The sequence below is a fragment of the Ammospiza nelsoni genome, chromosome Z (genome assembly GCF_027579445.1).
Source record: "Ammospiza nelsoni isolate bAmmNel1 chromosome Z, bAmmNel1.pri, whole genome shotgun sequence".
Classification (NCBI taxonomy): domain Eukaryota; kingdom Metazoa; phylum Chordata; class Aves; order Passeriformes; family Passerellidae; genus Ammospiza; species Ammospiza nelsoni.
Window position 1 is genome coordinate 45,149,350 of NC_080669.1, and position 60,948 is coordinate 45,210,297.

General features: G+C 40.5%; 1 protein-coding gene across 1 annotated transcript; it reads right to left on the bottom strand.

Annotated features, from left to right (window-relative positions):
* Window positions 1-29,228: 29,228 nt before the first annotated feature.
* Window positions 29,229-41,387, bottom strand: ENC1 (ectodermal-neural cortex 1). The gene is made up of 3 exons (XM_059492874.1): window positions 41,348-41,387; window positions 34,672-36,485; window positions 29,229-31,216 (listed from the first exon to the last, which is right to left on the bottom strand). The coding sequence occupies exon 2, from the start codon at window positions 36,471-36,473 to the stop codon at window positions 34,704-34,706; it is 1,770 nt and encodes a 589-aa protein (XP_059348857.1). The 5' UTR covers window positions 36,474-36,485; window positions 41,348-41,387; the 3' UTR covers window positions 29,229-31,216; window positions 34,672-34,703.
* Window positions 41,388-60,948: the final 19,561 nt, after the last annotated feature.

Consider the following 60,948-nt stretch of genomic DNA (forward strand, 5'->3'; position numbering starts at 1 on the left):
AGAAGAGGCTTTACTGTCATAAGTTCAACTGAAAATTTGCTCTTCCTTTGGGAGAATTGCTTACAATGAAGAAAGGCCATTTGATGACATTGGGGAGTGAGCCCTTTTTCCAGCTATTGACAAATAGTCTTGGTTCAAAGCTTCCAATTGGCATGTGGAGAAACCCTTTTGTCTTCACAAAGGTGAATTCAGTTCTTGACAAAATGAGATGGCTTCTTTTATTTCCTGTTATCGTTTTATACACTTCTAAATCCCCAGGAACAGTCTGCAGGTACATTCCAGAGGGATATTTAATATTTTCTTGCCAAGCAAGAACTAAAGAACTGGTTCCCATAGTCACCATCTGAAAAAGTTTTCCCCACAGGGCTCATGTAAGAAGAGGGCATGTCCCTTTCTACACCCACTGCTCCTGAATGCAATGCCAGGAAAACCCACTGCTTCCATCAAGGCTCATAAATCTCCTTGCTGATCCCTGACAGCTTTGCTTGCCTTGAAGAAGGAATGAATGCACATGCTTGAGATCAGCATCCTAAGCCATTATCAGACCCTTAGAAAGGTGCCAGCTGCATTACCTAAAAGTAGTTCAGGTACCCATGAGAAAAGATTACCTGCCAAACAGTAAGCTGGAGAACCTATTGCCCAATTTAGCTCTAACAGGGAGGGACAAGCAGCACACACCTCAGAGGCTTGCATGTGAACTCTGAAGAGGAGGTATTTAAAGTGAATTCATTAGGGTAAATACTTTGTTATTGGGTTAGCCATCAGTGCACAGTTCTCTTTATATTTGTCACCCTTGAGACTGTCTGTAACCCACCACATCTGCATTGGATCTTGCATCTTATCATGCAAATATTTTAGGATCTTGATGGTTTTCAGTACAGCACCTGTTTCATAGCAAGTCACATGTCTACTGATTAATGCTGCCTGATTGACCAGAACAGCTCTCTTATCCCTCCTATCATGCCAATACAGTGAGTCCTTTCAATCCTGGTGCCTAAGTATAGGCAAGACACCAAAAATGGATTTCTCCGGGCGACAACGGATAGAACAAGAGGACACAGTCTCAAGTTGCGTCAAGCTAGATGTAAGTTAGAAGTAAGAAGGAAATACTTCACAGAAAGAGTGGTCAGAAACTGGAATCATTTACCCAGTGAGGTGGTAGAGGCATCATCCCTTGAAGAATTTAAAAAAAGACTGGATGTGGCACTTGCTGCCATGATCTAGCTGAACAGTTAGAACATCGGCTGGACTAGATGATCTTATAGGTCTCTTCCAGTCTTGAAAATTCTGTGATTCTGTGATTCTGTGATTCTGTGAAGTGATTCACAAGTCCTCCTTTTTTCCCGCACATAAATCCCAAGCTGTAGCCATACCAAACAAACAGAACTAACCAATGCTCTGCCTTGCCACATTCTCCAAGGCCACTTGCATATTGCTTTGTTCTGTTGTACATTCAATATATCTCTCTTGTATACTGTGCACTTTTCAGGCTACAGTTTTCATGGCTCATGCGGTCAAGTACATGTGAGAAAGGCTATATTAGCAGTGTTGAAGGATGCAGTTCACAACACATTTTCTTTTCTTGGCAAAGATGGTTTAGAAGCTCCAGTTCCTCCAAGAGCTGCATTTTTCTTTGCCATGCCCCAGCCTTGCATGCCCTTGGTAATGCTATGCAGTCCTGTCTGCAACCTGGTTTGCAGTGTGTTCCACAAGCACCTCTATCACCACCACTGGAAGGGTGGTGGCTGCGAAGGAGGGTGGGAAAGAATGACTGAATGAAGAGCTGAGGACGAAGAGAGATTTCCCAAGCTGACTTTGTTGTTGAAGAAACCATGGAATGACATCCTCAGATGGAAAAGATTTTTCTAATGTGTCCTCCTGCCAATTATCATCCCTCCCATATCCATAACATGAGCCAGCACAGCTACACAAACATGTAAGATATCACAGAATAATCAGTTTAGCTGCTGTGAGAAGCCTTAGATCAGATAGGTTCTTAGGAAATCTGTTTGGTAAGAATGGAGATTATACAGCTTCTCCAGAGTAACATTGCTGAGCATGTAATTTGAACACTGACTTTTTGAGACAGAGAGCTTTTGCACCTACTTTCAAACTGTATTCTAAAGTCACACCCTGATGATACATCAGTGGTGTTCTGCACAAAGAAATTGTACCAACACAACAGAACCCACTTCGGTGCTATCACCAGATTAATTCAGAATCAGCTAGTGGCCACCTAAACCAGGTTGAAGAACAGGTACAGTGCCTCTGACCAGAATCACTACACATTCCTCAGCCCATGCCCCAAAGTCCCACATCAAAGTCTATTTGAATATGCAGTTTATATACATAAGACTCTCCAGCACATCCAGAACCCACTGGGACTCTAGCAGATGTGTTGTGCAGTACATTTGGGTATGTGCATAGTTCCCACTGCCTAAACAAATTAAATTCACTGTGCTTGCATTAACCAATTGTGCAGAGTGTGTGCAATACCAATGGCACATTCAGGTGTCCCAGTGTCCCTACCTGGAGCTATTACACAGAAATATGGATCACGTGAAAATGCCTCTGCCCCAGCTTTCTCCCAGCCCCATCCACTGCTAAAGAAAAACCAGTCGAAAGGCACAAACTGTTCAGCTTCAGTGCAACCACACAATGTGCTGCCTCTGTTTGACCACAACTACTCATTCTTCTAGTCATGGGCATTGATTCATTCTTCTAGTCTGGTTGTTTGCAGGTAGTTTCATGTTTTCTAGAAGAAGGAACGATGCCAAGTTACAAACATGGGCCAGCAAGAGAATGTGGGGGTGGCAGAGTTGACATGATCTAGTATTGTTTTCTAAGTACTGTGATCTCTTGATCTGATTACTGGAGAAAGCAAAACATGTAGGAAGAGAATAAAATTTATTTTGTCATCCTTCAGGAAGAAATGATACAGGAAAACAGTTATATTTTGATCAGCTACATTACCATTGAGTAGACAGCTCTGTTAATTCTAGTGGCCAAGCTCCTGTTTATTCTAATGGAGCCCAGATGCAATCCAATAATCCAGACCAGTTTGGTCTTCTTTAGACTCTGTTTTGACCAAATATTATGTGATAAAAATATGGTGGGACAAACAATCTAAGGATAGAACAGAATAAAACAGAATAGCATTGTAAATTTAATAATTCTCAAAGATTTAGTGTTTTTTCTGTGCACACAAACCATGGATTACAGAACTTATATACATAACTTATATATCAGAAAAACAGAAGAAAATTATTATTTTATTAGGATAAACTTACTCTTCTTTTACTTGCATAACCTATAATCCTGCCAAATCACATGCTTACTGATGGAGAATATGTAAGTACAAAAAGGCTGCATTGAAAATCAAAACCAAAAAAAACCCCAGAACAACAAAAACACCATTCATGATGTGAAAAATGCCCAGTAAGGCTCTTCTATTGTAGCAGGAATTTATGGGGACATTTCAACAGATCTGTTAGACATCAAAAGGAGCTGAAGTAGCACAGTGAGAGCACAATTGTTATAAACCTTTGACTCTCAATTAGCTTTTTGTAGAACCAAGATTATTATGAATTAATGAATGAATGTGCCTGCTTGTACACAAACTGCACAAGTGAGAAAAGGCATATCTCAAGATACAAGACATTTACAAGATCAATACAAGAAAGAAAGGTACTCTCATTTAAATTATAAAACTGCAGGATAAAAAAAAAGAAGGATAGACTGAACAAGTTCTTTCAACAAAGTTTCAGGGAAAGCAACTATGTGGACGAAACAAATATTCAGGAAAAAAACATGACAATGAAGAGACATGGCCAGAAGAGGAACAAAAGAACTGTGGAACATAAGTTTTATATTAACTCATTCTAAATACAATATAGCCAGCAGTCCCTTCCAAAGTAAGTAACCATTATACCAACAATGGACAGGCAAAGTACAGTAAAATAAAAATATATGACGATGGAAAGACTAAAGAAACAAACCATGGCTGAAGGTAATGACTGCTGAGGAGAAACACCACTTGAGGGGAACATTTTTAAAGGTCCCAGTAGTAGCTTTACAGTGTCTCGTAGACAAATAGTTTCAAAGTCCATCATAGGAAAAGGTTGAGGAAAAATGGGGGGCAAAATCCCTTAAAAAACCCAAAACAAACCCACAACCAAAGCACTAATGGTCTTTTGTTCTGCCTTATCTTTTTAAGAGACTTTGAAATCGTAAAGTGTTCTACCATAAGAAAAAAAACAGATCATCAGTGTGATTGCCACCAAATAACAAGATATATTTAATAATTTGCTTCAGTAAGCTTGTGAACTTACTTTGGGGCAAATTTTGGAAGTCTAAATACTGTCCAATGAAATGTCAAATGACTAGCACAACTGCAACAATATTGACCCAGGATATGAGAAAACCCTACCTCTAGAGCCCTCTGCATTTGTATACCCATTTAAAGAGATATTTCCTTCTCTCAGGGAAGATATCTACTAATATGAGCATGAGAACATTCATAAGCACTTCTTACATAGCCCAGGAGAGAAGAAAGCCCAGTCTGGCCACCAGAAATCAGAGGACCAGCAGAGAGGCATCATGTTAGTTGTGGGATGTTTCTTCCCAGGGTTATCTTGGTGAACTGCAGCAATAAAGAGCTCATCTGAGCTCAGAAAAATATCATATTCCTTACCCTGAAATTTTGATTGACATTTTTTCACTGTGTCATCTGGTGACTACATATTTATGTGTTTCCTTCTAGTTTTGTTCTCATCCTGCACCCTGAGGAAGTCTGCAAGGGTGGCTCCACCACACTCACCTCCCAGATCTCTCCCATCCATTCCTATCCATTTATCCTATCCTATCCATTTATCAGTGAAACAAAGCAGGCATCAGCCAAGACGATCCTCATGTGATCACTCACTTCTGCCCCTCTGGGTCTGAGAGAAAATGAGCCCTACTAGTAGCTTGGGTTCTCAGAAATGGAGATAGTTTCCTGCTGCTTCCTACAAGTAAAAAGTTATCTGAACTTCCTCCCTACTGATGCACGTTGGATTCCCTTCCTCCCTACTGATGCAAGTTGGAAGAGAATGAGCAAAAAGTCCAGCAATCTACAAGTTCCTCCAGATATAGGTTTCTCCTTTAAATGTAGGATGACCTCAGGACATCAGTTACAATGAGATAATTGCCATCAGAGGATTCACTAAGTTTTCTCTGGGATCAAGCAGGGTACCTCTACCATACACAAAAAAAGTTGGATCCCTATGCTGGAATTGTTATAATGCTTAGTTTCCATTTCCTCTTGTTGCTTATGGAGGGCAGAAGGGCACTTGCTTGGGTTTGACCTGTGTAAATATTGGCCCTGTATTCATTTTATTTTTAAACATTTATCTAAAAAAGGAGAAAAAGGCTCAAGATGCTTGATGTGAGGACAGTGCTGGAAAAGTCATGTTCCAAGTTAACCGTAACAGATTTCACTTGTTGCTATTCTGTGGGAAATTAAATCGAATACAGTAGCAGAGCAATCTGTCAAAGAAAACTGGTTTCACTGAGAAGCAGTACCCACTTAAAAGTATGTAACTCATGAGTATAGGGAACAAATGACTTTTTCATTTCTTTAATTTCTCATGTCTTAAGGAAATGGGATCTAATATATAAATTTCAATATACGAATCAGAAAAACTGTGAGTAAGTGGCAGCGTGTATGGGTTCGTCTGTTCATTCAAAATTGTTCAGCCACTTTACCTGCTTCCCAAAGCTTATCTCTCAGCCACATTTGTCCTGGTAAGAATTACATTATGTGAAATTGTTACAGATTTACAGAATGTGCAGGGGAATAACTGACTAAAGGACTAGTCATTGCACTCCTGCAATCCACCAATAATAACAAGATACTACCTTTGCTACAAAAAGTAAGTTTTCAGAGTGACATTAAACAATACTAGGCAATCTGGAAGAATGGCAAGCTGTGTAAAATACTGGCTTTTCACAAGAACAACAGAAATAATTGGTCATTCAAAGTCACTTCTGATGACTCTACAGTGTAAGTCTTGCAGGAGAGTCTGTCAGTAAGTAATTTGGCTTGAATTTCTCAAGTTTACCCATGCATAATAAAACAGTTCAGAAATGTGTTGACCTCCTGGGTGCCAATGTTGATTACTCAGTGCTATGAGGAAAATTATGCTGTCCTGGTCTTTTTTTTTTTTTTTTTTTTTTTTTTTTTAAATTAGAAAAGTGGAAGCTTTAAGTTTTTGATAGTTTCAAAAACTAAGGTTCTTGGCTTTTATTTTTATTTCCTGTTGGTTTCAATGGCTGTGGTTAGGATGGAATGAAACTTCAATTCTCCATGAGCCTCACTCAAATTTTATCACTTTTAAAGAGGCAGAAAATCACAAAAAAGATTGCCCAACTAGTTGAGCCCAACAAATGATTCAACAGTAGTTCAAATGAGTGGGCAGGGCTGCGCAATGTGGTACCCTTTGGCAAGAGGTTGGCTGGAAAGGCAAGAACAGTAATCTGCTTAACCACTGCAGCCCGAGCAGGCAGGAACCATTGCTCAGAAACCTGAGCAAGTAGTTTTCTTTTCTGCTACTTCACATCACCTCCTTCCATGCATATTCTTTTCCCAGTCTCATTTGGACCTAAAGTGGCAAACTTAGTTTGTAGGACTTAAGTTGGTATTAAATTCCTGACCTTGTCATGATAAACCACCAAAGCACCACACGCAGGCAGCAGCTCTCTCCAACTTGTTTTAACCTCTCCTCTGCCCCTCTGCCTTCTCTAGGCCTGCATTGCTTTGACAAGTCACCCATGTAATGTGGACATGTACGTCACACGTGAGACTTCTAAGATAAGAACATGCATTCCTCATGGCTTTTCCTGTCCTGATGATGTGTTTCCATCAGGACACTCTGCCTGTCACTTTCTGTTAAACCTGAGTATTACTGTTGGGCAGCAAGGAAGAAGTCTCCTTAGAAGTGAAAGTATTTTACCAAGAAGATAAATGCACACAAACACATCAAGGATACCTTTGACTGCAACCTTTCCCATTACAGTACTCTATCATATTGTTTGAAATCAGGAAAATCATTGCATTTGGGGACTGTTTATAGTCAATCTATATTAACTATAAACTATATATATTAACTGTAGGCCCAACAATACTGTGGTTCACAATGTCATTAGAAAGTCAGCTAGAAATTAAGGACATTTAGATCCATGCTGTTGCATGATTAGCAACATATCACTTTTTAGTTTTGCACTCCAAACTGTTTTTCTACTGCTAAATACACATCAGAACTTAAGGCAAATTAGCACCAAAAAAAGTGCTACATGGGGGGAAAATGGAAAAAGGGATGCATATTTTCTTATTGTGCCTTTTACTTATATAAAATGTAGCAAAAAAGTATTATAGAGGAAAATACATACTTGAAGATATCATCAAAGTAGCCCACCATTGTAAAATGATATTGCTATAATTTCATATGAATTCTTTGTTCCAAAATCTTTGATTTCTTGCTGTTACACTCAGCATATATCTTCAGGCCAATGAAATGTCTTACCTGAATCACTGGGGAAGGGGTCATGCTCTGAGGTGAGAAACAGGGTGGTAGTCCAGCAGTGAAAATAGATAGCAACACAAGTGGACGTGCCTCACAGCTTGCAGGAGAAATCCAGATTTCCCAGTCCTTGTATGTTCCCACTTGTAAAAGAGCTGTGCAAATCATTTGCTCAGACTGTGACAGATGTTGCACTTAATATTTACTCATTATTAATAGGTACTGTTCTCTTAGCCATGTAGATCACACTTCTGCACTGCCTTTGTATCAAAGGTGCTAATGCACTTCTTTGATACAGTACCACCACACCCAAGAGCATGAGGAAGAAATTTATCTGATGATCTGATGGGAAGAGCAAAGGAGGTGATCCAGACAGCGCTCCTGTACCAAGCTCCCTGCCACCAGAGTGGGAAAGGTATTTCTGTCTCTAGCATGATTGCATGGGAGAGTTGTGGCGGAACAAGCCCAGAACTGGCCACATGATGCAAATGCTACATCCTGGGGAACTGAGCAGTTTTGGAAAACGTTTTCTTTTCAAATCTCAATGAATGTTTCATGAAAGGCTAAAGATGCACACGCACACTGTCAGTGACACTCTTCATGGAGCTCACTTTCTGGGAAGCCCAGACTGAAGCTTTGTTATACCTGACCTGAGGCCAAGCTTAGGACCTGATGGACAGACCCCCTACCCCAGGGCTGCTATCTGACTTGAATGTGCTCATCTTCCCTCTCTTCACACTGCCCTTCAACACAGAATATGCAAAGAAGGCTCACCATATGTATTCTACATTCTTAACCTCTTTCCATCGGCATCTAGATTCAACCTGACAAAAAAATAGGTTCTTTGATCTGATTCAGTAGAGTCAGATATATATGCTTCTCTATTTCTTCCTCTGCCTTTTCTCTGGCCCCACTCATGAAGTTCCAATCCTTTGTGAGAAGCTTTTGCTAGCTATGTCTTCAGTGTAGTTTCTATGTTTATAAAGAAAGATTCCTTTTCAATAAATCAGAATTTTGTGATAATGTTTCTCATTATAGAAAAATTTTCCGACTCAATCTTTTCAAGAATTTTCTCTTACAAAGGAGACAAGAAGTTTATCCTTACATTTTGCTCATACCATTGAGCTTGTCATGCAAATAGTCTCCCTGACTGTGCACAAGTCCTTGAAGTTTAAGCCTTGGCTTTTTGCTATGTAGTAGCTGTTTGTCTCAGGCAGCAATGTTCCTGGCATCCCACCAAAGTCCATGGAAAAGTTGTGATATGTCTCAGGAGGCTCTGGTTTAGACTCTATCTGCATAAAGAGAAGGCTGGGCCAGTACGAGGAATACCTATCTCCATTAAAAAAATCCCAGCATATTAGAACTCAAAACCAAGTCATACCTTGAGATTATCCTACTTCAACTATTGTGTGGCTCTCTTGAAGAGATCCAGATTATTTCAAGAGCATTCCAAAGAAGATCCTGTTCTTGATACAACATTGAAAACAAAACAGATTTGTTCCTCAGTGGAACTGTGATGCTCCGTGTACCCATAAGGAGGTGGTGTATAGGGATGGAAAGTGTTGGTCCAAGAACTGCAACCGTAAGTGTGGACAGCAGACAGACTGCTGCCCTCACCAGACTGTTCCAGCACGCCCACGGTTCAGAACAGGAAGGAAACATAGCGCTGATCTGTCATAGATGAGACTCCTCCAGGCATTTAGTGCATCAGAAAAGGGCTATGGATGTTTCACGATTCCTTAGCACTGAAACACTCCCTAGGAATGAACCGGTTCTCAGTGACCCAGATAGCCAAACTTGAGCAGATCCATTAATTACCCTTACAACATTCTCCAGTGACCCACAACCCAGAACTGCAACTATAGAAACTTGGTCTGCTTGAGCCTTGCGATGATCGTCCCCAAACAGCCACAGCAGGCAATTTTGGAGGATGTGTATAGTAATTCTGACCCCAGGCTCCTGACAGCTCTAGTGAAGCCGGCTGCCTTTTTCCTTACGAGCCATCAGGAATGACTGTGCTGAAGGCAGTAACTATGCTGAATGTACCTGCTGCCAGAGCAGCATTGAGCACAGAGTCCCACAGTGTCCCACAGAGCACCGTAGGGCTGGCCAGCACTCAAGGAATCCCACAGTCTCTTAAATGGCAAAAATAACTTTTCCTAATCTTCCACAACTCAGGTCAGTACATGTTCCAGTTATCTCAAAGTACGAAGATGAAGGGGAAATAAATTTTTAAATTGCAAATAGGGTTCAACTTCTCAGTTTTAAGGAAAGCTTCATAGATACAGGTATGACAGCACAGTCTTTTTCACATGTTTATATTGAAAAAGAAGGAAGCCTTAAAGAACAGCCAAGAAAGGAGTGTAGGTCAGTCGTTGATCTGTTCTGAAATTACAGCCATAACTCTGGAATGCTATTCCTGCTAATGCTGCTGCAGGCACTTACAAAGTACCTGTGATCCACCTGAGTGCACATAAGTGAATTGGCCCTCTGTGCTCTGCAGAACATCCTTCAGCTGCAGCATCAGCAAGGTTTCGGCCTCAGTGCCTGAGAGGATTGGGTTTTGAGAGAGGTCTCTAATAAGACTTTCATACTACATACTTTTGCTCGGGAGCAATCAATGTAGGCTGGTGTAGGCCATTTCTGTGGGATCTTCACTTCTTTCTGAGACAGGAGGGACACCATCACCCTGCAAATGACAATATTGACAGTTTCTGCAACTGACAGTGAAAGAAAAGCAGATTAAAAAAATATGACTCTGCATGACAGTATTTCCCCATTCAGCATGGATGTATGTGTACATCCTGCATGCACCTGTAGAGATAAGTCTCAAGGAGGTCAGCTCCTGGTTTCAACCTTTGCTACAACCACTGATTTTCATTCTCCTAGATGGAGTGGAAGTGATCCTAAAACATGGATCATATTTGATTTCAAGATGATTTTCAGGTGGGGAGGAAGAGAAAAAGCGGGAAAAAATGGTCTTTCTCTCCACCAGTAGAGTGGTTGCATGTTGGAGGTGTTGAACAAAGTTAGAGTTTCACCCCTCAATCTCTTAAAGTCAACATATCTTGAAATTGTCTTCAAAACAGTCCAGAGACAATTTATAACGTCTGAATGCCTGCAAAATAGACATTAATAGAATAGTTAGAGAATAGACAGCTGATTTTAGCATAGTTAGACAAGCAATTCTTACAAAGAAAGGAAAAGATGACTAAAATGGAAGTAGTGGAGTTTATAGTGGAGAGCACAGCAGAGCGGGAGAGAAGCTACTCTGAGAGCAGTGAATTGACTGGCCTCATCCAAATAAAACACATGAGGGATCTGCATCTCCCTCCTCTCCCTGGAAAGGCATGGTTAGGTGAGACCAAGCACTGAGTACTCTCAGTCTGAAGAGTGGTTCCCGAGCTGCACGACTGCCTTGAGCTCGCTGTGCAGCACCAGCTACCCAACCCTGCATGCCCCAGATTTTCCTCCTTGCACATGGCTGCAAGTTGCTTTTGCAATATCAGTGACCTGGATATATGAAAGCAAAACTCTCAGAGAGCATTAGATTCAAGAGGCTTGAAGCTTCCCAGGAAGCTGAAAGAACTGGCATTTCGGTGTTCATGGCCCACTAGAGCCAGTTAAAAGGTCAGAAATAAAAGGTTATTGACCTGTAGATTTTCTTGAGACTCAGAGGGCACCATGACTTCAGCCCTCGAGTTCTTCTCACAACACAGGGATCATAAAGGTTTTGCAGGTCACTGACTCCATAGCATACAAAATCAGGAAAATATCTGGTAAATTTACTCTGCATTTTATTATTGCAATTGAGTTTAAATAAATTACTAATCAGTATCACTAACTGGAAAAGCTTATGAAGGACACAACTAATCCCACTGCAAGAAATACTAAAAAACATTCTTTAGCCTAAATTATACAGCCAGTCAAATTAGAGATCATAAGGTCCTATCTGATCTTACAGTCCATTAATCATAGTTGTTTTCCTATAACAAAACTAAGTCCATCTATGTCTGATTTTACTTTTTCTTGTGTTTCTTAAATTACATTTCTCAAATTATTTTTCTCATGGTCCGTCTAAAATCTATGCAGCTACCAGTTCTTCAAACAAGTACATCCATGCAACAAACCATATTATTATATATTATGCACAAGAAGGGTTTGTTCCTGACATGTTGCCAAGAATGCTTGAGAACACAAGTCTCTCTATCACTTTGATCATGAAAGACAAGTGGTTCCAGTTATTTGAAACTTTATTTGACAGGATGGAAGTAAGATAGGAAGTGAAATGTTAAACTCCACTGTAAAGATCAATGCTTGAGAAACATATAAACAAAACAGTACAGAAGAAGTGGATTTTCAAAAGGCAAAACAAATGGAGGGAATTACTCTGGTGCACATTTTATCAAATACCCCTTTAAAAGCAGTGCCCTCATGCAAGTGAACTCTTGATTGCTGGTGTGCTCAGAGCACTCTCGCTAATTCTAGAAAGCTGCTGGCTGGCAACAGCAGATTGCTAGTGCTTAACAGTGCTAATCAGCATCAAAATGCTGCTGCAGCTTTATGAGCACCTTTTCACCCACATTCTTCCCTCACAGCAACTAAATCCTTGAAGTCAATAGAATTAGTCCTGATCCAGGCTGGTGGAAATGAGAGCAGAATAAGCACCTTGTCACTTCAACTGATAATCCTTGTAATAGTCTTCTTCTAAAGGAAAGCAAAAGCCACTGCCTGAAGAAGTTACCGCAGCTTTCATCTAGATTGAATATTTTACACACAAAGGAAAGACTTGGAGAAATTACATCAGAAGTGGATGTTTATTTTAGTTTGGTTCCTCTGACATTACTGAGCAACTCTAGTTTTGCCTCAGGCCAAAAGCATATTATATAGATGAAAGGCCAATAGCTTATCTAGCCAGCCTGATCACAATTAGGATAGGACTAAGCAAGAAAAAATTCATAAGATGGAAATAGTTGCAGTATTTTAAAAGATTCAAAGAGCTGAGGAATTCTTTGTGCTTTCCTTTCTTTGGAGTATATGCTTAAAGACCATTGGCAGCCAACATACTAAATGAGACAGAGCAAGCATTGTGGTGGCTGCTGTTCTTGTGATCTCCTCAAAGTCAGCTGCGTTAATAGCCCCAGAAGTACACATTTTTCCACTGGTCAAGAGAGAATGTATCTGAAGCACTATCCACTGCTAAGGACCACTGCACATGAGGCAGAAATGCAACACAGCACAGCTGCCATAGGCATTAATATTTTCTGAACTCTGCTTTGTGCTCCAGGTGATGATTCTGTGGAGAAGAATACATAACATGTAGCCATTGGATAGTAAGCTAGTAGTCAAATTTTTCCCACAGTAACTGCCCCTTTATGGATGTTTTCATCTCACAGTATCACAGGGCAAATGAAAACTGGTTCATCCATTTTTCATCAAAGGGCACACAATTTCAAACTAGCTCACCCTGACCATGGAGGAGGAGCAGGCGTGGGAACCTGCAGCTCAGAGGGTGTACAGGAGCCTGTTATCTTCAGTGACGTCTTCACACATCCACTGTTGCAGAACTGTCAAGCAGTTCTGCTGTAGTAACACCACACTGCTGGGAAATCCATTTTCGGTTCTCATATGAGAAACAAGAATTCAGTCAATTCTAACTAGAGATTTATGAGCCCAGAGACTAAGCCACTAACCTTCCTGCTATTTTTTTATCTAAAAAAATCAGTTTCAGCTGTTAGCCTTTTTCTTCCTCTAGTGAAAACTTGATTATAATTCCTTTGAGACTAAAGTGCACATCAATATTTGCAATATGAAGTCTGGAATAATATATAAGGACCTCAAGTGCTTGTTGAAGAGATCTGTGAGATAAAATCAGTGACAGACATCATTGCCAATACCCAGCTGGTAAGCCAAATAAGAGTCTGATGTGTCCAGTGATCTGATTTCAGTCTATTTGATTCTGAGCAGATTTTGGAGAAAGAAGGAAAATAGAACATTTCCTTCATATTCTCCTGTAAGGAGAAATAAAAGAGCCGGAAATATATCAGTAGACATCAATAAGCACTTAAAAATCCATAGTGATAGACAGATGTCTGTAATTCCTCCAGAGCACTATAAAAGCAGAGCCTCCAAAATGTATCTCCACTTATCTTTCCACTGTTTCCTTATGCTCTGACATCTGAAAACACTTGTTGTTTTTGTGTTTCTTAGGCTGGACATCTTGTTCTGGGTGTAGGTTGAAACATCTGCATGCTGTGAGGTGAGATATATTGACATATGGTATTACAACAATAACAGATTACACTTTGCTTTTGTTGTATTTAATAATAGAGATACTGCAGCTGTTAACCCCAGCAGACCTGGATCTTTTCTGTTCACGTTTTCTCCACCTAGTACTGAATGCTCCACTCTGTTCCCTTCCCTGTCTGTGAATTATTCCCAATCAATAGCCATTGATCCTCTGCGTCCTTACCTTCTATAATTTGGTCATTACTAAGAGCTGAAAGCTTTCTCCTCCACAGCTCAATATTTACTAGCTGTTTTGAAATTACATCCAAAAGCAGAGCTGACTGATGCACACACTGAAGCAATAGAGAGAGAAGGAGCAGGAGAGCGTCTCCTGCAGAAAGAGCCACAGGATCTCGTTGTATTTTTCCATAGCTGTTTCAGTTAAACATTTTCTTCCCACTCCCTTAGTTCTTCTCAATCCCATGCCTGTAGAGCTGGGAATTTGGACACTAGTGCTGCTGCTGCCACAGTGTTTGGGCTAAACCCAGGCACCAGCGGTGCTCAGTAATTCTTGGATCAGAGGTAAAGGTTCATCTTAGAATACTCCGGCTAGAGACTGAAGCAATAGGGGTATTTTCACACAAATTAATCCAGTAACACTAGTATATAACTATTTAAAGAGTTCTCTGAATTGCAGTAACTGGTCAAACCTGTTTTAGCAACACCTTCTGGCATTGAGAGCAAGCAGCTCCTGTGAAGCTGCTGCTGGAGGGGAGCTGATGTTTCAAATGGAAGTATTTTACATTAGTTTGGACTTTCTCCAGGAAACTGTAAATGATTTTTGGGACAGGGCAAAGTCCTTCAGCTATGTCCCTAGATCAATCACCATTCTTAGTTTAGTATTCAGTACATTTTTTCCCACCTTAGCAAAACATATCATTGTAGGCAGATTGTGTATTCCCACTGAGTAGTTTAACACAAGCTGTTAATGACTTGTGACTTCCTCATGCAGTCAGGCAGAGAACACTCATTTCATACTAAGCAGGTAAGCAAAATTTAAACCAGACGATTCAAAAAAGAACAGGCATTAAGAGAAGTTAAAATAACTTAATTTTTTATACCTAAGTAATGGGGACAAAGCACGGGAGGAAAACAGCAATACATTGAGAGCCTTCAGTGCTTACTTGGAAGACTCATGTTCAAGAAATGACTGGATGTGGCACTTACTGTTGTAGTTTAGTTGACAAGGTTGGACTTAATGATCTCAGAGGTCTTTACTAATATAAATGATTCTGTAATTCTGTTAGACAGGAAAATCAGCTCAAGGTAGGAGTTCTAGAAAAATGTCAGTAAGAAAGTTCTCCAAAATACTTATAAACTTTGACTTAGAGAATTCATTTAATATAACAGGGTTCTTGGTCAAGTTCTTGTTCACTTGGACTGTCAAGACACACTGTGAGACATTAGTCACATGACAAGAAATCATGTGAGAATATCACTTTAAATTTCATGACCTGTCATGTGAATTCAATTTCTCCTGCCTTTCCAGTTCAAACAACTGAACTACATGAGCATATGGATGTAAACAAGTCCTCCCTTTATGTAATAGCAATGTTGGTTGGAGCGGAGGGATGATGCAAATGAAGGCTTTTTGTAACACTTTACAAGAACCTCACTTCACTTGAACAAGGAGCAAACTGGTATTTGCAATCAATCTGGTTCCAGTAATTAGAGGGATCTTCTAAATCTACTCCTTAGTGCCAAGACACTCTATTTACTGGTTAATTAAAGACTCTTTCTTAAGCAATTTCAGAAGAGACGAAAGAAAGAAAGAAAGAAAGAGAGAAAGAGAGAAAGAGAGAAAGAGAGAAAGAGAGAAAGAGAGAAAGAGAGAAAGAGAGAAAGAGAGAAAGAGAGAAAGAGAGAAAGAGAGAAAGAGAGAAAGAAAGAAAGAAAGAAAGAAAGAAAGAAAGAAAGAAAGAAAGAAAGAAAGAAAGAAAGAAAGAAAGAAAGAAAGAAAGAAAGAAAGAAAGAAAGAAAGAAAGAAAGAAAGAAAGAAAGAAAGAAAGAAAGAAAGAAAGAAAGAAAGAAAGAAAGAAAGAAAGAAAGAAAGAAAGAAAGAAAGAAAGAAAGAAAGAAAGAAAGAAAGAAAGAAAGAAAGAAAGAAAGAAAGAAAGAAAGAAAGAAAGAAAGAAAGAAAGAAAGAAAGAGAGAGAATGCAGGGCTGAAAATACTGGTTAGGCTCTAACCAAAAGAAGAGATTTTACATTTATCCACTTGCTCATGTGTGCCTCTTTTTGAAACATCTTATTTCCCTTGATAGAGCTGAGGCTGAAAAGGAAGGTGCATGTGTCCTCACAGCTTCAGGGGCACAACAGAGCTTACCAGAGCCCCAGCAGTGGTGGCACACCTGGGTTCTCTTCTCTCTTGTGTGTGCGGGCAGGTCACACCGCAGGGCAGGTCACTCTGTCATCAATGCTGCAGGGCACTCCTAGGCTGGTACTGTACAAGAGAGGTAGAAGGGCAGTAAGGGACTGATTAGCAGTGGTACAATATTAGCACAACTTTATGACTGTCAAACTGATCAGGGAAAAAGTATGTTGTTGTATCTTTGCATGTTAAGATATCTCCCTTAGAACAAATTTTCTTGTGTTTTGTTCTAGCCATCTAGCTCATTATTTTTCAGAGTAAGGTGGTCCAGAAGTCTGCATGCTATTTAAGGCTCCAGAAAATCAGAACTTGTTTTTGTCCCACATCACAAACTTCTCTTTTAACCCCTTGTTATCAGAGTGTAAACCAGTAAAAATTGCAGTTTACACAGTTATATCCCTGTGACTCCTTCTACTCAAGTGATTGCTCAGTAAAATCACCCACACAAGATCCTGTCCTTCTTTGCCAATGTGTAGCATGAAGCTTTCCACTGCGGATTTGTTGTAAGAGCAAACACATCAGAAACCATCTGTGCCAGTGGGCACAAAATAGATATATATCAGTTAGGGGAGCATGTTTGGGCTGTTCTTTGATCCTAATGTTAAACTGCAAAATCAGACTTCCCAAAGGCATGATTTTAAATGCATTTTGGTAAGGCACCTAATCAGTTGTGGAGAGTTCTCTCAGATTCAGTGCTGAGCTGTGTGCTGGGTGTCATTCAGTCAGGCATAATTGAGTCGTCTCCCTGGCCCAAGCCAACAAGTAGCGCTGAGCTCAGATGAGTACAGTCAACAAGTTGCTAGTGCTTCAGCTAATATAGTCTGATCCTCTACAAGGCTTAATTCCTCAGATTTGAAATAGTGTTATCTATCCCCACACAACTTTCTGTCAGTCCAGGCCATGAACAGAAAAACTGATGGTCTAACCATAGAATATAGCACTAACTGTAAATTTTGTTCAGTTTGTTGTTTAAAAACCTGTGCTGCACTCCTCCTCTTAAATGTACTACTCTGAACATTTGCAGTACTTAACTGCATAATAAAATATTTAATTTGATAATACTTCTCTAGCTCACAGCCTGGATTTGAAAGATTTATTCAAGTCAAATACAGATGTCTCTTCTGCCCCATATGACTTCTTACTCCATCCTTATCAGCATAAAAATGAGTCAATTCAGGCAGTGTGCTGAACACACATGGGTGCTGAGCACACATGGGACAGCTGAGTATGAGGGCAAGGGTGCTTTCTATGTTTACACCTGTATTTATATGTGTGCATATACACATACATGCTGGTAAGCTTTGATTTAGATAAGTCAATTGAATGTGAGCAAAAGTGCAATTTATTAGGTCTTTGATTCAAAGGAGGTTAATTTCAGGGTATTCTAAAGAGCCTGTTCTTACCTATTTCCTCTTGCAGACCCACTCTCCCTTCCCAGAAAAGTCCCATTTCCTGCCTGTGTAGTCTTAACCTTCCTGTGGGAGGGCTTGGGAAGCAGACTCCAGCCAGGTACCTGCAATGCTCAGCGAGCTGACAGAACACTATGCAAGAGTCACACACCATGATGCAACTCAACAAAGAAAGCCTTCAACAACGGCAATAGCTGTAATACCTTAGCAGATAGATGTGAAAACAGGTGCCTTTTTTTTGCATATAGCAAAATCTGGCTGAGTATTTTGGAATAGAGGCTGCATAAAAAACCTCAGGAGACAAGTTGTGTGGTGGTGCTCCCTCTATTGTGTTCACAGTCCTTAATTCAGCTGAAAACTACACTCCTGGTCTTCTGAGATCTGTCTGCCTTGTTCCTAGTTCTTGCTATCTCACAGTGATTTGCATTTCCAGCAGGAGTAGTCTTCTGTCTCTGCGCCCTGGTCTCTGTGTAGTTGGGAAGTTTCTTTCTCCACCAGTTAGGTTAGCTTTTGCAAAGCTCTACCTCAGTTTCTTCTGTCCTTTCACGTATCTCCTCTAAGTAATTCTGCTTATTTAATCATCCCTTTGGACTCCTTCCTCATTAATAGGAGGGAAGTGTGACAGACAAATAAATCTTCAGCTGTCATCACTGCTGCCCTGGCAAGAAGAAGAACTGACAACCAAGGCTTTTCCCACAGCTGAGCAAACTAGAACCCATGGGCTACACGTTTGCCAGTAAATTAAACCACTAATCTGTTGTGCTTAACAGTTACAACAGGTCTAGGCATCCTTTCTGCCTGGGCAAATTTACATTCTCCTAAATTTACTGACTTAAAGATATTACTGATTGAGTAGTAGATTCTGTCCTTGTAACGGGATATTTTTAGCTCCTCATTGCATGCTTTTCAATGGGAGTGGTCTGTCTGAATTCACTGATCAAAAACTGATCACAACATGCAAAAGGAAAAACCTGCTGTGGTTAAAGTCAGCAAAGTGCTATGCCATGCAGCTTGTTATGTTTGTGTAACTCCAACGCCCAGCATCAATCAAGAGGTGAAAGTTGCTGACAAAGGCCACCTTTCATGAGCATTTCCACATCCCACCATTTTCTCAGCCCTTTGTTTCCTCCCTGGGAAAAAAAGAAGCTTTTTTGCTTTGCTCCCAAATTCTCCAAAAGAGTACATTTCCCAGCAGTGCCTAATGAAGTTCCCTTAGAGCACATCACAGTTCCCCATCACCTTCTGGTGATTAAAGAGTTATGAAACCTCACCCTTCCAGTATTCACAGGGAGGAGCACGGAGCGGTTACAGAGCATGCCCTCTGTGCAATGTCCTCAGCAGCAGCCACATGCAGCCCAATCTCTTCCTTGCTGACAGCAGGGACAGTCATGCAGTACACAGCTCTGAGCCAAACTCTTCAATTCTTTGTTATGAACTGGATCCAAAACTCAAGGCTATTCAAAGCATGTCACAGTCAGCATTTAGGAAGATTGCCTCCAGATGGGAGACACAATTTCCTATTCTTCATACATTATGTGGTAGAACAACCTGTTGCTTCCACTCATTCTACAAAACCAAAATTGAAGTTTTCACTTGATTATTCAAGCAGATGTTCCTGTAAGATTCTTAGCAATAACAGTTAGACTTGAATCGCATTGGCTTTGCAGAACATGGGTTTATATAATGGTACATTTTCACAGTGTACAGATATTCCTGTAGATTTAAAAACATATATATTTTTGGTAGACATAGCAGCATCAGAGATTTTTTTTAATTTCTCAAGCCAATAAATACCAATTTACATTAATGTAAATGCCAAAGTCAATGTTGCCAGGAAGTTTGAGATTTTTTCCATTGGAGGCAGAGAGATTTCAGTTCCTGAACACTTCTAGCAGCCTTATTAACAAAAGGCATGCTGTTAAGAAGGCTGCAGAGAGATTATGTATGATTAGATGAAACAGGATTAGATATGAATATCTGAATCACACTAAATAATACCTGAGGGAGGCTTGAAACTGAAATTCATGTATAGATATTCAGCACTGATTTGATAGTCTTACAGCTCATGAAACACGTTGTAGCTCAGGCCTGTAGGACTATGATCACATTTCTTTAATGCAAAGAGAAAGAAGTGAAAATTTTAACTATTTTAAGCATTTTTCTTAATAGAAAATATCTTGAAAAAATAACATTCAATTTTTTGGTTGAAAATATGTTTTTTTAAACTGTCATGGTCCAAAAACAATAGGTGAAACACTGTAGCTGAAATTCACAGAAAAGGCAAACAATATAAATCTAAGAGTTGAATGTGCAAGGGCTCTTCCTTACAAAACTCTCCTTGTTCTGGAGATATTTTTTATCCACATACATCTGTTTGAGAGAAGGCTTGTGGGCAATGGCAGCAGTCAAGGCACTTTTTTACCTCCTAAAAAAGCCTCTCATACTGCAATTTGAGCATTTTCAACAATACCTTCTCTGCCTACAATATATCAGTGCCAAAAGAATGCACTATTAGCAAGATTTGTACTTTGTTGACTACACGTCTGCATAAGTCATGCTCTGTTTCACACACCCCTTTCCTACTAATTTCTTTGTGAGCACTATGTTACCAAAAAGATTCAGAATCAAGACCCAGCTACAGGCACAAAGTGTCACTTACTGAATAACAGCAGGAAATACTTTCCTTCCAAACCTTACAGATTTTAAAATATTTGCTAATCAACCATCCCCCATCCCAGAGATTATCTACTTTGTCCTTTGGAAAGATACAGCCTGTCTATAAAATAACAGTGATTTTTAGGTGTCTTATCAGAAAAACATTGATCCTTTCTTTATTGTACCATGAAAATACAAACGTGCATGTGGTTGGGCAGCGGACTATATCTTGTATAAATGATCAATATATTCAGCCTCATAGAGTGAAAGTCCTTGTGAAAGAATCATAGAATGATTAAGGTCGGAAAAGACTTCTTAAATCACTAAGTCCAACCATTAAGAAGACACAATATATGGAGTTTGTGATTTGATAGATACTGCCCACTCCACAAGAGACTAAATTCAGCAGGTACGTGATAATACGTAGTTCTTAATTTAGTACCAAATCTTGGTTATATAGGTCAGAGGTAACCTCTACTAGGTTACTTAAACCATACACGTTCATTGCAAACTGCACTAAAACAGCCTTTCTACTATTGTGCCATTTCAGCAGATAATTTTAAAAAGAAAAACATCTGTATATATTTAAAACATAGCTAAACTGAAGAGGTATACAACCTGATGGGTGAGGGTGGATACATATGCAGACTCCAGAGCAGAGCCCAGTGCAAGAACAAGAAACAATGGTCACAAACTGAAACATAACCAATTCCACTTCCACATAAGCAAAAATATTTTACTGTGAGAGTAGTAAAATGCTGGTACATGTTGCCCAGAAAAGTTGTAGCATATCCATTCTTGGAAACGCACAAACCTGACTGGACATTGCCCTGAGCAACCTGCTATGAGTGACCCCGCTGAAAGCTGGGGTGGAGGTTTGATTGCCTCATTTCCAGAGGCCTTTTCCAATCTCAGCCCTCCTGGGATACAATGATTGTGTGATGCTTGAACATGCTGGATAGGCATTCATTTTCAGTCCTCATACCAATAAAACTACAGAATTTTTATGTGCACCACTTTCCAGTTCAAGATCTTCTGACCCTTACTGCAGGCTCAGGTGAAAAATGAGATGGTGAAAGAGCATTTCCCTGAGCCGTGGCTGCTGGCAGGCATACTAACTCTGACACTGGTCACAGAGGCCTCTGGGAGAGGCAGCACACAGTCTCAATGACTTCAAGGAAACTCTCTCATACCCAGGAAAGCAAAAAGAACCTCCTCAGGAAGGTTAGCTGCGTCACAGGTTCCTGCTGTAGAGTTTCTCACAACTGCTCTGATGCATTTTATCAGGTGATTGATCCATGCAGGATGCTGAGCTAGAGTGACAATTGTCTGCCCCAGCCTGACTGTAGCCCTAGCCCAAGCATTTGATTGCAGGATATGCTCACTAGTAACAGCACATTCACTGAGCACATCTCCATCAGAGGCATTGGTGGTGTCCAACAGCAGCAGAAAATGGGTGGATAACTAGTTCTCAACACCATAAGATCAGAAGGAAATAAATTTGGGATTTTTGTATCTAATTCTTCACAAATATTGTGAATTCTCAGACTGGGCTATCAAGATCATCAAGCAGTTAGTCTCCTCCTATTTACTCAGAGAATAAAAAAGAAACATCATCTCCCTCTCTTCCGATACAGTTCTTGGCAAACTGCTGGAAAGTATTTCATAATTTTTTTTAATGCACACATCACTGTCTAGACAGGGTAATATTCAGTGAACACTTATGTTTCTGCATTTTATGAAACTAATAAAGCATATTAAAGAAACTAATAGAGTGTAATGAGAAAATAATGCTGGATGAATTCTGACAGTGACAATCTGAAAGTATTAAAATTGTTCTGTTTAGATAGGCTTTTCCAAGTCATTGTAGTTGATTTCTGCATATTGTGTTGCTCAAGCACCCTTAAGTGAAAATAAAATCTCTTTGTCCGTGAACCAATCTTTTTGATGGCCTCCAGAAAAAAAGACACAGTTTGGCTCTTTCTCAACACTTCATTTTACTAGTCTGCAGTGCTCCATCACAAAATTGTTTCTTGTTAGCGTGTGCCTCAATCCTGCAAGTGATGCATGCTAACATTGTGGTCTCTGAATTAATCCACTGAACTCAAAAGGAATACTCAGGCTGTGTGAAGTTAAGCACACACAGACATGCTTTCAGGGTAAAGACTGTATTTGAGATGACAGAGGGAAAGCTAAGGCATTTTATAGGCCAGCTTTTAACCAGATTAGTTTAACAAACATTGAGGGGGGAAAAAGGTTTTGTCTATTTTAGAGATCAAAATAAATCCATTCTTTTCCTTTCCAACAAAGTTTAATATTACTGTTATGTCTTTTTATTTAAATATTCTTATTATGAGGCCTTGACTGTACAATTGTCTAAACAGCCAGTTAGTTTGTCTCTGAGTTTATAAAACCCATACCACATTTTTTAATGGTTTGGAGGAGTTTTTAGTTTTTACCACAAATACTATTTTCATGCTTGTAACTTTGAAATTAACTACAGCAGTAGCTTAATTCTTGTAACTTGGAAATTAACTAAAGCAGGAAAAAGAAATTACTTGTACTTCTAAGGCCCAAAATGGCTGCAAAGAGTGAGAAAATGTGCCTTAGCTTATTGGCAGCTTCACCTGTAATTATCTGAAGTTGAGCCTCAGTGTAGAGTCAGGATCCAGGTCCACATCCCCAATTTCTGGGGTTGCAAACAGCTCCAGTCATTTTCCCTGTTTGCTGCCTGTGGTCTCACTTAAGAAACACCAAGCAGCAGCCCAACATGACCCTGCATGAAGCTTGAGGTGAGTGTGTTCTACCTTTTCATGACAGCAAGATGGACCATAGATGTCTATGGGCTCTGATCAAGTTAATATACTACTGCAGATATCCATTTATGCTACTGTAGATATTTATTTGACAGATAAAATATCTTAAAGTAGAAACCCAAATGCACTATGTGAGGTTAACCAAGTAGAGTTGCTTGACCACAAATGTCATGTTTTTGTGGAGGAAAAGTGCATGACAGAAAAATTCTTTTTTTTTTCCCTATCCAGTCTTGCCCAAGTCCAGCAACTGTGAGCACTGAAGAAACCCCAGAAAATCTTTTCTAGGTTCCTTTGAAACTCCCTCTAGCATCTTGGAGGCTATTAGGTCTTATCCAACTGGAGGAAAGTTCCTATGTTTCTCAAGGTGCCACTCTCAACCCTTTTATTAAAACACCTCCATCCCTGGGCAGAACCAAAGCATCTCCCACAAGAAGCTGCTTTTAAGCCAAGAAGATGTCCCTTCATCCCCCAGTACCCTGCAATGCTGTGGCCAGGAGGACACAGAGGGGTTTGCCAACCACTGCCAAGTCACATGTCACCTTTGTATAGAAAATCAAGTAAACTGAATGTCCGTCACAAGAAGATTGGAAAATAAATCTGCAAAAAACCACTGGGTGATGAAAGACAGATTCACTGCTGCCAAAAGGGAGGTGTTTTCACCAGTGTAGGAGGTGGAGGAAAGGGAATTGCTTGTATCAACTCAAATTGTTTTGCTAAAAATGTAAAGTAGCCAATAAATCAAGACATAAAATACCCCCAGTAATCGGGAAAGTGTCTGGAGACTCACGAGCAAGGTGAGGCAGTCCCTTGTGAGAGCATCTGCATCCACCCAGCTGTTCCAGAAACCCATTTGCAGGATCAAACAGGAAAGGCATGCTTCAGCCAGAAGAGGACATTCAGAGTAATCAGCACTGATGACTAACCCATTTATAGCCAACAAAGCCCTGGCTAACACATCACATCAGGAATTACCTTATGACAAAACTACTTCCAGAGTTTTCGACAAGTTAACCAGGAACAGCTAAGCTCAGGCCAGTGCCACACAGGCTGCAAACAGCTATTGGCTACAAGCCGTGTGGCTGAGACATAGAGGTAGAGCAGGATAAATGCACATACGCCACAGGATTATCCGGCCATGGTATATAGCTCCTGGACCATATTCAGTGGCAATATGAAAGCAAATGCCTTCAAAAGCTTTTTACCTCCCTTCCTCCTAATTCTGCAACATTCGCTGCTCCCTGTTTAACTATAAGGGCTGGGGCAACAGCCCCATGAGGAATTTACAGGGCAAAGATGGAGTGAGGGAAAGTAAAGGGTATGTTCACATGAAAATGAAAGCTGGACCACTATCCTGTATACTCAAGGACACTTCCACTAGTCTCCTCTCACAGATGCTTCCCAAACCTTGAACCAGGCTACTCCAGCCAGCCAATCACCCTTGGAGGAAGTCCACATTGATTGAGTCCCTTTATAGGACCCCCAGGCTTTAAAACACTCTTTCCAAGTGTTTTAAGACAAGATGTTTCTGTTCATGGAATGGGAAAGAAAGCCTATTGCCTCTAGATAAGATAAAAGGTCTGATCTGCATCTCTCTTTTGCTCAGTACCTCTCCATACTGGGAGGGATGCCAAGGAGCAGGATAACATTTTAAGTCTGTGTAAATACTCTGCTACCAGCAGTTCCCTAAACTTGTCTGCTTCCTATCAGTGCTCTTTAGGTAAAGAGTAACCATCTGCCTGAAAGAATTATTGTTCCTCACTGCTGTGTAAAAAGCCAGGTTGCTTGTGTTTATCTGATGGCAAGTCCTTCCTATTTATTTTAGACCTAGATCTGTTAGTTTCGGGAGACAATACCTCTGTAAGTAGTTTAACCCTTCTCAAGCCAATTAACAATATTAATGAGATTACAAGTTTTCACAGCCAGTCCCACAAAGCAGCCTGACATCTTGTTGATTGGTGCAGGACACCTCATGCCTTCAGGAGGAGGTGCTGGGAGAACTGAGGAGGCTCTGCCTGTACTTATGTTGCACCCTTCAATCCCCCATGCACCAGCTTCTCAGCCTGAGGCTGGGACTAAGCGTTCTTGCTCCTTAAGGAACCTGTTGTTGGGATGAAAAGTGATGAGGTATGTTAAAATCTCCTAGAAAGGGTTGCAGGTTTGTAAAATCTTAGCTTGTATTTGTGGCTTTGGCTCATATAAATATGTAATTACAATTAAGTAACACAGCCATAAAGTTTACCTTTGAATCAGAGCATGGACTATGACCCACAAATTCCAGAGTGATTACAAAATATCTAATGAACTTCATCTACTACCAAGAGCTAAGTAATTTACTGAATGTCTGATAATATAAAGAGAAGGATTAGGAGGGGTATTGGAAGAAACTCCTGTGGCTTTGCCTCCTTCATAGCTCCCCATTGCTTCAGAGATACAGATTATGGTTTCTAGGGTAACTAGACACACACACACACACACAAAAAAGGACACATTGTCTAGTTTGGTTTCCTGAGAGTGTCAGAGCATTGTCAGGCCAGAAGCATTGCCTAACATAATTATGAAAGAGATCTGTAATTTATTTAGCCACTTATTTTAATTCACAGTCACGCCTTATGTACCATGTTTTGTTTTAAGGGTAATTATCATATTTAAATGTAGAGTTTCTAACAAATAGTGAAACTTAAAAATTCAGACCATTATTAAGAACACACAGAAGATAGATGGTTTTTGTGTATTGTGTATGTGCATATACTACTACTGAGTGAGTTTGTATTTGGCTTCATGTCACACACAAACATAAAAATTTGAATAAACATATGACTTTTCTATAGTATTTATGTTTCGGTATGGTTTACATGCATACACACACCCAGATGACAGACCATTTCACAGCTTTTCACACTGTAGAGAGGAGTAAATTTTGCATGTAAGGGCCAAAAATGAGGCCACGCTGGGTAAAACTGGGGACTAATTATACTTTATAACAAAAGTGACTTGTGTGATGTTTGCCAGCCAGGGTTATGGGCACATGTATGTGTTCCCATGTACACACTTGTGCTGTAGCTCTGATGGAATTCTGCTCCTTTTTTTTTTCTTTTTTTTGAGACCAGGAGACACCATGCACCTCCTGCAAAGCCCACAGGCCCTGTCATGGGGAAGGCTTTGGGCACACCAAACATTTTTCACCTACAGTACAGACACTCCTACCCTCTTCTCTCTGCACTTCCAAAGGTGTCGTTGCATCTGAAGAAGCTGCATGATTCCATCTCTTCAGGACCCAGCTTTCCCACTTACCAAGGTCTGTGTCACTCAGACAGCATTCCTCCCTCCCTCCACCTTCACCAGCATTTAGGTCATGATGCAGCTGGATCATACAACCAGTTATCAGTCTGCCCAGCTAGCCACCAAGGACCTAAAGGTGATGTTGCTCACTGCTCTGGCTGGGACAATGGCACTATACCAAACTGTATTTGGTTGTGTTCCCAGGCATAGAACAGACTGTCAGTTCTGCTCAGTCACTTGAGAGCCCCAGTGTGGTTTTGGCCCATGCAAACGTGCACTCCTCAGGAGTGTTCCTGGGTAGGGTTCAGGAGCCAGAGCACTCCAGCAGCCACTCCAAGCAGTTTGCATGCAGCCACCCTGTCTTGCCAGGACAAGAGGCTGCCCAAAGGGCTCAAGGCTGTTTCCTGCCAGCTGGCCAGATCATCCCCAGGCATATTCAATTTACTAGCATAAACAGGGCCTTTGAGACTTTCACAGGTCAGGGCTGATCACCCCAGGATGCTTGATGAAGCTGTAGTCAATGCTAATAAGCTTATTTTTTTTTAATCATTCAAGGCATTTAGTTTCTACACTTACTATGAATAAAGCAAATGTCTTGCAGATGTCTTGTAAAGATCATCCCTTGTTTAAAACTTAACGGTAATTATTTTTTTACACTCTCACCATAGATATCAGAACCTCCAGTATGAGAAAACTTCCCAGCAAAGGAGTTTGAATCCATGACCAGATAGAGTAAGTAACCCTAAAATGACATTAACTGAATAACTCTACAGCAGTTTGTTCATGCCCAGTGCTGCTGTAAGCATCCCATGCCCTGGTGAAATCCAAATAAAGTAAACCAACCCAGGTTATTGTCCAGCAAAGAGCTTGCAATAATCACAGAAACTAATTTAACCTTACCTGGCTCTGTGGAAAGGCTGATTTCTTCTGTTATTCTTCATATTTAAAGATTCTCCAAGTGTCCTACTCCATCAGCCAAAACTGATGGCATATATCTCAAACACAGCTTAAACAAGCCATGCCAAAGCCAGAAAGTCACTTAATACTATGGGCCAAACTCTTTGGAGCAAAGAAAGACCGAAAGAAACCTGTGGCTTTTCACAGGGCAGCTGCAAGAGTTTTAAAAGAGGTAATTTAGAAGATGTCAGAAAACTTGCTACTTTATATCTGGACAGTGTTCAGCAAACTCTTTCAGGCCAGACAGGTGCTAAGCCAATGTAGAAAATCAATAGCATTAAAAAGGTATTTAAGCAAACAACCAACCAAACAAAAAAACCAACCCAAAGCTAAGAATGTACACACAAAAATATAAGTAAGATGAAAAGGTCAAAGAGTTTGACTATACATGTATATAAAACAATTGGAATGTTTTACATGCAGCCAGGATTTTCTGACTTGAGACTAATCAGAAAGGATTCAAGATGCCTAATTCCACTTCCAAGTGGTATCAGGCACTAACTAAACTGTAATGCAAGGTCTAACATACTTGCATTTCCTGTTCTTAAACGTTTTGAGGCTGAGTTTTAACTGTTGAACTTTGAGATAGAGATCATAGTAAGAGCAGCAGTAGAGAACAAAGGAAAGGAAAGCGCAGCTGAAGCAGCAGCTTAAACCAAAGCATTTAATTGCATGTTGCTGATGTGCTTCTTTTAAGAGGACATAAAAAAGGGCATTATAAAGGATTCAAAGCATTTAGTGGTGAGGAAAGAGGGGAGGAACACACAACACTTAAAATAAACATTCCATGGAGAGGAAATATCTAATAATTTATTGAGCTTCAGTTTCACATTGTGAAAAAATGTGAGTTTTACAAAATCTTAAGACATAGTAGCAAACAACATAGACAATTTTACTTCTTCACTTGCAGTTTGCTTTTAGCACAATAACCACATCTTCAATGGCCAGGAATGGGAAGATTATTCTGTTCTAATCACTCTTACTCAGACAGATGTCAGACATATAGAAAAGGGGCTGCACAATTACACCAGAAGAGGAAGGCTGTCCTTTGTTACATGTTTCTACAGTAACCAGCCTGCAAAATAAGAGGAACCTTCCCATCTTATGCCAAGGTTTTTGTGCGCACTCTGCTGTGAACTGCTTCTATCTAAGTCTGGGGTGTTTCGCAGGGCTGAAATGGTCAAACAGTCAGCCAGGATTCCCGCAACAATTCATAGAGCAAGAGCCTCTTGTAGTCCCTGCAGAGCCGGAGGCCCACCCTGACTTCAGTTTCCTTCAGCCTACACACAGGAATTAATTGAGGACTTGAAAGCAGACCACAAGTTTGGAAACAGCTGCAGAAAATTCATCCCACTTTTGGAAGCTGAATGGTGCTACAAAACAGATTTCATAAGCTAAACAGTCAGATGCAAGGCAGCTTCACCTCTGGATTGTGATCGGCTTGACAGAGAACACATACCTCAAAGCTACATGTCCTTATTCAAACACAGGGGCCCCTGGGGACCGAGTTCTTTACTTCCTGGTACCTTATGTAGTTGCTAGTGCCTGGGGAGAGGACATGCAAAATACAGGAAGTCTGATTTTATGGCTCCCTTCACTCCTGAGAGTGATCCACAAGATGAAAGACCAACAAAAATTCAAGGCTGTTTGCTTCAACATGGCAACCTGTGCAGGTACAGGGATATAGAAAGAAGACCTATCCTAATCTGTTTTCCTATTGCTAAAGGTTGTCTAAGTGGGGGCAAGGTTAGACAGGCTGTGGGTTTAAATACTTTTTTAATCTACCACTTTAGGAATCAGTTTAATCAGTGGAACTACAATTTTATCACATCTAGCTGGAACCCACCCTTTTAAAAACTGCAAATGACTGCTTATTAATCAATGTTCTCTCGGTATTCACAGAACTCCAAATACTTTATTTCTGAAATGTAAAGAGTCTACTCCAAACAGCAAATCAAACATAAGGCAGCGCAGAGAAACTTCCAGTGACCAATGTAAACACTTTCAGATGACAAAACTTTCACCAATACATCACTTTCACACAGAGAAAGGCAAGCATCACAAATGTGACTATTTTTGTTTTGCATGCACACATGCAGCTGTTTACTTATACCACAGCACACACCAACCATGTTACTGAATGTGCCGGTTTAAGTGGGCTCCAGAAACATTTAAGAAAAAACACAATAAAATACAAGCTTCATTACAGGATCTGGCAAAGAAAGTACCTGTGAAACACAAGCTTCTGAAATTCCTAAGAAAAGAGTAGCTTCATCTCTGTCCAAAGACCAGAATAATAAGAAACAATTTTATTTAAAAATCAAAGTTTGGTTTCTCAGGATTATCTGAGGCTTCTGAGCAACCAAGTGATTAAAGACACACCTGGATAACAAAAATAAAAAGCAGCAGAGTTTGAGGGCTTTTTTTTTTCTTTTTAAGATAAGAGGTTTGAAATTCATTTTCTATCCCCATAAGAATTTTTCTAGAGCACTTGGGTCTTTGACATCTGGCCACTCAGATGATCTGAAATCCAGATGGATGAGGCAATCCAGTCAGTGCAAAATTGCTGCTCTTTCTTCTTCTTTTTTTTTTAAGACTTCATCATTAACCTATGCTGAGGTTTTCTTTTTTGTTTTTATTCTTGAATCACCATTCTCCACTCCTTCAGGACAATGTGGCTATATTGTAGGTAACCCTCCTCCAACCCAATAAATAAATAAATAAGTTTGGACAATGACTTCATCTGGGCTTGGTATCCAGAAGCTCTTCCACAGTATTTGCATTGCAATCAGGAAGCTGCACAAAGCGAGTGTTGCAAGAGACTTTGGCTATTTCCAGGTTAGAAATTGAAAGGCATGACCAACAAATGAAATGTTGCAAGGACACCATCTACAAGACACACCACATGCAACCTGGGGAGCTGGTGGCCTGAGAAAGTGACCTCCATGGCTTCTTCCTTTAGTACACGTGTAACTTTAAATCCTGTCTTGTAATCCTTCCATTTCCGACTGGGAAGCCACTCCTCCCTCCCACCTCCAACTGTTACCCAACAGTTTTCTTTCTTTGTGCAGCAGAGCAAGTCAGCAATCACAATATGTGCAAAACATACAATTCACACAAGCCCTTGCAACATGAAGACAATTGCAGGCATTGTTTCAGCATGCAAGCATTGAACAATAAATAACTATATCTACAACAACTAATACAATAGGAAAGGGACAGACTGAATTATAAATACAGGAAAGAACCGGAACAATGAGCATTTTGGGGCTGTAATGTTTGTTCCCCACTGCTGCAAAAACATTTCACCACTGGACTGGTCCTTATGAACAGAAGGTCACTTACTGCACACGGGACAATGCAACACAGGGTGTAACAGATGCTGTGGGCACTGCCCACAGGCAAGCACACTCCAGTCAGCAGAGCTCAGCAGCAATGCTGTTGTATCTTCATTCACAGCAGCATCTTGCTGTTTCAGACCTGGCCTGCTGCCCCTGCAGCTGGCGCTGGCACTTCAAACCATTACAAAGAGAGGTGACAACCATTTCAAATTTCACATAAAAACAGTGGGGTCCATGGAAATCAAGTGATGTGTGGTGCACAGCTAAGAGACGTTCTGTCTCTGTTTTTTTCATCTTTGAAGGACTGATTAACATGGGCATTAATCCACAATTACTAGCACAAGGTTTGTCCATTCATATTTAAACCACGTGTTGAAGCACTAAAGACAGGGGTTTCTTCTCCCATTCCTTCATGTCTGGGTTGGATAATTTACAAGGTGCAGATGATTTTCTTCAAATGCAAGAAACGCTGAATGATTTTTCTTCATAAAAACTTCTCCAGATCTGAGGTTCCAATTATCTTCTCCAAATAAAGGAGTAAACTGAAAGCATGGGAAGAGGTGGAAGGAAAGGAGAAATTACTTAAAAGGTTTTGCTGCAACAATATACCATAAGGTTTTTTGTTAGATGTCAAAGAAAATCTAAAAGCTAGGCTTAGGATACAACCCAGTTGATGGGCTTCCCTGCCCACCCTGAACCTCAAGGTTCTTGTGCAATAACCAACTACTAATACATAAATGAGTCAAGAACATAATTATTTAGGGACAGATTCTGATGTTATTATTCTGCTAACACTACTCTGCAAACTTTCCTATTGACGGCAAAAAGACTAACTAATGTTTTGGGTATAAATTCAGTCACTTGAAACCTAAATCAAAGTGCCCTGATACACTTTAAACTGATAAGACTCTGTATCCTGCATACTTCTACATTTTTATGTTCCCCTAAAATCTTACGTTTGTGGACCTGTTATAAATAAACAACCTTTCGTAACTTCTCTTTCACAAAAAAACACATGAACACTCAGTGCAGAGTTTTTTCTATATCTCAGCCAAAACCAACCTGGTTGGAGCAAAGCAGAAGAGAAGCTGAAAGTGTCTTGTCCCAATACCTCTGTTCACCTTCACAAATTCTGAGTTTAATTTACTCACAACAGAGAGGGCCATAGAATTCCCTTGCTTAAAATACATCTACTCTTATTTTCAGAAAAAGTCTGCCTAATTTCTTTTCAAACAGCAGTATACCATCCACCAATAAATCCATCCTGGAGTCCTTTATAAAATCAATTATTCAATAAGAAACTCAGCCTTTGGATGCTGAGATTGTGCTTTGCTTTTTCACTCTGAAGCTGTATCAAAATCCCAGCTTCCAAACCATCATCAGTTTATCACAATAATTCTGACAGCGCTGCTACAATTTTAGAAGGCAAATCCTACTTCATTATAATGCAAATGAGCTCTAGTGCACTCACAGACCCTTTGAACACACCACATCTCTCTCAGGCCGTGATGTCTAAGAACAACAGGGAACATTCACAGGAAACAACCCAGCCTCCATAACAGTCCATAGTGTTTTTGCCAGTGTGGGCTATTTTTTTTACGTCTAAAAAAAGGGTCCACTCAGTATTGATTAGTCTTCTCTAGGTATTCTTCAGTATAGCATGACATTCTTCCCATCAAAACAGACTATCAACATGGAAGTCAAAACAGTGTTTCTTGTCATGGGCTGAACTTTAAAAAAAGTCATAAATAATTCCAAAACAGAGGGGAAAAAACCCAACCCAAAACTCCCAAGTTTAAGGAACACGACAAAGCAGACTGAAGTCTTCCTGAAAGCTGTCAGACTGGGGCCACACAGCACCATGAAAACAGAGTAATCACAAGTAATTTCCTTTTTGGCCCTCCCACCCACTGACAAAGCAGCAGGAGTCAGAAGGAAAAAAAGCAACCTACTTACTGGATGAGCACACAGCACTGGATAGATTTCAGACTACAGCTACATTCACTTATCTTGTGCGCTAGTTAAGCCAGATATCTTGTGTGTTAGTGAAGATAAAATAATGGCTTTTAACGAGATACTGCAGAGTACAGGAAAGCTTTTTGCACCGTTATATTCAGAGAACTCTTTTTCAAAATAAAACATTCCCTCATGCACTGTAAACTCCAGAACAATTAAGTGAGACTCAGAAGAGTAAGTCAATATTTTTCTTGGCACAGACCTGAGTCCAGGCATTCAATACTGCCATTCTGATAACACTGAGAACTGCATAAATTCTGCAGTAATAATACAAATTAACTGAAGATATCGAGATGTAGTTCTCAGCTAGGGAGGAAGCTGACACACAGAAATGAGGACTTCCATTTGCTTTTGGGGGGCAATTACAGTCAGTGACCACGACCTGGTAAGTCTCTAGAGTTTAATCTGCTTTCCAAAGAAAAGTCTGGAAAAACAAAGTGGGGAGAAGGCAGAGGGCAGAGTGTTTTCAAGGCAAACAATCACCTGAGAGCAGAGCATCATGGCACAACACTGCCCAATTTCACCATAGATTTCAAAGCTGAGCTGCTGCTTTGCATGGGCCCAACCTTGTATTCTTTACTCAATCAAAAGTCCCAGTCAACTGAAAGACAACTACAGAAGTAACTGTCTGCCCTATCTACACGGCTTCAAAGGCCTTTGGGGCTTGCATTTACTGCAAGAGTCAGGCAAATATCTACTGCTGCAAAGAATACCAAAAAACCTTCCCCAATGATCTGTCCCAAACAGAAGAACCTAGAAAAGTCTTTACGCACAACAACTTCTTCCTATATTCTGGACAACCTCTTCAGTCTGAACTTTTCAGTAACCCAGAGGCACATGAATAGCTTGTTTAATTACTGCAACTGTATTTGTTTGCCTTTTTCGTATCACCTGCCTGTCTTCATGGGTACAATATACACTGCTCATATGCAAAAAGAAACTACCATTCACAGGGCACTGATTATTTAGGATCAAGGACATCACTATTTTTATCAGTTATAGTTACTGGGAGTAACTAATTTTGCACTAAAGCCACAAGGAGGAAATAGGGAATAAAAGCAACACAACACAAATGGGAGTCTACCAGGTTTGTTGCAAAATACACAGATGAATAGCAAAAATCTTCTCCCCTCTGCCCAAAAATAAGAAATGCACAACAACCCATCAAGCAAGACCAAATTCAGACTTGCTTGTGAGAAGATACAATGCTGAAGTTGCATCTGGTAAGAACCTGGCCCATTATGTATAATTAAATTGTTTTGGAACAGTGTGTGCTATAGACTAGTAATTATTTCAGGCTGCAATATTAATTACATATCTTCCTGACACTATACCTAGTTCAACATATATAAGCATAAGTATTTTGAAAAGTCTGTATTTTAAAGTGTTACAATGGAGAAAATGCAACCTGAGTCCATGAAGATGCAACCACGTTGTCTAGCTGAGATTGAAAATTAGGCCTGAACTCCCTGTAAAACACCTATCATAAGACAGCAGCTTTCTCTGAAGGCTGTCTGCATGAAAAGTCAAGTGAATTCAGTATGAGGCTTCAGATCAAAATTTTCTGTATCTTTTTTGGGTACTGCTACTGGATGCAAAGTGACCTAGTCTCCGTCATCAGACAACTGGCAGTGGAACCTTTGTTTATCATGCATTTAGTACTTAAGAGCCAGAGACAATTTTAAAAAGATTATCTGCATTTCCACACAAGTTGAAAATGCTATTTTTGCTTAGTCCTTTACATCTAAATCATAGAGGAAAAGGCCTTGTAAAGGCTGGTGCACAATATGTGGCAAACTACTTCCAGGATCTGGTATTGTCATAGATGTGGTGCCTGGCTTTCAACAGCCCATGAACATATGTGTCTCAGGTGATCCAGATGTAAAACTGCATCAAACATACTCACCCCTCCTCAGAGCTGCTGCTGAAATGTTTTTTGAAAAGCATTATTACAGTGAAATTCAAAGGTGTTATTTCTTACCTGATAACTTGTAATTGCCAACAAATACACAATTAGGAGGGGAGGTGCTTCCATGTGCTGACAAATGCCGCGGGAATTAATGAATAGGGCACAGTTGTTATGCTGTTCCACGCATCTAACGTGGGATCGTAGCAGTGCAACGTCTTGCACCGCTGAATGCCAAAGTAGCCTCCAACCGCATACAATTTGTTTCCAGAAGCCACTGCATGGCAGCTCATTCGCTTCGCTGTCACATCTCCCACCTTAGTCCACTGGTATGCCTCACTATTGAATTTATAAGCAGAGCATGCAGAGAATTCAGTATCTCCACCCATAATAAAAATCTGGTTTCCCAGAACAGCTGCAGCTGTGTAGCGCCAGGGCTGGGGGCAGGTGGCTGGTACAGTCCATCTGTTTTCACACTGATCATAGCACTGGACTTTGGGCAGCTTGTCATGGCTAACACTGGTACCACCAAAAGCAAACAGCTTCAGCTTCGCACTGACAACAGCTGCATTGCTCACTCCCTCTCGCAGTGGGGCAACCATGGTCCATTTGTTGGTCACAGGGTCGTACTGTTCTACTTGCTTCAGGGATACTGAAGGGGAAGCTGGAAGGCAACCAGTTGCTGCAGTGTGCCCCCCTACTACATACAAACAGTGCTTAAGTTCGGCAGAGCCATGGCCAAACCTAGCCACCAGCATGGGAGCAGCCTTCGACCACTCCTCATGAAGGGTGTCATACACCCACACGTCTTTGGAGACCCCATTTTCTGATCCTCGTCCCCCAGTGATATACACCTTGCAGCCTATGGCACAAGCACTGAACTCTTTCCGTGGGCTTGGAATATCAGCCTTTGGAATGATCGCCTTTGCCTTTTGATCCACCAAGTACAGCTTGTCACACATAAAGGTTTGGCCACCTAAAAGAAAAAGTGAATGGCCAGTTTTTCGGGGTCTGGCACACAAGCTGGTGACCACTCCATCATTCTGCAAGATCTTCAACTTGCATCTTATTGATTCTTCTACAATCTCGTTGCTTTTCCTTTGCTTGGTGATAAGTTCTTCCATGGCCACATTCTCCATAAGGTATATGGCTGGCAGGAGGGCCAGTCTCACTGTCTGCAGTAGCTCTGGCAGGTAACAGTGACGCTTACTCAGGTCATAGTTGACCCAGTTAATAGCCGATTCATATACCAGCCTTTCATCTTCAGTTTCTAATTCTTCACTGGAAAGGAGCTGCACTACCATGTCTTTTGGCAGCTGGAGGAAGTCTTCGCTTTTACTGATACTCTGGAAGTTGCTAAGGCACATCCTCCAAGAGAGCTCATACAGCTTGGTACACTGATGAGCATCTGACAGCAGCAGCATCCCAAGACAGTTGGTGGGATGAAGGTTTTTCTCCAGAAACTCTGCACAAGCATCCCGAATGTCCTGAAACTCCAGCATGTCACCAGCCTCCAGCAGTGACTCTGCATTTTCCTCATTGATGATAACTCTGGAGGAATAGGCATAGTCCAGAAGAAGCTCCAGGACTTCTGGGTGAATAGAGTTGTGAAAGTTGACTTCACTGTCCTGGCTCTCTTTCAGTCCTCCGCTGAACATTGCTTCAAAATAGCGGCTACAAGCAGCTAGAACTGCTCTGTGGCAGGGGAATGACCTGTTTCCAGCATGGAGAAGTACATCTGTAAAGAGACGCTGCTGACGCAGAAGGTTTAGGTGAGTAAGGACACTATCAGCATAGGATGACTTGTGGAACAAGTATATGTTTATGGAGCCAGTACTGGCCCTGGACTTGCGATTTTCATGCATGCTGACTGACATTTTCTTTCACACCTATAAGCAAAGAAAAAATTTAAAATAAATAAAAGTCAAAACCATTTTTAGTTTTACATATCAAAAAATGTGTCTATTATTCACTACAGGATGGGGAAGAAAAAGCCTTAATTTACAGCTGAGCGGACAGAGAATTACATCTCCCTTTGGCATGCATTTTTTTTTTTGTAAGCTGAGATTCATAAATTACATACTCTAAATTTGTTGCCCAAGAGCAGGTTTATCTTGGGAAACCTGATCTCCAACTTTCATAGCAATACAGTAAGCAAGTAAGTTGGAGAAAGAAAATGAACCTGGACTGATTTTCTCACCCATCCCCAACCTAGACCAGCTGATTCATTATATACATACACATGCACACGCTTGAAACATTCTCCTGTACTGAATCATAGCAGGAAGAGCTACCAGACAGAATACCTAAGGAATGTCAAAAGCTGCATAGAGAACAAAAACCTACTAATCCCATTAGGAAGCTTCCCTTTGGTATAGTGATTCCATATGCAACAACACAAAATGAAAACAAAAAACCCACAAACTTTAAAATAAAACCCTGGTATCATATATTTAGACTTGTGTAACTGTAAAAAAAAATAAGATTAGTAAAATCCACAGATTCCACCTTTATTTCATAGAATTCAGCGTCTGTTTGTTATAGTGATTTAGCATATACTTAGGCAGTGTCGCAGAAAAACATGTTTTCACCACCAGTCACTGAGACACTGCCTCTGAAGCCACCTGGAGCGTCAGGTCCTCAGAGCTTAAGCCATTGCTCATTCTGAACTTCTGAAGAGGCATAAAACTATTCCATCCTGCCCTATTCCTAAAAAACAAAACCCTACTCAGATCTGTTTAGAGGTGAATGTTACCGTTACACGCCATGATGTGCAGGCCTATGTATAATTACAGCAAGTTTCCAGATTTAACTAAGAGTCAAGTCAGAATGGTATGGAGTATAGGGTAAGGGAGGAATATTGACAGCGATATAAAGGTAATGGCCAGAAAGCCACAGTGCAAATAGTGGGAGATGAAACATAAAGAACTCAGGGCAAGCTGTGGCTGTGACTGGTACTGAAATATCTCACTTCTCTCTCTCCAAACTGCAGAAAAACCTCAGCAAAAGCCAAGAACAAAATCTGACTAATTACTAAGCTATTTGCATGTCCAGAGTACCTCTTACTGCACTTTCAAATAAAGAACTAGCTAAAAGGTCTACCTGGAAAGCATGCAATGTCCTAAGTCAGAGCACCTGGGGCCACTTGTGAAGGTTTTTAATGTGGATACACTTTGCTCTCACACAGACATTTCCATATACTAGAGCATCTTTAAGCGGTACTGAATTGCAGAATTTCATTCCCACACTTCATGCTTCAAGATAATACATGAGCTTTACAAGTCTCAAAACCAGCATTTTTAATAGATGTATTTTCCTTGATTCATATGACCAGAAATATTGAGAAACTCAAAACCACACATTCAATTTGAACAGCAGACTCCATTTCAGAACAAGCAATCTGTGTATATGGAACATGCAACACCTGCAGTCTAACTGCAGCACAACCAGTACCATCCTCCACACTCTGTGCTAATACAATTGATTCACCATATTGAACAACAGCAAGTCTGTGTTACACCTTTCCCTTCCGTTACAAAAAAAAACCTTAAACCCAACTTAAAGTAAAGAATAGAGAGACACCTTCCTGTAAAACTACCATAGCCCACTTCCTTTAATAGGAAACACAATTTGCCCTATGAAATTTAACTGGGATTGAAAATAGCAAGCAACACTACCCAATATATGGTGCACAATCCAAATTCCTCCAAAACAGAGAGGAGTCCTACACATCAGAGCTACAAGGCAGAGTATCTGTCTCACTCTGCCTAAGCAAAAGCTTAGTAAGGGATCACACCAGTGCTCCCTAGGCCAACCTATTAAACGCACTAAGCACAGAACAACTTAAGTCAGCTTCAAAAGTCTTCAAAACACAAACTCTTTTACAAGGAAAATCATATGACCTTTAATGAAGTTGTATTGTCTGGCAAAAAAATACCCAGATGTCATTTGAGGATCTTGAGCACTAATCTCAGACTAAAATAACCCACTTAACCTACAGCCAAAAATAAGATACTGACCATTTACAACTTGAAATCTCCTGGAACTGAATTATTACAGAAAGGTCAAGGCCTGGAATACTAGTATACAAGCAGCTTGATGACACAAATCAGAAGCTGAACACTTTACTGTCATATTTTTCAAACTTTTCCAGGCACTTTACTGTCTTAAATGCTGTTATGATGCAAGGCACAGTATTCGCTGAATCTCTACAGGCAGGTTTTCCTCACACTGAGGACTTACTCTTTGAAGGTTCCTCACCAGGGAGCAGGATTGGAGCTAAACACCCCACTGATCAGAGACAACAGAACAACCAGTATGTGAACACGGCCACTGCCCCCCACACTCCATTCCAGTTAGGCGAATGTGAGTGTAGACATCACAGTCTAGGCATGTCAGGATCTCTATGAAAACACAGGTTCTCTTCTTTGACCCCACATATTAAGGGAATTCAGAGTTTACTGAAAACTTTCTTTCGTCATGCACACAGGGTTCAGGAATAGGGCAGGTAAAGTTCATATCAGAGGCTGCAGATGCAGGGACTTAGATCTTTCACCAGGCTCTGTACTCCCATGAGCAACGCTTGTTCAGCACCATTCAGAATGAGCCCATAACCACAACAAAATAGAGGCAAACATAAAAAAACCACCCTGCAGTTATGCATACCGTGCAGGCTAGTGAACTACAGACCACATGCAGAGGGGAGGAACAGATCATTGTCTGTTACCCAAAGCCCACCCACAGCCATAGTAACAAATACCACTGTAAAAAAAAAAAAAAAAAAATTGTATAAAGACCCCCTCCCAAACAGCTACTGAATAAGGCACTCAGCATTTCACCCTACTATTACAGAAGCCTTAGTCTCTTGGTGAGAAGTAGATTTCACATATGCTGGTCTTGAACTGTTCCTGTAAGATTGCTTTTATCATCACAATGGCATCTATTGAGAGGAATTCAAAATATGCCAATTCACAATTAAGATAAGCTAACATATTTCCCCAAACAGAACAAAGATATATATCTATACACATCTTCTTCCTCCAGTGTGGTGCTGAGATGCGTTTGCACATAGACTAGCTGAACAAACACCCTTAGAAGCAAGTACCATCATTCACTAACAGGCAGTGTTTCTGTAAATTAGGTCAATCCAGAATCTAGAAGAATACTAAAACGCAAAAATAACATCTCCAATTTCTCTACTTAGTGTTGGAAATTATGCACGCCTCAAATACTTCAGCAGAGGTAATTTACTGTCAGTGATCAAGTGTTCATCTTGAATAATATTAGCCAATTCCCTTCAGGCATTTCTTTCCTTAGAAAAAGTATTTGTATGTAAAAGACAAGAAGTGGTCAGTAAATTACAGATATAGATTTTATCTAGGAACAGAGGTTGAACCAAGTCTGATTTATATTTACACTTCAACAGGCTACTTGTCACAGCAGCCCAGTAGTAAACACTACTTTAAGACTAAACAACAGGCTCCTTGTCCTCCTTAACAGTTTTATAGCATGCAGATCTCAGCCTAAGTCAAAAGAAAAATCAAGTATTTTCAAATTACTGACACATCCCTGATGCACGCTAATTTAAATATGACTGTGTAATTACACACTAGTGGTTGCGTTTTTCTTTAGAATCAGTGAAACAACCTAAAGAGAGGAAATCTGCTGATCATCCCGTCGATGTAACTAACACCGCTTTCCATGGCTAAATCTGCACCGATGCTATCAGTGTGGCAGAGGCAAACCGTGACACTGCCTAAAGTCTTCAAAATCAGTGGCTGCCTAGAACCTGCAGCGAGACAGAAAGCAGAACACGCTGCTCCTGCTAGGAATGCACTACAGCTCACCACATGCAAACAAAGAAACGCGACTCTAAATTCCCCTCAGTTCGCCCCATCAAAACACCTAAATAACTCCGTCTCTGAGAAGAAACTCAAAGAGCTTCTTCCCAGACTGATATAAAAACCTGTGTGAGAAGCTAAAATGCATTTAGTTTGCTTTATAGAGCAACAACCACGTGCAAAAGTTTCTGTACCGGCGCAGGGAGAGCAGCGCCGCAGCCCGCTCGGGAGCAGCGAGGCGCTGGCTCATTCCCTGCCCTGCCTCACGCCCGCTGAGGGAGGGATGCTCGGGACCGCTCGGGGCCCCAGGCAGGAAGCTGAAGCCCAACAGGGAGGCTAGCAACCTCCGTAATAGGAGCCCACGCTTTCCGAGGGCAGCCGAGTACAGGAGATAGCAAATCACCGCGAATGTCTACCCACCAGTGCCCGCTGGTACCTGGCGTTCCGGATAGGGCGGAGGAGGGCCAGCCTGCGCCTGTGCCGGGGACCAACAAGGCAGCCCGGCTCCAGCCGGAGAAGCACCGCCGGCAGCGCGGCGGCAGCTCTGCTCCCCAGCTCTGCCCCCCAGCTCTGCCCCGCAAGCTCTGCCCCGCAAGCTCTGCCCCGCAAGCTCTGCCCCCAGCTCTGCCCCCAGCTCTGCCCCGCAAGCTCTGCCCCGCAAGCTCTGCCCCGCAAGCTCTGCCCCGCAAGCTCTGCCCCCAGCTCTGCCCCGCAAGCTCTGCCCCCAGCTCTGTCCCCCAAGCTCTGCCCCACAGCTCTGCCCCACAGCTCTGCCCCGCAGCTCTGCCCCGCAAGCTCTGCCCCGCAAGCTCTGCCCCACAGCTCTGCCCCGCAAGCTCTGCCCCGCAGCCTCTGCCTCCCCGCCTCCCCTCCGTGCCGGACGCTGCTCCGGGCCGGCGGCACCAACTTACAGCAGCGGCTCCCGAGCGAGCGCGGAGGTCCGTGGGCGACGCAGCGCCGCGCATGGGAGAGGAGCTGGGCTGTGCCGGTCCGGCGGGGCCGCGGAGACGCGGCGGGCGAGCAGCAGCGCCGGGCGGAGCTGGTGCCGCCGGCGGGAGGCGGGTCGCGGAAGGAGGGCGGGAGGTAGGGAAGAGGGACGGAAGAAAGGGAAAGAGCGGCTCCAGCTACTGCTGGCACGCCGACCGCAGCTCTGTCGCGGCGGCGGAGCGGAGAAGGGGTATATGGGCTGGGGGGCGGGGGGAGGCTTTATGCACAGCCTGTGAGTGACAGGCAGGGGAGGGACGGCAGGGCGAGGGCAGCGCGCTCGCAGTTGCTGTCCCGGCCGGCGGCGCGGAAGGTGCGGCGGGCGTCTCGTGTCGCCGCGGACGGGGCTGCGGGATGGCCTCTGCTTCCTGCCTTGCCCACCCTGCCTGTGGGGGCCCCGCGGGGCCGGGCGGAGCAGGCACTCGCTGTAGGAGCTCCTGCTCCGGGTGTGCAAGGGGTGCGCCCCGCCGAGCAGGCAGCGAAAACGCCGCGCGGCCGGGAGGGGTGCCGGTCCTCGTGGCGTGTCCCGTCGGGTGGCGAAGACCGAGCAGGGCAGACGGTGGGAAACTCCTCCTGGGCGCCCCGGGAGCGGCCGGGAGGGCGCGGAGGAGCCCGGGCACCGCAAGCCCCGAGCCCGTCGCCGGGCCCTGCTCGTCCCCGGGCCGTGCCGCGGAGCCACCGCGGGCCGAGCGCGCTCGGGAGGCCTTGGCAGAGCTGCCCTTTCATAGCTGCCCAGTGCAATGCTCCCTCAGCACAAAGGGAAGCCTGGCTTTAGTTATTTCCCAGTTAACAAAGTATGTGAAAAACGCATTTGTGCAAAAGGCCGATTTCAACAATAAACATTTTCTAGACAAAACAACAGTGTTTACATAATGGTATTGTGTGGTTCTGTATAAGAAAAACATAAGGTACCGTGCTAAACATTGCCCATATTGTTAGTTTACGATTTGTTAATATCACTTAAAGCAATGGTATTAGTCTAAAGAGGCTTTAACGAAGATAAGAACAATTGCGCCAGCAGCAAGCTTCTTTTTGAATATAGTTGTTTGGAGAATTTGACCATTCTTCATAATAAAATGTCTCCTGCTGAAATAAAGAATGCCCTGCAAGCAATTTGCTAACATGCAGAGCGTTATTTATATTTGTGTTGCTGGACTCCAGTCTCTGCAGATTAGCACACATTTAGTGTACAGCAGGACACATCTGTAATTCTAGACATCCTGTGGGCATACGCAAACCTGGAGAGCAGAGCTGAACAGGGAGCAGATTAAAGAGTAATTTGTTTCATAGATTATTTCTTGTTACAATATTGTTTTCTTACAACATGAAGGCTGTAGGTTGCATGGTCTCAAAATGTTGCACATCTGTATGTAATAAAGAATGTTTCAGAGTTGCTTAGGTGTGAGAAGCTGTTGTAAATTGTAAACAGCCTTGCACAAGGGATATTCATGGACACCAATGTTCACTTGAGCCATGTACCTGTAGAGGATTTTCGATTAGACTCTGAATGTTCAACATTTTTGCACATTGTATTGTCCACATTATGAGTCCAGGTTTTTCCTTTCATTGTAACATAACCATAAAATGCCTTGATCCTATTTTCCCACATTTCCCCCCAAGTAACTCTGAAGAGATTCCACCCAAATCCTGTCCATTATGGTGACTCTTCCACAATCTGGTGTCAGTAAATCAGATTATCTCAATGTCCTGGGGTGACTTTATGATACTTGTATCCCCATTTGTCTGTTTAGCCCAGAAATGAGTTTTGCACCTTTAAGGCTGGTTCCAAGATCGAAGAGGGAGAGAGAAGAAGCACGCAGTTTGTGACCAGAACCTGCCCCTGCTCCCCCGCATCGTGCTCCTGGACTGTGTTGTCTGCAGCACGGACAGACAGACAGCAGGACAGAGGTCTCCTCTGCTTTTTAGTTAGTTTTTAGCTAGCTGAGGCAGAGAAGTTCCCTAGACTGTGGTTTCTCTTTTTATTGGAACTGTTCAGACCTGCTCTGGACTGAGCACCCAGCGGAGCAGGGGCAGCTCGTACCTGTGGCCACTGGGCCAGGCCTGGGCTGAGGCATTTCCAGCACCAGAGGGACTGGTAAGAGACTGAGTGAGCCAAGCTACAGCCCACCAAGGAGACTTTCTGAGTCTGTCATCTCTTCACATTGGCAAGAGGTTTTATTGTTTAAATTGTTCAGTTTTTATGCTGTGAATGCTTTGCCTGTTAAAAAATCAGGTTTTTTTCCACTTTTCTCCAAGGAAATCTTTTCCCAAACTGACTGGGGGAGGGGCCACTTGGATTTGCTTTCTAGAGGGACCCCAATTAAGAGGTTTTCTCCAAAATTTGCCCTAAACCTCATTCTATGCAACTGAAAACACCAGGACACATTACTTCATACAGTGTTAGGATAAACTTTGAACAGGCATAGTTATCACTATGGGTGGTAAACTAAAATGATAGAATAATGTTACCTATCTATTGCTTAGCAACATCTAAACTACATCTGTAAGGAATGGTCAGTTGAAAAATGAGATCCACACACAGGACAACGTACAGCATTTACATGGATGCCCACAGCATGCACATTTGGGCGGCACCCTCCATGAAAAAAATGGGGCAATAATCCTGTAAGCAAATGACCAGATGAAGTACTGATCTTCCTTTTATTTAACGAAATGAGGAACCTGTTGAAGTTAATCAGGGCAGAATGATTGGATGAAGCTTTAAGTCATCTGTTGGGGAAGCAAGTACACAACCAGACAGATCGTTCTGTGTGTGTAAAGCAGTGGTACTGGTGAGAGCAGGGAGAAAATGAGAGAAAAAGGAATGCCACAATCCATGCTTACAAACCACAGCAGTTGTTCTTTTGCATATGCTCAAATGAGGTCTCATTTATGCTCAAGTGACAAAACACCTGAAGTGTTCTTTTCCTTTCTGCACCAGAGTTAGAAGTAGATAGGTTTGTCTGAATACGGCTTATAGCATATTTAGAATAAGAATGCTTGTTTTGCTAGCATGGGAAAACACACAAGAAATTAACTTGGTCCTAGCAAATCTTTGGCCTGGTTTACGTTGGTCTGAGAACTAAGTCAGATCACAGTTAAGCACTATTCTGGTTCAGCCAGTTTTGTAGATGGGCCAATCTGTATTTTGACACTGCTGAAAACAAAGCTGGCCTAGCCTATTCCAGGACATAATTTAACATGCCCGCTGAACTAGTTGAAACATGTTTCTCCAAATATTAGTATGCCAGGATAGATAGGATCTTGGCAGTGTTGCTAAATATCATGATTTTATCACAAATCAAAAGATAATTGGCCCTTTTCTCAAAGCCTCAGTTTCTAGAGTCATGTGAACTTGATAATCTCTTAGGGTTGGTTTTGTTGTTTGTTTGTTTTAATAAGAAGTCTGAAATATGAGTATGTCAGTATAAACCCCTAAATATTTTCATTTTAATCTCAAGAATTAAGTGCCACATTTGACTCTGAAAACACTGGGGCAGGAAAATCTTCATTCAACTCAAATCCAGCTTGCTTGCTATGTAAAGAACACTGCTGTTTTAACTAAATTATTTCACCTTGCTCTTTATTTAAATTGGTTCGGCTTCTGTGTTTAGACAAGTTCTTGGAACCTTGAATGTATGGCAAACTTTATCATATGGCTTTATTGACACTTAAATGTTTTGCAGTCATACCTATGTAGCTAAAAGATCTCACAGATTACCCGAGTAGCACCAGCAAGAGTTCTAACACTGGCAGAGCCATACTGGTAAAATAATCCACTTACCAGAGCAGATTATTTCACTTAGGAGATGGAAATATGTATTTTGTTTTGTTTTGTTAGTATCAGCTGCATCTAAACTAGTAGGGTTTGTCTGTACAGCTATCTTGGCAAGCTTTTAAATGCAAGCAGGCAGTATGTGCCTGCAGCACAGTCTGAGATCTCATTTTTAATACTGTTAAGCAGCTGTGTCTTGGGCTTTTGACTTGTTAGATTCTTTTTAACCACATTATTTTGTTCAACTGCTAAATAAACAGCATGGGGTTAAATGTATTAGTGTAATTTATCTTCTTTCCTTCCTAATTTACACTTTGAATGAATTAATTAGAATGATTTAATTAACAATGTACAATAGCAGTACCAGTGCCAGAGCTCTCCCAGGGGGATGGAGCCTGGAACACCCCTCAGTGACCCACACCTGCTTTTCTTATCATTTGCCTTTGATGTGCTTCTCCAGGCTGGCCTGCAAACAGATTTGTGTGGATACAGCACAATGCATTATAGTGCTTGTTTAGTCCTAGAGACATACTAAAAGTGTTTGGGGAGGTCAACGTTCAGTATTTCTTAGCAGCAATTACACCAGTTTGTCCACCAGTTCCAGGGGTGAGAAATCCCAGTTTGCCCAGTTCTGCCTTTCTCTGTGTGTGCTTTTGTTTTCAAAAGGATTACATTCAGTTAGGCTGGCCCTTAGATGTCATTCCTTCATGTCATGACAGCTCAGACCAAAAGGAGCTTCGGTCTAAATACCTGCTGCTATCTAAATCAGCAGCATGATGGGGCAAATATTGTGGTATGTGACACATAACTGCTTCTCTCCAAAATATCCGTGTGATAAATTGTTATGTGTGAGTCCCTTGCCACTTATAAAGTATATGAACTGTTTGAAGTTGGTCAGTTATGCCTTCATATTATAGGAAAGAGACAGGAAAAATCAGGCCTTGGTTTCCATTCCATAAATATGTTTTGTACAAACGATTTTGGGTGTAAATAACATAATAAATGTGAATAATGTCTGGAGTGAGAAAGATTTCCTTTTGAAATTTCTTGATTCTTAGGAGAAACCCTTGTAAAGCCTAGTCTATGGATTCTAGTCCAGAATCCATATTTCAGCAGCATGTACTTACAAAGAGAAGTAATATGGAGACAAAAAAATGTCTCAAGACTTTAAGGAGAAGCCACTCACTTCTCTTTTGCATGTAATTCCTCTGTCTATTTTATCTTTTTCCATTTTGTCTTGCTCTCTAATTGCTCTGCAAAGTCTCTGCGATAAAAGCATTTTTATGGCAGACTATTCCATAGTCTGTTCTCCTTCTTAACAAGAAAAGTAATTCCTGCTTATAGAAGACAATGATGACCCATTCTTGAGCAGGTTTGGTTTGTAAGGGGTCCCAATTATATGCAAGCCCTTCCCAAAGATATATGGATCGGCACAGGACCGGGAGTTCCACTGCAAAAGGTGAGTGGTTGCTGCCACTTCTGCCATCACTCATGATGACGTTTGGCAAAAGTCATGTGTTCATTGTCAGGAGATTTCCTGTGCATACCTTTGCTAGCTATTCCCATCTCTTAAGCGACTCCATACTGGGTCATTTTCTTGCCTCTCTGCAGGAGCTATCTCCAGTAGTGCAGACTGCAGGCCATGCAGCAGCTTCCTTTTCTCTCTTGCTAAGTAGCAGTGGCCCCCAGTGGTGACAGCTAAGCTGGCTCCTTATTTCAGGTTTTACCACGCTGCACTGAAAAGCCTCCGTCCTGTAACAACCTTGGCATAAGGATTTCGGAGTTTCCCACATCTTTCACTTCTGCAGGGACCACGGGCCAGTTTCTTCTGACCACTCCTTTCCCCTGCCTCACCCCCGAACTGACCAACACTGATGAGACTTTGAGAATAGAGGTATGTATCATATTATTCTCTAAGATGTTCAGTATTTAAGAAGGAACTATATCGCTTAAATAGTACACATATCATCTAGAGAGACCCCTAAATGATGGAGGCATTTTTCTTGTCTTCATCTTTTATGTTAGTATTTAAAGCAGGAAGACAAAAATGTATTAATTCAAACAATTGCTTTGGCATTTTAAGGACGGTAATGCACATCTAAATAGCTATTTTTACATTGCTGACAAGCATTACAAGATATTTAAGGACAAGGATTTCTGACAAGGATTTTAGATGGAATACATATACTGTTTTGGAGCTGCAACTTTGAGTCACTGAAGTCTGCAAACACAGTATGTATGTATGTCTCAAAACACAAAAAAACCCCAAAACATTTTACCTAAGGACTTGTTTCACTGTTTCACTCATTAGATGGTATTTTGCCCTCAAGTCAGGATGGAACAAGCTTTTGACTTCTTCAGGCTTGCTGAAGAAGACAAGCCATACATAGACAGGTGCCAGAGAAAAAGAAGGTAATGCATTGGGACTGAAATGCCCTCACTCTGTCTCATACTTAGCTGAGAGAGCTTATCAGATGTATTCAGGTGAATAAGAGTAAACATGAGAGAAATACTTCTTTTGCTCTTTCTTTTTATATGGACTTTATAAGTCCAGATTGTTGCTCACCTGTCAATAGTCTATGCCTCAATGCTATTATCATCCACTGTACCAAATTAAAGTGACAGCAAACAAACCTCCTGTAGTCATGCTTTCCATTATCATATACCTAAATCTAAGTTTTCAGGCCATGAGGTTATGGGAAGTGGTCCACAGAACCAAAGAAAACTGTAAAGTGTATATTGTTTGAAATTTAAAATTTTGATTATAAGAACACATGAGAAATTAGAAAGCTTAACATGATTTGTTGGAGACCACTGCTTTAGGGAGAAGGAGAGTACAGAATTCTCTGATTTTAGTGGGTTTAGGACAGATCCAGACAAGTATTTTAAAGCAAGCTTGTTTGTGTAAGTATGACTTTATTAATTTTCCTGCTCAGCAATTCACCACAAACATCTGGAACAGCATTATTAGTAGTTTTGAGGCCGCATTAATTCTGGATGTTCTTAAATAGCATTTTTGCAGATGCTTCACAACACTTAAGAAAGGAACACTTTAGAAGGCTCTTGGCAGAACATGAGAAGGTTAAAACAGTCTCACTCACCTAGTTTTAATCTGGGAAGTTTGATGGTTGTGAGGACTAAGTAATCTGATTCCAAACTCTTTAACAAAATGAAATGTGTCCTATGGAGTTGGTATTTCTGTGGTTTAGATCAAACTTTTGAACATGTTGCCTACAGCAGGGGTTGTTTCTCAGGCACTAAATGCACAAATAGCCTCAGTATCCTGTTTAATGAGAAGGACTTAAAAGGACACATTTGTCCGTTTTAAAAGACTTGTTTATGTACTTTGACCCTTCATTGTTCTTGTGTACAAAGGAAACCAGTGAATTTGATTCTGCCACAGAGCCCATATGTTATAAAAAGGTTTTAAATCCTTCATAGTTGTGATTTGAATTATTTTATCTTTTTCATGGCCAAGCCTTGGTAGAAGATTAATTCACTGTTGGTGCAGTGTAATTAATTTAGGTCTGCAGCAAAACCTTTTCCTAAAAATAAAAGTGAGCTTTTGAGTGAAGAAATGTCATATAACAGGCAAAGCCTTGCAAGTTACATGTTCAACAGGATGAGGAAACAAGATTTCTCAGGTGAACAGTATTCCAAAAAGGCCCGTTACTTCTCTTCTCTAAATGTTCATTTGGATGATTCAGTTATGGCCAAGTTAAGTCAGGGGGCTTAAACTTGGAAGAATGTTTAGTGTGGGCAAAGCTTCAAAAGCCTCTTAACACAGTCAGTGTGGCATTTACTCTGGTTATTGATTTGTGTCTTCAAAGCTCTGCCTTATTTTAGGCTAATGGAATTTAATTAGACATCTGATTGCTGCTGAAAGTTGTAAAAATGAAGCTGTTGATGCTTTACTTGAGCTAAACATTTTCTGGCGTTTTTCCCAATCTCCTGGACATGTCTGAACATGTTTTTACTTCCCTACTAGAAGAGCCACTTGGCACGTCAACATATGTATATTTTGGCTTAAAGAAAAGACGGTAGTTTGGAAATACAAAAGACAGCTTCTGTCTTCTGTAACAAGTCTTGCTAAGATGTAAAAGAGGTAATACATTACATTAGAAAGAAGTTGAAGTGCATAGTTGGAAGATAGCTGACTGATCACTTGTGCTTTCTTAAAGAAAACTATTTAAGGTTTCAGTTAACAAGCAATTTTACTTTTCAGAATTTGCTTTCATCTACATGTGAACTTAGAATTTTGCTCTAAATAGAATAACAAAGCCTAGTGACTCACCACAGAAAAATAGTTGATTGGAAGAATCTTGGATTTTCCTCAAAGGCTGAATGTAGATTAAGCTGGGGAAACAATCTTATGCTGTGATAGAATAGGCTTGAAGAATAGATTTCCAGTCTTATATTCTCTAGACATCTCTGAAATTCATTGCTTATTGTGATAAACCACACATATCATAAGTATTCTGGATAGAAAAATATGTGGAAGCTTTGTCATATCACAATAAGCAGATGGGAGTAGAGGCTGACAGCCTTGAAACTGTGGTACACACACAGCAGTGGCCAAATACTTGTAAATGGATTTAGTAGTTCAAAAGTAATAGTTAATTAAAGTATCTAGGGAGATATTTCTAGTGCTCAATAGCTATCTCAGTAGCTTGTCAAATGCCACTACATTTATGATACACATGCACACATACATAGAAACTATTGTATGCACAAGCCCAGCCAGAACTTGTGTTTGTACATTTTCTTATTTAGAAACAACTTTAAAAACAGGAATCTATGGATTATCAATTACATGAAAATTCACCAGATTTGGAAATCTAACATCAAAATTATCTCGAACAAATTTTGCATGATCATTGCTCAAATGAAGATTAAAAATAACTGAAAAACTCAACAAGCATTAACAGAACAACCAGATGTTAATGCAAATGAAAGCTGCATTCATATGCAAACAGAATCCTAAGATTTAGCTTGAGTATCACCTGAGCTTCTGTGACTAAGATAGTTCGGAAAAAGCCTCTATTTCTCTTCTGCTCAAGTACTTTTAAAGAAGCTTTCTATTTGCTGAGGGTCTTTGAGATTCCATTCCATTAAATGGGGAAAAATCTTAGAGGTACAAAATGTCTGAAAAAAAATCTTGAATGGTTTCATTAGATGCCATTGTTCACCCCAGATCATAGGCAGATCAAAAGAAAAAAACAGATTAAAAAACAAACAAAAAAAACTTGCAACAACTTAGAATTCTCCTTTATGATTGACACAGCAGATTTAATTTAGTTTCTAATAAAATTAATAAATATCATTCTTTTATATTGCTTTTCTGAGCAGTGTAGTGAAGATGTGTTTCTGCAAAAGAGTTGTGTCGCCTGAGAGCAAAACAGTTTTAAATTTTCTAGACTTCCTTCATCTCATTTTCCACCAAATAGCATTAATGTGTGAACTTCTAGAACATGCGGCAAGTAATGTGATGTGATTTAGCTTTTTCATGCTAATGCACCTCAATAAACAGACTTTAGAAATGAAAATACCTTTAAAACACAGGACTCCCAGCCCATCCAAATACAAAGCATAAAATTTTGTCCATGATCTTTAGAAAAAATGTAAACAAGAAGCAATCTTTAGACATCTTGTCAAATTTTTCCTTTTACTATAGTCTAAATGTTTTTATATTTCAACCTGTCCCAATATATTCCTGTCTGAGAAATTAGCTAAAAAATAAAAAAATCCAGTCCATTGTTTAAGGAACCAAAAGAAAAAGAAACTTCAATCATGTATTACTTCAACAAGGATTATAAAAGGAGGGAATCTTTTTAAACTTTCATTCTTCTTCCACTGTTAGTTACAGCACTTACTACCATTGAATTAACATCATCTTCCGCCGTATACTTGTTAGGTATAATGATTTAGACCCCACTTTTTAAACTGTGATAGTTGTAAAATCTGGGCTGAGTTCTGCAGCCATCTCTCCCCACTCTCCCTGTGGTGAGGTGGCCTGTCCAAGTCAGCACCTCCACAGGCAGGGCAGGACAGGAACATCCTCCCTGCCTGACTTGGAAACAACTATATGGCACCAGGCAAGGCACGAGGCTGCCCAAAGCTCAGGAGAAGGGATGTTAAACTCACTATTTAGTCAATCCATTACCATGAACAAACTTAGACATCTGAAAAAGGAATGAGTACATCCTGGCTTTGTGGAAGATAGTATATGGATGATTGGAGATGTGGTTATGTCTCCCTAATTATTATAGAGTTAGGCAATAACACTTAGTGAAACGGACATGCATTTATATTACCTAGGCTCACTAATGTAAAACAATCTCCACCCTTCCCTCTTTAAATACATTCCTTTCCCCTTTTTTATTACTTATGGTAGAATTACTTATTCTTTATAGATAAACACATTCCTAAGGAACTCATTATGATGGCATTTTTCCTTTCTTTTCTGCATATATCCTTCTTTGCACAGTTCCTGTTTTGCTTTGTCTTTGCACAGTGCAATCATGTGCCTTAACTGTTAAAAACATACGTTTTTCTTAGCTGCCCTCCTAGCTTAGCAGTATTTGTCCATAAAGGTAAAAGGAGCTGCAGAGAGAGAAGCCTGCCAATTGCACAGCCAAAATATACTCAGTCACACCCTGGGAATGGACAGATTCTGGAAGGATTGCACAGATTCCACCCTGATAGGTTTTGGTACCACATGCCCTATCTGATCCACTTATTTGAATGAATCCCACAACCATGAAAAGATAGGCCTGACCTGTTCATTCCTGCAGGCATAGTTATCCACTCTACCAACAGATTTACCCAAAGTTTCTGAAGCACATTTTTTTCAACATTATTTATTTAGGACTCAAACCCAGCTCGTGTGAAGTCAGAGGGAATTTGCCAGTGAACGTCAACACCTCTGCTATTTTATCCTTTGGCTTCCTAAGCAGGAACTGCCAATCATACCGTATTACACAGTCATTTTATTAGGCATCCAATCATGCTTTCATGAAGTAGAGACAAGTTACCGTTTGCCTTTGCTGGCTACAGAATTGGGCGCCTTCAGCAAACCACCACATTCTCTACATGTTTCTTTTCTTGGAAGACACAACTCTAAACTTCAAACCATTCTGCCTTATGAAAGGAAAAAAACCCAAAACATTATACTATCATATATATATATAGTATCAAGCTCATATCTGCAAGCCTATTTCCTGACATTTTTCCTCTCTCTCAGAACCTAAGTGTTTTCCTATTTCTTTCTGAATAGTAAAGACTATAAAATAGACATTGGAAGATTCAAAGTGATACAGTTTTGCACAACTAGAACAAAGAGTCAAGGAAACATAACATATAGATATAAATCTTGTTTTTCATCAGAAAATCAACTTGAGCTTTATAAAATGTGTAATTATGACTTCAGATTCTTTATCTAGAGGTGTTTATTTTTGACTGAAGTATCTCTTTGTGTGATTATTCTTAAAAACAGTGTCTACATATAACAAAACATATGCCTAACAATATTGGGCAATCTTCTTAAAATATTGGCATGTTAGCATAGCAGCTCTTGCAAGAACTGAAAGCAGCAGACAGATATGGCTTAAATTGTCTTCCTTTCTTTGTTTCCTTTTTTCCTCTTCCAGCTACAGTCAAGGCAAGAAGCCACCCCCAAGATTCTTTAAACATTCAATAGCCCTTGGGGAGGGAAAGCAGAAATATGGCAGTACACAAGCACTACCTAAGGAACACAAAATGGGAGTAACACAAGTCTCCTCCACCCAGGGGGTTGCTTTAAAGCCATTTTGCACTGTCAGCATCAGTCGCGGCAGCTCTAAGCACCATGTGCCATTTGACTGCACATTCCCCCTGTTTACACTGTTGACTTGAACAAAGCTGGCTTTCTAAGCACTCTTCAGCTGACCAAACAAAGTGCTGAAATAAATAATAAAAGACATTTTAGATTAGTACAGTCCAGTTTTGATACCACTTATTCATAGCAGTCCTAAGAGGAACATTTACACAAAGCATCCAAGTCATACAAATACTAAGGACCAAAAGAAGCAGGAGATAAATAAAAGGATATGACCACTTCTGGCAAAATAAACTGCAAACACAATATGCAAACCTTAGAGCTCATTGAACAAAAGAGATTACATGTGGATTGCCAAAAAAAAAGCAGCAACATCTGTTACCGGTGTCTATAGAAAGAAAATATTACTATTTAACAGCAATCAAAACCATTCTGTAGCTCTTAAAATCCACAGTTCAATTTAAATGTATTGTTGGGTTTTTTTTTTTTGAAACTTGATACTTTGTAAGGTTTTCTTTATCGCTTAAAAATGCTTTTCTGCAAAAAATTTCCTAATAAATCTTGAAATTCTTTTCAACAGGTCTAAGTATACTGAGCAATATTGCTTACAGAAGCCTTTTAGTTACATTGCGGTAGCTCTTTGGATTGTAAATCAGTGTTTAATATATTTTCTTTGAGACTTCCAGACTCTACACTGTATTCCTAAAATGCTGTCATAATAAATTAAATATTCACAGTAAAGATAAGGGGCTTGGGGAGGTGTGCATATTAGCAATTATATTGATCATATATTAAAGATTCAATTATACATAGAAAATTTAAAATAATTCAAATCTAAAGTCTTTCATATAAACAAAGCACTTAAACTCCATCCATTTCATCAAATTTACTTTGCACTTACCCATTAAGTGCTTAATTAAAGATAATTTTGAGAGCTGAGATTCCTATCATGACTAAGTTATATCAGATTATTTTCTGTATTATGGCAAAATCATAAATTATTGGCTGGAAAAGGTCTTCAAGGCCTCTAGTCTAACCTCTCGCTCAAAGGAGGGTTATTTTTGCAGTTAAATCAGGTTGCCTATGGCCCTTTTGAAAATCTCCAGACAAATTTTGAAAAATCTTCAACAATGGAGAATATTGATTTCTATTCACCCCCTGGTGGAGTTGCTTGTACCACCCAGGATGCCATTCACCATTATTGCTGTGAGGTCATGCTGCTGATCAGGTTCACCAAGAGGCCCAGTCCTTTTCTGCAAAGTTGGTCTTGTGACAGCCAGTACCCAGCTTGTACCAGTGCATGGAGGTTTTCTGCCTCAAGTGCAGCCTTTACACTTGTTGAACTTGTTCCTGCTTATTCCATGGTTGCAAAGTTCCATGGGTTCGTATATCTTCAGCTCGTTTAACTCGACCCTCCTTTGAGCAATTACAATAATATACAACAGAACACTATAGAATAGACCAGTTCTGTTGAAAGGGGACTACAGTGATCATCCAGTCCAACTGCCTGACTGAGGCCAACCAGAAGTGAAAGTATGTTGTTAAGGGCATTGTTCAAATGCATCTTAAACACTGTGACAGGCTTAGGGCATTGACCACCTCTCCAGGAAGCCCATTCCAGTGTTTGATTGCCCTGTCCATAAAGAAATGCTTCCTAATGTCCAGTTTGACCCTCTGCTGGCACAGCTTTGTACCATTCCCACACATTCCATTACTGGGTCCCAGGGAGAAGAAATGGAGACATCTCCTCTCACTCCCTGTGCTCAGGAACCTGTGCAGAGCAATGAGGTCACCCCTCAGCCTCCTTTTCTCCAAACTAAAGAAGCCCAAAGTCCTTAATGACATCTCTCAGAACTTTCACCAGCTTTGTTACCCTCCTCGAGACACATTCAAGTACTGCCACATCCTTCTTCTCTGATTCTATGTTTTTTAAATCACAGGGCCCAGAACTGCACTCAACATTCTAGAAGAGGCTGCACCAGTGCTGAATACAGTGATAATCACCTCTCTTGCACTGGCATTGCAGTGTTTGATGCATCTTGGGATGCTGTTTGCCTGCCAGGCTGCCAGGGCTCACTGCTGACTCACGCTGATCTCCTGCCAAACAGCATCCCACATCTCTCTCTGCAGGACTGCTCTCCTGCCACTCCTTTTCCAATTTGTACTTCTGTTCAATCTTATCCTGTCCCACATATGGAACCCAGCATTTGTTCCTGAATTCCATGACCTGATGATTGCCTAATGCTCTATTTGGATCCCTCTGCAAGGCCTCTCATCCCTCAAGAGAGTCAAAAGCGCCTCCCAGTTTAGTATCATCAGCATAATAATGGTGCATTCATCTCCTGCATCCAGATCACTGACAAAAAGATCAAACAGAATTGGCAGAACCTGGAAGGCTTAGCAGGAGATCCTGCTAGTAAGGACTGAAATAAGTAAAGCATTAGATATGTCAGCGTCTTTCATGCCCTTCACTAGTAGATCACCTACCTGATTCACCACCAGGTCTGTGATTTCCCTGGTTTTCTTTCTGCTGCAATATAATGGCAGAAGCCCTTCTTGTTGAACTTCACATGCCTTGCAATACCAGCCAAACTTTGGTATTGCTAATTTCATCCTTCCATCCCCATATGGTGTTTCTACTCTTGGCAGTACGTCCCATCTTCTGCTTTTCATACACTCCTTTCTTGTGTTTGAGCTCAGCCGCATGATCTCTGTTTGACCACACTGGTTTCCTGTGGTGCCCGCTGCGTGTCTTGAATATTGGTGCAATATCAGTGGCCAATAAAGATTGAGTCAAAGCCGGTTGTGTCTACAGTGATCGACAAATTAAAAAAAAAAAAATGTTCCAATTTGGACTTTGGAGCATTCTAATATTTTGGCTTAGAATTATTTTTTCCTGGTGAAACCACTCCATGTCTCTCATATCTGAACTATACATTAAGACTGAGACATGCTATCCCTCTCTGTCAGGGCTTTAGACTATGAATAAATCCATATGTGACAGTTACTGTAATGAAAGGGTTAACAGGAACACTGGATCTTGCACTTGAATGTCAGGCCTTTTTCTCTACACCATGGTTTTCTTTTGCCTTCATCAATCTTGTTACTGAATGAAGCACATATACCCATTCTGTTCATCACAGACTGAAAAGTGGAAAATGAGATACAAATCCAGTGAGAATTCTAAAAAGCAGGAGCTTAATGTTGAACCTGAATTCAAGGATGCTTGACTGGAGGAGAATATACATGAAAAAGTAATTTAAGCACAGAATTCTGTGTCTCCTGAAGTCTATTATAGGGATTTAGTCTAATTATAGGGATTTAGAAGAAATATAAAAAAAGAAGAGCTGGGAAAAGTTGAGAGGGAAATGATTCAAGAATGAATAATAATTTCAGTAGAGCCAGAGCTGAATGAAGGAAGAAGCCTGGCAGTGCTGTAGGGATTGGGAAAGGTCAGTGACACACAAGCAAACTGTAAGGAGGATAGAAGGTTTAGAAATCATGTCAGACTCAAGGATGGCTTCAAGATTTCCTGTCTTCACTACTGCAGAAAATAATTAAGCAAATGATTGCAATAGTTGCAGTCTTCTTACAAAGTTCAAAAAAACAAAACATATTTCATTGCTGCCAAACCATCATCCCTACAGACTTCTGCTCCCTTTTAATAAAAGTTAATGGAAGTAGGGGTTCTGATAGGGTTCTGGTACTGACACCTGTCAAGGCTGACCTTAATGCACTTGCTTTTAAACAATCTGTAACATATTTGGGAATACACATGTAGGGGATTTATTTGTTTGAGGAGATTCTGCGGAGTTAAAAGAAAAAAAAACCAAAATCAAACTAAAGAAACTGTAGGAGATTGACGTTGACAGCTCTTCTACAGATAATAAATGTGTTAAAAAGGCATGGAACAAAGGATTATAAGAAATGTAGAATGCCAGGTAAACAAAGCTCAATGTGCTCAACAGAAATGGCAATGGTAAATGAAAGAAAGCTCAAAGTAGCATTTTGAAAAAGCCTAGATATTTAGTAAATATCTTGTGAAAATAGTAAAGCCTTAGACAAAGAAAAGGTGTAGAGGAGAACTGCTTAGTTACCCGCTTTTCAGAGTTGTTTGGAAATTAACAATGGCAAAAGCAAGGTGGGCATGATTCAGTGGAATCTCTTTTCCACTTGATAGGAGTTCAGTTCACCTTACTTGAAAATGTCATGCAAGACTGTAAAATGGAGACTTTCCAGCTGGCTTTTATGCAAAGCTGTTGTCCTAATGAGAAAATGTGAAAGGCTGAACAATAATTTCATAGACCTGCAAATCTAACAGAACACAGTCCTAGAGAAGAAATAAACAACTCTTGGATCAAAGACTTCATAGATCACCTTCACTGGAGGAACAAGTAAAAATTTATTAGTTGCTTTCTTTTCCTTTTTTTTTTTTTTGAAGCCAGCTCACAATAAGTATACAGTTTAGTGTCAACTTAAATTACATCTACAGTTTTCTGACAGATTCATTTGCTTTTTTGAGGTTTATGTCTAACACACTGACAGTTTCTAATCAATAGGAGACAATTCCCTTTGAGAGTTATTAAAATATACCTTGCATTTAAATGCAATAAAAAGCATGACTGAACATGCCTCTGTTCCTCATAACACATAAATACCACATCTGGCCCATAAAAAACATGCATTATACAAAGGTTGTATGAATGCCAGATACGTATTATTACACGGAACTGTTTTATCCATCTAGCCTAATTTCCAGATGTTTTGTTATTTGTAGACAAGAGTATTGTCAAATCTATTGTTCGAAGTCCATTTATTTCAAGAGGGCAAGGGACAGGGCTAGGAAGTTAAGCTACAGGAAATGTTTGTGATACAGTTAATGGCAAATCATGTGACTAAATTATCAGCGCTATCATGTTTAAAGAAATGCACTTAAAAAACTCAATTTCAGACTAAGATTTCACTCGACTGCATTTTAAATATGTACTTACTTATTCTTCCAGCAGTAAATGGCACATAATTGTAGGTAATATTTACAAAAAACAGAGCAAGAAACTAATAAAAATGAAATGGAAACCATTAGTACAAAAATTGCTGGTAACTGTAACCATATCCAACAACATATCAAGCAGTTAACTAAAAATTTTGAAGACATTGAAAACTAGTATCTTTTAATTCCTCCAATTTAAAATTGGGCTGTGGGATTCTTCTTGGGTTGGGGAGGGTGTTCATTTGTGGGAGTTTTTTTAATCTCTAAAGAACAGAAATACATTAGGAAATATATTTGGTAATGTATTAGGGTGACAGTTCTCAAAGAACCATATGGCATCTGAAAAGTTTGTTTGAGTCCTTCACAAAAGCCAGGTTTCTAGTGCAATAGTTAAAGTATGAGGTAGGGAAGGGGGTGAAAAGGCATGTAGGTGAGCATATAAAGAAAAGCAGCAGACACTATGTCATAAAAATGTTGTTTCACCAAGATGTCTGAACACACAGGACACAAAAGACTTTAAGCACAGCAAAGTGGAAATGAAGAACTGTAAGAATGCCACTAAAAAAGAGTTACTAACATAGGGGTTGGGCAGTAACCACTAGTTTCCTTGTAATGAAAGTACATTTTATTAAATGCAGGGCTTGGTTTAATGAAATACAAGATATACAAAGATATGAAGGTTACCAAGTGAAAACACACAGTTTTAGAATAATTGATGTATCAGTGTGACACTTTTGATTTCATCCTTGAAAACAAACAAAAAACCAACAATCTTAGAATGACTACAGAGAATATACGTCACAATCCTATTCAAAATGTACAGATCTCCTAACTTCTCTTTTCTAAAAAGGAACATTAACCCCAGGGTCTTTTCTGTCCTATAATATTTCCTATACTGGCACTGAAAACCTCAAAGTTCCTCTGCTCAATTCATTGTGAGTCCTGTTTCAAATTACCTACTACTTCTCACGTCAAGCCTTCTTTTTTTTTTGTAAGTCCTAAGCAGGAGCACAGCCATTAAAAAAACCCCCAGACATTTCAGGTGAAGGGAGGCAGACCTTATAGGGTCTCAGGAAAACCTGGAGGCTACAGTCTAGGGTGGACTTCATAGTTAATAATTAATTTGTTTACCTCTCTTCAAATTTACTAAATACCAATATTTAAAACAGGGTTATAACTATATCCACAAAAAACATAAACCCCCCATTTTTTCTGAAATACGTAATGGCTGGGAGGGTATAATTCATTTCAGTCCTGTGAATACCTTGTGAGTTGTTTTTTCCTGAAACCTAACAAAGACTACAAAGATGTCCCAAGGTTTTAGACAGCGCTAAAAGATGGGAAAACATTCATCATTCTGCCTATAAAAAATATTATGGATCCACCATCACTGATAATTTGTCAGTAGTTGAGCTAAGATGATGATCAATAACTTACTCTACTTCTCAAGTTAAGGCCTATCCTGCTGCAGCCATCAGTTTTATTCTCCAAGGACAGCTCCAGTGACTTTCTGATTGGTTAGCATTCTGGGTATTGTGCATTAGCAGGCCCCCTAAACCAGTCAGAAAACTGCCAACTACAGACAAGGACATTTAGAATTACAGATTGAGTAGCACAGCACATAAGATTATCCTTGGTAAACACAAAGCTGGCTATTCACTTGCCTTGCTGTGAATAGCCATCTGAATGGGTTTTCAGACCAAAGACTACTTACATCCCATGTCTAAAGGTTTGTGTATAATGATTGAGATAGCTGTGACAATACTAAGAAGGTAATTAATATTTCTCACTGTATGTATTAGCTGAATTGCCAAGCATTTCTCTTAGAAACTCTTTGTTCTTTTATTGTAAAGAGAAAGCAATCTGGACCAAGAGTACACCTGATACTGCTTGTACAATGGATTGCTCAAGGAAGAGAGAGTACACAGAAATATTCTGTGTATGAACACCAGCAAGAAGAGAGCAACAATGCACTTGTGCAATACTGGAAGGAAATAACCTGTACATTCCCTGTAATGTTTCTGAGTTGGAAACATAAATTAATTATTCCTTTTTGGATCCCACAAAGAAGGCCTGGTTAAATCAATCTTGAGATTTTGCATGACTCCTGCTATTGAAAATAAAAACTACACAGACTATCTGCACTGCTAAATATCCTGACACCTCTAGGGATCAAATATGTCACTTAGAATATGTCTATAATGTATCCAACAGAAAGAAATTAAAATTGACTGATTACAGCAGTACAAACACATAACAGAAAAAATTCAAAACAAGCAGCTTGTTACACACATTTATGTTACACATTTATGCTCAAATTATTTTTTTCTTCAAAGCTAAGAACACAAAGATATTAAATACTACTAGTACTGTTTGTTAGGAGGTCTCCAAACACTTCACAAAGGGGACAATGCTTTCTAAACGTAACATGCTACCCAAAACCACACTAAGTCAGAGACAGAACTATCACAAGCTAAATTATAACAGATGCAAAATTTATGGCAGGTAGAATTAGCCTCATCCTCACCCTTTAGAGTAATGCATTCACCTGTATCTACTATCAGTTTTTATTGAAAGCATCTGCAAGCTCTCACTGCAACACTATTGTCCAGGAGAAAAACAAGTGTTGTTAAAAACAAACCAGTACCCTCAAAGTGTTCCTTTCTGGAGATTTTTAAAATACTGTTACCTATATTACAGTCTAAAACATAGAATATTCCTTTCACAGTTCTCATGAAGTCCAAGGAAAAAAAGATATACATATATATTTGATTTACTGGTCTAGAAAATGCATCTTCCTTCTATGTACTCTGGGTCCTGTTTGCATACATGCTGTAATCCTAACACATGCTCTTGTTTCATTTTATAAGGACCAGTGGAAGAGTTTGTATGCACTGACTTCTTTACTGCTCCATAAAGCATGACTCTGCTGTAATCAAAGTTCATG

Coding starts and splice junctions, on each gene's coding strand:
- ENC1 (XM_059492874.1), bottom strand. CDS start 36,473: ATGTCAGTCAGCATGCATGAAAATCGCAAGTCCAGGGCCAGTACTGGC.